This window comes from Dermochelys coriacea, chromosome 2 (genome assembly GCF_009764565.3).
Source record: "Dermochelys coriacea isolate rDerCor1 chromosome 2, rDerCor1.pri.v4, whole genome shotgun sequence".
Lineage (NCBI taxonomy): Eukaryota > Metazoa > Chordata > Testudines > Dermochelyidae > Dermochelys > Dermochelys coriacea.
In genome coordinates, this window is record NC_050069.1 from 37,648,651 (window position 1) to 37,718,057 (window position 69,407).

The following is a 69,407-nucleotide window of genomic DNA, read 5'->3' on the forward strand; positions in this document are numbered from 1 at the left end:
GTTCTTATCCAGTCTTAATTCTACCCTATTATCTTTCCTACTCCCCTGTGATCCATCATTTCTTCTCTCATGGTCTCTTCTCCCCTTGCTCTAAAACTATCTACGGTTCATTACTGTTTGATTTCCCACTCCCTCCACATTTTTGCCCCCATCACTGAAACTTTAATTTCTTCTCACTCAGCCTCATACCTATGTTGAGCTCTCCTCTCACTCCACACTGAACAGTGACCTAGTCAGCTTGCTTTTAATTCATGCTGCTCTGTGCTCCTGAAGTATTCATCCACCCAGCTCTGCTTTCCCCCTTTGGGAGGGGTTGTCTTCCATCCTCCCAGTTCTCTCTTTCACTCTTTCCAGTACACTACTTGCCTCCTTAGAACCCTCCTGCTCTCCTCCACTTCAGATGGTCTGGAAAATGGCCAGGAAAATGGCCACTGCAACTTTTGTTTTTCCATTCCTTATATTCTTTTCTAAGTAATTTAATTAGGAAACTATTTCATCTATCACAGGGTTTTCTACAGTATCAATCACCATTTTACTTAAGTCCTTGGATTCCTTTTCTTATATGGATTTTTAAATATATTACAATTGTTGATACTTTTGCTGTGCAGTGTCACTAACTATTCTTGCCTTTCCCTAAAATTTTGCCCATTGATATGAAAGTCATCCCATGTTTCAGTTTTTCCCATTAGCTCGGTTACCCATTAGGCTGTTACTAGTTCTTCTTTCTAGAATTCCCATGCGGTTTACAAGCCAGTATATATACACTTGGGTCATTAATATGCTGTCTACTTCAAAAAAAATTCTGCCTTACTTTGCAGGATGCATGCAAAAATCTGAGTTAGGTAATAACTTTCCCCTTCTTACAGGTTTTAAACCCAGTTTAAAAGAAGGCCTGCCTGTTCTGAACTCAAGGTTGGCTTCCCTAACCCTTCCATGTAGAAAAGAGACCGTCTAATCCAACCTCTCTTCTCAACGCAGAAAGCATTCCACTTCATGTATCCAAAATCATCTTCTGCACTAGTGGCACATTCATCTTCTGGTGTCCCATTCTGGTCTTTTCCTTTCTTTGTGGTTGAAACTAGAAGTATCCAAGATTGCTTGCATTGACTCTGGAGATCTAGGAGAACAGAACCTAAGACCTTTAGTATTACACAGTAGTCAACTCATGCTATTTGTTCCCAATGTTGTTTGGGTAATGATTAGAAGAAATTGGCATTTAACATATACTGCCTATGCAGGATGCTGCACCCTAGATGTCTCAGAGTAGGTTCTTTAACAGTAAAGTTAGTTTACATTAAGATATTACACGGTAAAATTAATTTTGCCTGGACATTCCAAACTTAAGGTACCTTGGGTTCAGATGCTACTTATATTAACATGCACAAATTCAAGACCTATACAATAGTAGGTACAGTTCAATAGGGATTTACAAGTCTTAACTTTAAACTACATTGCTTTTGCCAGTTTCTCAACTGTAAAGTTTTTTTTAGTTGAAAAAACAGTTTTAAGATAGTACAAAACTTAGCACTTCAAACACTTTTCATTCTCAATGCCTTCCTAAAATTGTTAGTTCTGTTACCAAATATTTGAAGTCTACTTGTTCTGTATGTTGTGGATGTATCTAAGATATGTAACATGGATGTTTAAAGACTGATCTTTCGCTTAACTTTGCAGTCAAGTTCAGAACTCCACATTTCTCCCTGTAACACTTGATGACAAGTATATAATACAATGATCTGCACAAGCCTGTGCAAGTTTCTTTGTAAGCAATAAATTTAATTTAATAATCTTGGTCTTCCCTAGCATTACAGAGATTTTGAGAAAAAAAACAAAGCTTGACTAACTTGGACTACCTGCTGTTTAACCTTTCTTTGTTCAAGGGGATAGTAGGTTCTGTATGTTCAAATAAGATTCAATTTTTACTTGAATGCTCTTATTCCAGGGGATAGAGTTGGAGGCAAGGAAGTCTGAGTTCCTATATATCCAACCTAGTCTCTTATCAGGAAAGTCCCAACCCCCTTTGTTCTAAGAATGCCAGCAGTATACTAATCCTTACTGCCAAACATCTTCATGCCTTTTCCCATGCTACCCCCATGCTCAGAATATCCCACAAATTCCAAGCTTCAAAGCCACTCTCTCTCCCCTCTCCACACCCGCAATCTTTCCATAAGGATTCACTTCTTCCATACTGCCTGCAAGTGAGACAATAGCTATTTAACAGAATTACTTCCCTTTCCTGCTGATTTGTTACCACCACTTGTTGCATCTTATCTAAAACTAGACTGCAAGCTTTTCAGGGCAGGGATCATCTCTTTGTTGGTACTGTAAAGTGCCAAATACTTGTGTGCAATAATATATGAAAGTAGTAATCAAGCCCTGCTCTAGATGATATGAAAGGTAGGGCAAGAGATAAGGCAGAAAAGTCTCCATTTTAAACAAGAAACCCTCTGCTTTCCCCTCCACTACAATACAACTGCCTCCCCTCTCATTGCTTTATCTATTCCACACCTTCAAGTCGCATCTTAACACCTTTCCCCTTTGCCAGTGCACATTAAAATCAACATGAGAAATAGTCACAAGGTCTAGGAAATAAATTTCTTATTTATTTGTGTCCAGCTAAGGTGCCCATAATTCAAGAAGGACATTGATAAACTAACTGAGATCAGAGAAGAGTCAGGAGAATGATTAAAGGATTAGAAAAAACATCCCTTTTAGTGATAGACTCAAAGAGCTCAATCTGCTCAGTTTAACAAAGAGAAGGCTAAGGAATGACTTGATTCTGGTCTGTAAGTACTTACACGATGAACAAAAATTTAATAATATGTTCTTCAAGCTATCAAAGAAAGGACTAACGTGATCCAAGGGCTGAAAGTTGAAGCTGGACAAATTCAGACCGGAAATAAGCCATAAATTTTTAAATGGCAAGAGTAATTAGTCATTGGAACAATTTACCAAGTGATGGAGTCTCTATCACTAGCAATTTTAAAATCAAGATCGGATGTTTTTCTAAAAGATCTGCTCTAGGAATTATTTTGCGGGGGAAGTTCTCTGGTCTGCACCATACAGGAGTTCAAGCTAGACCATAATAATCCCTTCTGGACTTAGAATCTATGAATGATCTTGTTTTGGAGTTTTGTTACTTTAGCTCAGAACTCCTTGGAAGTTCTTATACACATGCAGGTCCTTCTTTTAAATGGGCCGAGAGTTTCAATGAAAGCTGCTGCCAAGTCTGCCAGACATAAGCCTGCAAGAGTGTTTATACTAAGCAATTAGAAGTCACACAACTAATCTTCCTTGAGCCTTTCAACATTGCTTAGATCCCGATTATATTAAAGGCTGACTAGGGGGAAACAATTCCAAAAGACTACAACACTCCAGAGAGGCACTGATTTACCAAACATTATTTCAAAGCTCAGGACTTGTCCGGATGACTACAATAAGCTTTAGTGTTATAAATCCAGTACTTGGAATCCATCAGTGTTGAAGTAGTGAGTGGAGGATACAGTTTCAAATGCAAATGACTTGAACAGATATAAAAAATGGTTCAGCGTCTGACATACCGTCGTAGGTTGTCCTACAACACAGCCTCTAACAAGACCAGGCTGTCCCGGACACCAGATAACAGGATTGTTTACCTTTACACCAAGAAAGTTGGTAAGGCACCAAAGTCTGCATGTGGTGTGTGTCCAGGAAGACTTCGCGGTGTTCGTGCTGTGTGCCCTAAAGTCCTTATGAGGTTGTCAAAAACAAAGAAGCATGTTAGCAGAGCCTATGGCGGTTCCATGTGTGCTAAATGTGTCCGTGACAGAATCAAACGAGCTTTCCTTATTGAGGAGCAGAAGATTGTTGTGAAAGTGTTGAAGGCTCAAGCACAGAGTCAGAAATGGAAATATTAGTAAACTCTTTCCTACAAGCATTAAAAGGATGCTGTTTTGTGTGATGAGGATATAGGGTAAGTAGCAGCTCTTTCTCTAGAATTTTGCATGCTACATTATAAGAGTAGCCACTGTTGCAAATAAGTGAAAACAGAGTAATACATATATATAAGTAGAAATACTGACTTGGCCCAGGGCATAAGAAGCCTATGTCTCTCCCACTCCTCCAGAGAGTAAGGCCATGACTGTCACCTTTAAGAGAAGTTGTGTATGTATATATATTCACACATAGGAATAAAATCTGCTCCAGTATTTCTCACAACAATACAGGTGTTTATTTTAGTTTACCTCGCATCAAATATTTGTTAAACTGAAAACTTCATTTTTATATGGTTAGATACAGCATATATCACATCTTTACATTACCTGTATTAATGTTTGGCTGGAGATTTTTACAGTTCTATGCATCACAATAAGACAAATCATACATTTGCACAGGTATTTTTATTTTCTCCAACAGTGCTTATGGATTGTAATTTAAAATATTCTGAAAGCACAGACTGTATATCAATCTCACATACTTTACATCACAATTCATCAATGTTAACATCTGTATCTACTAAATACAGAGAACAAAATGGCATGTTTACACTATCTTCCTTTGTAAACAAGGTCTTTATGAACAATGGTAAATGAAATTAATGCAATCACCATATGAAAGGAATTATCCTTTTCTTTAAATAAATGACTGTTTATAAATACTCTCATTCTCTCAATATACATTTACAGACTTGATTGATTAAAAGCAGTAATACCTACACTTTTCTTTAAAAGAAAATGTCAAGAGATGGACCACCATGGGGAAAATTCACCTAAAGTAAAGGGAATAAGAAGCAAGCATAGGATTAACAGAGTTAAAAGTATCATTGTACTTCAACCTCACTTCTGTTTGTTTACACCAACACTATCAGAGGATTGTCAGGATAAGAAAAGGTTTACTTGAAGTCCAGCAAATTGCAATCAATCTTGTAGTACACATATGGGTAGTACTCCTGTTGACTGAGGTTTAAGCCTGGAATATCCATAGTTGCCTGTGAAAAAGTTTTTAAAAAGAAATTACTATACATTTTACAATATAATTTGTAAGTGTCCCATTCAGGAGATTACATGACATAGTCAAACATTTTAAGATGCACAAAAGTCATGCCAGATCTCAAACTTAAAAAAAAAACAACAAAAAAAACCAACTATTTGAATTTTAAACTTTGGATGATGTTTTGTCTGGTAATGTAAACATTAAGGGAAGAAAAGGATAATATGCCATCAGGCTTCTCAAAATGGAGTAAGATGAATAGAGGAAAAAAGATCTTTCCTTACAAAATATTGGTAGGTTAGCATCAGTAATACACGCCATATTTTCATATGAAATGACATTTGGCTTTGTTACCATAACATCACTATATGGAGCAAAAATGTAGTTACTTGTTTCTTTTTTTCAGTTTCTCAGCTTAATACAATGTTCAGCAAATCACATGCATTATTGCTACTCCTCTACAATAGTTTGTATTAAAGGATTTTCCTTTACATAGCAACATTTAAGTAATGGAGGTTTGTCTAACTATTTTCAGGTGTGGAAATCTAAAGGAGACCCTGAAGAGTCAGTATAAATGAAATTTAGATTTGTTTATTTACATCCCTATTTCATTAAACTATTGTATTTAATATTTATGCAAATTTAAAAATCGTACTGGAGGACAATTCAGCTGATCCAGAAGTCTGAACATTAGTCCGCAGGATTAAATATGATTTTTCATTCCCTATTTCTGATCAACATTAACTTCTTGCATTAAAAGAATTTTGGAAACATTTTCAGAAGGAACCTTCATGATTATTTGGCTGGACTCCACATTTCACTTGCATTTTGCTCCGAAGACATTGGCTTGTTTTAAAGTCAACTGCTCATGAAAGGTAATGGCTATGGACACTGAAGTTTTATCTAGATACAGAACAAGTACAGTATTGGCAAGCTTTCTTTGCACTGAGGACCTCTAGAGGTGGAAAGAGTAATTCTGACTTCATGTCCATTCCTTCGCATCGCTGCTGAAACTGCGAAATAAAGTATGCTTTTCTTGTTTTTAAATAAACAGAAGCAATCCCTCAGATTGGAGATGGCAAATACTATCTCCTGTATTATTTGTGCTTAAAAGTTATGAAATGCCTAGAGATTAATTCTAAACTAAGTTTAAACTTGACTGAAGGCATTTTTCTCAATCCATTTGACTTAAGTTCTATTTTCTTCTTACTGTGCCACCATGGTATATTGGCCATGGAAAGATGCTTTAAAAATTGTACAGTGTCTGTTGGACCCACGGTAGTCCCCAAGAACATAGAAACGGCTCTTCAGATGACTTGGTTGTAAATTGAGTACTTCCTCCTTTGCAAAAAACTCATGCAGAGGGCATCTGGAGAACTCCACTGAATTAATTCCAATAAGATTAAATGGCCTCTGCACTAGAGGAGAGCAATAAGGAATGGTTGTACTTAATGGAGAGGATGAGCTTTAAACAAAACAAAACAGCTCCTAAAACACGTTTTGTGACCTGCCCCAAGACAATCCATGGAGCATATTTCTTGTTAAACAGCATCCAGAAGAGCCTAAAAGCCTGAGTCTCTTTCTTTCTCATGGAGCAATTCCTTTCAGAGGATTAACACTGTACAGTGAGGCAGACCATTCCCACTTGGTTTTAAGAAAAGACTAATCAATGTAGGGTTGAACGTGGGTGGCAGCTGGACACCATAAACACTAGTTATAAAAATTACACAAGTTACTTACATCAATGATAGCTGCTGCACTGCTATCAAGGTGTTTGTATAAATCATTCAAAACCTCTCTCAGTTTCTTCATTGTTTTCTTATTGGGTTGAAGGAGCATTGCTTGGAAATTAACTGGCAAACCATACCTGAGGGAGCAAGCAGAAAGCTGTGACAGATGCTAATGAGATTTTTTTTAAAGTGGCATAAGAGTTTATTCATTCTTACTTCAAAACAGTGCTATACCACTTTTTAGGGAGAAGAGACCTTGCTAAAGGTTTCTGGTTCCTGAGAATAAAACATCTGCTTATTTTTTAATTTTGGGAAGACCATATTGTTATTACTGTTTCATCATATTGAGAACCTTGGAAAAGAATTTTATTGCATGTTAAAGAAGAGATATCTAAGATTTAGACACCTGCTTTTTATTCCTTCCATGGTCAATATTGAACTCCCATATTCATTCTTACCAAGCTTCATCCCCCACTTTATTATTATTATTTTAAGTTTTGAAGACTTCAATTAGCTTACTTCTAAGTCTTGGGGTAGCAACAAAATAATTTACCAAGGTTGAAAGATCTCATTTGTGTGGAAAGGCTAGCCCCCTTTCTTATCAATCCCTTCTCACAGCCACCTTTTAATTTCTCTAGGTGCATATTCATTTTCAACACTTTTCATTCTAGTCTCTCATCTTACTTTCCTTACCCACATTGTCTCTCAAAGTAATAAGTCTGCATAGTTGCGGGATGGGCTAGCTGAGGAAGAGACCTATCAAATTAATTTAAGATTCTATTATTAATTCCTGCTATCATTTCAACACTGCTCCTTCACTTACCTCATTTTATTCTTTATACTGTTCCGTTACTGTAAATGTAGTATCAAGGTTTCAGTAACTGTCCAATTTAGAAAGCTGTAAACTTCAACTGAGAACCAGATGTTGCTACCCTAACAATCCACCTTCACAGAATTCATCCAGTTATTTTAATCAACTTATTAGCTATACTTCTTGTTCACTTATGAACAAGAGAAAAGCAGAGCATGAGAAAATAGTAAAGCCACACGCTGGGGAAAAAATAAATCTAGTGGTTACTGCTACACAGAGTCTTGGGTTGCTTTGTATGCCTCAAAGCCTGAGCAATTTTGTATTAAACTGTGTTCACCTAATATGACTGAGTGCTTTGTCTTCTGTGTACAGTAACTCCTCGCTTAACGTTGTAGTTATGTTCCTGAAAAATGCGACTTTAAGCAAAACGATGTTAAGTGAATCCAATTTCCCCATAAGAATTAATGTAAATGGGGTGGGGGAGGGGATTAGGTTCCAGGGACATTTTTTTCACAAGACTACACACACACACACACAGAGTTTTAAACAAACAATTTAATACTATACACAGCAATGATGATTGTGAAGCTTGGTTGAGCTGGTGAAGTCAGAGGCTGGAATATTTCCCAGGGAATGCCTTACTGCTAAATGATGAACTAGCACTCAGCTGAGCCCTGAAGGGTTAACAAATTGTTAATGTAGCCTCACATGCTACAAGGCCGCACAAATGGGAGGCATGGCAGACAGTGACACACTGTGTGTGTGTGTGTGTGTGTTGCGCATTGCCTCTTTAAGTACGCAGACCCTACTCAAAGTACATTGTCTTTTTAAGTAGATCAGCAAGTTGAGACAGCAGCTGCTGTCAGCAAGCTCCCTCCATCCTGAGCCCTGTCGTGTCCCCCCCTGCTCTATGGAGATGGGGTAAGTGGGGGCCAGGAGCAGGGGGTGGGGGATACCCTGACATTAGCCCCCCACCTTTCCCTCCCTGCACAGCAAGCAGGAGGCTCCCAGGAGCAGCTCCAAGGCAGAGGGCAGGAGCAGCATATGGCAGTGGGGGAAAAGGAAGCTGAATGGCCGGCAATTGATAGCCTGCTGGGCAGCTGCCACCCAGGGAACTTAGGGGAACGGGGAGCTGATAGGGAAGCTGCTGGTCCACCCTGGTGCCAAGCCCCCACCAGCTGGCTCCAACAGGCTGCTCTTCCTGCAAGCAGTGGACAAAGCAGGCAGCTCCAAACAATGTTATAAGGGAGCATTGCGCAACTTTAAACGAGCATATTCCCTAACTGATCAGCAATGAAACAACATTAACCGGGATGACTAAGTGAGGAGTTACTGTATCTTGAATAGATCACTTTATTTATTGCTTGCATTTCTAAGTCTAGAAAGTTTTCTTCTACAAGCCATTCAATTAAAGCAAACCATTAACAGCCAGTGAGGACCTCTTGTTCCAATATACAGATAGTCCAAGATGCTTAAAGGAGTAGGGAAAGAGCACCTCCAAGAACACTACAGAATGAGTTGAGCCAGATGGTGCATGGATTAAGATCCTCAGTTATCTACACGTCGCTCCAGATAGGTTTTTTAAAATCTAGGAAAAACAGTGCTACTTCAGCTCCAAATCTATTTACCTTAGAACAGATTCAACAAAAACTCGTAATGCTTTCACATGAATCCATGCAATGAATGCTTCACTGAAATTCACTTTCAGCCACCGAACCAGAGGTCCCTGTTAGAGGAGGAGAAGAGAGGGGAGAAGAGACAGGAAGTTATTCACCAGTGTCAATAAAGATTCAGCCTTATTAAAATTTGTTTAAATAGATACTCAATGTTAAAAACGGTATTACTACATACACAGAAAATGGACGGATGGAGTAGGCAGCACTGGACAGCTAACTCCAAAATGTTTTAGTATAGAGAAAGTACCGTAGGGATCTCATATGAAAACTACACTTGGGTTTACTGAGACTACACTGGACTTTAAGAATAGCTAAAAATCTATTAGTGAAGTTCATAATCACTCTGCTACTGTACTTTTAGCCTATAGAAATCTGTTAACTCTGAAAATTAGGGCAACAATCCTGAGTCATGCCTCATCTACTTTGCTCCATTCCAACGGTATGAAGCAGCCCTAAACCCAGAAACCATACTGTTAAGATCTTCTTTGCATAGGGAGATCCCTGGATAGGATAGAGTCCCCACAGAGAATCAATGTCACTCCTCTTAACTGCTGGTATGAGGATGTGGACAGGGCTCTCTTGTGCACTGGGAATGCCTAGAGCCATATGGCCCCTTAAGTCTGCTGGCAGCAGGCACAGGTTAGATCAGTGATACTGAGATTTCAGTGGTTTAGGAGCCAAATTAGCAATCAACATTATTGAAAAGAGAAACAGTAGTGTGAATTCATTGTTTAATTTACTATAGCACTATATATTCATAGAGTTATTTTATATATATTACATATACACACACATACACACACACACACACACACACACACACACACAATTCTCACAGCAAAATAATTGACCAAGTATCATCATCTTATCAACTACAATTGATTAATAGTAAAAAAAAAAAAAATCCTGATTGGTTAATAACTTAGATCAAGTAAAAACTAAATCACACATTGTTTTAATATGTGCTGCAAAGAGCCACAGGAGTCACATTAAAGAGCCACTTGTGGCTCTTGAGCCTCAGTCTGCATATCATTGGGTTAGACTGACCCACTAGACAGCAGCCCCAAGATCAGGGGAACACAGAGAGCACCACTTCAACCCCCATCCTCATTTACCTTAGTCAGAACTAAGGATCTGGCTGGGTATATTGTACCACTGAAGGAGGACAACTTAATGTGTGTTTTTTCTTCTACTTAAAAGGAGAGAATTGAGTTTTAGCTTTCTGCTTGGACACCATAGTCTTTCTAACTGAGTGTTTTTGGACTAGAGACATAGTTGTATATTTTATAGAAGACTTTGTAATGCTATGAGTTACCATCTGTAATGTTTTCAGGCAAGCTACAATGCCTTTAACTAGTGTTCATAGCTAGGATCCACCATATTTCAAGCATGAGTGTAATGGAAACAACTTACATATTATCCAAGTCCTTTTGGGACTGAGTTACCATTTTGGTGAGTTTATTCAATATCAAAAAGACATTCAACAGTTTACATGCAACTGAAGTATACCCTTACCTCAAGGATTACCATCTCTGAGCATTAAGTCTCAAACCAAAAGCAGATATAACAGAGAAAAGAACTCTTGTTGTGAGCTGTGTAGTTGGAGGATGATTGCAGCAGTGACCTTTTCATGCCTAAATGCTCAGTTATAGTAATTTCTGTCCAAAATAATATTTAGTTTATGCCAACTTACGAACTGTTTCTTTTTGTCAGTAGATAGCCTGTTCATTTCTTCTTTGTCTGCTTTCATCTCTTCTTCATTATACTGGAAATCACGGACCATAAATCTACATTTGGAGAGGAACAAGAACACTGCAAGTGGCTGTGTAGAGTACTCTTAAATAGGAAATCAATCTGAAGAAGTGATCTTACTTGTATTCCCTGGCTTTGTGTCTGAAGTCATCCACTGCCTTCCTGAACAAGGTGACATTACACAGGTAACTATCTTGGTCCTCAGAAAGAACGCTGAAAGGAAAAAAAAAAAAAAAAAGTGTTACAATTCTCAGGTTTAGAAGCTTTATGGGGCTGAAGCATCACAATCAAAATTCTAGTTTGTGGTCACTCAGAACTAGTAAGATCAATTTAGTTGCTTATGAATGGTTCTAGAACAACTCTACCACACCCAGAATACTTTATTTCCAGAGTTTAACTACATTAGAGAAGAGTAATTGTAGCTCAAACATGTGCCTTTGTCATCCTTGAGCAAAAGAGGAACTGTTTACATTTCACATTCACATGCTTTCTGGAGTAAAACTGTTAGCTGTGCTAAACCAGATATTTCTCCAATTTCAAGCCATATTTTATTGGAAATGAACTTGAGTTGATTTCATTTCAATGTATGTAGTCATGAGACTTTTCAGCAGTCACATTTATTTTGGTGTCTTTCCGGTGAAAGGAAATGGGTGCAAGTACGGAGGGACAGGAGTTGAGGTAGCACTGAACTAAGAGTAGGTGATTGGGTGGCATGGAGCTGTGTTAGCCATTTTGGAAAGGGTTCTATCTAAAGGAGTCCAGCTAAGGTCCCAATACAACGTGGCTTTCTTCACAAAAAAGTTAATCTTTCTAAAAGCCCAAATACTAAAATGTCTGTAGCGAACAATTAAAGGGATCTAGCTTGTTCCCCACTGCCATGAAATCAGACACCCAACCCACCTGATTTACACCACCCACCCATCTAAGAGCAAAGTATGCAAGAATATACCTAATCAAAATAATCTACAAGGAAACTACTGAAAAATGATGCCTCAAATAGAAAATGAAATTTTGCCTCTGTAATTATAATGCTTTTAACACTTGGAACACACTGTTTGCCTAGCCATCTCCCTTGCCACATTCAAATCCCTCTAAAAAAATCATTTCTATCTACAAGTAAGATGGGGCAAGAATAGTAACAAAACAGAAAGGACTGGAAGTTAGGCATCAAGCTTGCATGCATTCGAGTTATCATGTTATATGATTGTTGCCCTTGTTCTCTCTCCCACTACTGCTAACACATTTGTCTTTACGAACATTTGTTTTGTTACATTTACATTGTAAGCTCTTGAGGGAAAGGATCATGTTTTTACCTCCTATCTAGGCACTCTTAAAAAAATCCAGTGTTACTTAATATGACCTGCAGACAAAGGAAAATGCATTTGCCCATGCCCCCTTCCTGCAGGAAATTTTTTTTTAAATAGTAAAGATAAATAGATTTCCCCCAGCTAATCCTCTGGCATGTTCCCAAATATTCTCCCCACCAAAAAAACCCAATCCAACACCCACACTCCCCACTCACATCAAGGATTTGCACTTACCAGGATCCATCCTGTTTCCCTGCACCACCCGCAAAACACTACACAATAGTCACCTCCACGCCATCACACAGAGGCACACATGTGCCTCCTCGCACATTTTTTTCTAGGTAATGTGCTGACCTCCATGGTTATAGAGTGCCAAAACACACATTACTCATCTCCACATCTCCATCCTATCCCCTGCCCAGAACCATCTGCATCAGGTTTCCAATGATATAACTCATTTGTTTCTAGACCTTCTAGTAATGGCAACACAGTTACCACTATCAAGCATTGTTTTGTAGAGGGGTTTTTTGTTTTTGTTTTTTTTTTTAAATAAGACACTGGGGCCCAGGACTAACACAGCACATCTGGACTAGTTTAATTTTCCTGCTTCAATTCTTCATTCCATGCCTTATAAACACTGGGGATGACTGACGTTTGTGAACTACAGAATTTAGAGAGAATCTTAATGTTTAGAATATTGTACTTGGAGTTGAATTCAGATGAACTATTTAATAAGAACATAGGTAATGACTTTATAATCAATTACTAATCAACAATTAAAACCCAATTACAAATAAAAGATCCCAAAGATTTAGGGTGAAGAGGTACTCTTGTGCATCACTAAAACCCAATTCAAGCAAATCAAAGATTTACTTCTGAAAAAGCTGAATCATAAAAAAGCCACTTACTTGCTGGATCGTGGAACTACCATCTCCGATAACGTTTCATATTGCTTAACCCAGTCATTGTAATTTGACCTACAGAATAAATAGGTTATAATTCAAGTTCAGTGCTACAACAATAAAACCATGGTAAAAATCCAATGGGTGACAAGAAGCAGGGAGAGAATCCCTGAATATTAAGATACCCACAGGAGTATTTCAAAATGCTTTCTTCCTCTTGCAAGTCAAGTTTCCTTCCTATCATTGGAGGACATCAGAAAGTATATGAAATAGGGAATTTGATCCCCTGTCCTATTTTTCAGGGCACAAAATATTGCAAAGAAAACACTCTTAAATGAGAACTCAGAGAAATTGAGAAATAGTATCTGATTTTTAAAAATATTGTTTATAAGTTTACAGGTGTATTGTATGAGGTGGGCTATTTTTTAAAGTGAAAAGCAAAATTTCTCTTAAATCTGGCACAGCTACACAATGAAGTTAATAATTACATGTTTAACACCTCTCAGAGGATCTCCAAATGTCTGACAAACATTGTTCAATGAAGTCTCTCAACACTCCTATGAGATATTTACACCCCTTTTACAAGTTGGATAAATGTAAGTACAGAGACTAAGAACCAGCTTTTCAGAGACATTATGCACCCTTAGTACTCAAAATTAATATGATGCATTTGTGGGTGTTTTACTCCTGTTTATGGGAATGGAACCTATCCCTACGCACCTGCCCAATGTCAAAACAAGTCAAATGCAGACGGAAAAATATGATCCATGAGTCTTCACTCTCACTCCCTTGCTACTGCCACTAGAATAGATAATATTGCCTTTCCTATGGTGTTACACTTAATTCTTATTGAATAGTGAACTACTATTTAGTAATGTGTGTATATATCGTAAATTAGAAGCCCACCATCTGCACCCCACCCCAAAGGGATAGCCTGACAACATAAAGGCAGCACAACAAAATGCCTGGAGTTTACTCAGTTTTTGATTCAAGAAATATTCAGTCTGCTATTTTTCACCCCATTCGCTCTAAAAAAAGATTTGGGTTTCTAGGTTAGCACTTTTTGACAAAGGGGCAGATTTTCAATTTGAAGCTAATACTTCAAAAGTTATCTATACAGTATTCAGCATGTACCTGACAATTCCTCTTGACCCTCATGACAGTCAGAGCATTCCTTTAGAAGACTTAGTGAGATTACAAGACTCCTGAAAGGAATATTCCTTAAATTGCTAGAGGTTGTACACAATTCTAAAGGCAATGCTCAAGCTCTTTGAGAAGCTAAATAGGGATAAAGAATCTAAATGGAACCTTAATATATTAAAATTAACGTATGAAAAAAAAGCTTAAGTTAAGTGGTACAAGTTAATACCTGAAACTGAAATTACAAGGCAAATCAGTGACTAGTTCTTTTAGGAAAATTAGGAAAGAAATCCTGGCTTTCATCCAGTATTTTGCTTGGATTTTATTATTTTATATGGACAACTTTTGTAACATTAACAAGGGGAATCACCTTTCCATACAAAACATTAAGGGCCTAATTCCAAATTTTCTCCAAGGGGATTTGTGGATAGCGAGCACCCCCTATGATAAAGCTGAAAAATAGCAACAGTGAGAAAATATCCACACAGACTTATTATGCCACGGGTGAGCATCCAAAAGTTTGGACTATATTTTTTTAGTCTCAAAATTGTCTAAAAGCCATACTATAAACTGTCCTTTCCTACTTCTAACAAAACATATTGTATAACTTACATTTTTGCTTGCATTTTGGTTATATTTGTATTCAGTATTTGGTACCACGAGATTACTTACTTTGGTACAACCACCACCAATGTAATTAAGTATTCTGAATCAAGTACAAAGTCCTCTCTCTTTACAATATCAGCCAGACTTCTTGTTAGCAAACTTCCCCTGTAGAGAAACAAGAACTGCTATAGTAAGTGTATAGTTCAAATCTTAAACTTGGTCTGGATAACTTCTAGTGTTTGGTTAATAACATTTTAGAAAGTACTTCGCTTAAGAACTAATTACTAGTATGCAGAGTGCACTTACTACTCTTTCTGTAACTGAAGTTTTTGTAATAAAAGAGTTATCAGTGGTTCCACTGTCACTACTATAGCCCATGTGGCGTGGCAGCAGCTGAGGCTCCTGACCAGTGATGAGCTGCCAAAATCTTAACGGGTTCCCTCCTCACCCCACGAGAGGGTCATTGCCCACTCCTGCCCCCCGGGACTCCTGCCCCATCCAACCCTCCCATGTTCCTTGACACCCCCCCCCAGACCTCTGTCCCCTCCCCTGTCCCGACTGCCCCCAGAACCGGGCAGGAGGGTCTTGTGGGCCACCATAGTGGGTGCCCACCCCTAAGAGCCAGAGACACCTGCCGGGGGGCGAGGTGAGGAGTCCCGGAGGTGCTTACCTGGGGCAGCTCCCAGGAAGCATTCGGCAGGTCCCTCAGGCTCCTAGGGGAGGGGGAGCATAGCTGGGGAGAGCAGGGGGAGCAGCTGCTGGAGCACCCAAGTGGAAAATTTGGTGGGTACAGAGCACCCACCGGCAGCTCCCCGCCCTACCACCAGCCCCAGCTCATCTCCACCTCCTCCCCTGAACGCGCCGCCCCGCTCTGCTTCTCCACCCCCTCCCCCAGCTTCCCGTGAATCAGCTGTTCGGCGGGAAGCCTGGGAGGGCTTAGAAGCAGGCAGCGGTGGCTTCGCACTCAGGCCGAGGGTGGCAGAGGTGAGCTGGGGCAGGGAGCGGTTCCCCTGCCTGCCTCCCCCCACCTCCAGGTTATCTGCTGCAGCACGGGCGGCCCTCCTCGCGCCCCCTCGCCCGAGCTCACCTCCACCTCCCTGGGCCTAAGCAGAAAGCCACGGCCTGCTTCTCCGCCCACCCTGGTTTCCCGTGCAAACAGCTGATTTGTGGGAAGCCTGGGGAGGGCAGAGAAGCAGGGCAGGACGGCGCATTCAGGGGAGAAGGAGGCGGTGGAGGGGAGGTGAGCTGGGGGTAGGGCGGGGAGCTGCTGGTGGGTGCTCTGCGTCCACCAGATTTTCCACTTGGGTGCTCCAGGGCTGGAGCACCCAGGAATCAGCACCTAAGGTGCAACTTTTGGCCAGTTAAATTTAGAAGCCCTTTTAGAACCGGCTGTCCCTCGTGGAAAAAACGGTTCTAAAAGGGCTTCTAAATTTAACAACCGGTTCTAGCGAACTGGTGAGAACCGGCTCCAGCTCACCACTGCTCCTGACCAATCCATATGTGGGGGTTTGTGACAAAAGTTCCTAAGTCAATTACGTGTTTTTAAGTCCCATTTTAAAAAATGACTTAAGAGGCAAAAGTACAATTGACTTTCGGTGAGACTTAGGAGCCCAAATCACTTCTGAAAAACGTATCCTTAGAGCTTGTATATAGCCACTGGGCATACCCTCCCATAGTGCATGCCTCCACACTGGAAACACCGTAGTCTGGTTACATCAATGACCTTTCACACACAGAGGGGAAGGACAGAATGTTACCCTTAGTTATTTAAATGTTACCCTTAGTTATTCCGATTCCCTATTTTCATTACGTTTTATCTTTAGCCATCTAAGACATTGCATCTACATTGCTCATCTAATCTGGGTTTTTGGGGACAAGTCACCTGTTACTTGAGGAATATATCAAGTTCAATATTAATTGGTTTCTTCAGACAGTAATAATAAAAGGAGAAACTTCCTCAAGAGAAGTTTAGGTAGATACTTAAATTATAAGGAAAACAATAGCAAAAGAATCATGTAATTAGTAGCATTACTCAAGCACAATACTGTTTGCGTATAACTGTAGCGAAGTAAAAATTGCTATTTTAGGCCTGTTCACCCCCGTAAACAAGCTAATTATCATGACATACCAGAATTCTGAATCATAGGCACCTCTAAAAACCTACCAAGCGATATATAGTATATTCACATTACCAACACTTTTCAGTTAAACTGCCATTTTTTTGTGCTGCATTAGCAAGGTCTAAGATGACTTACGCATTCTTTCTTTCCAAGTTCTGAAGGTTGCCTTTCAGATTGTTATATGCTGATGCTCTTGATTTTAAGTCATTATCAATCTGGGTTACTCCCTTTAAAACACAAGATTCAAAAATCAATTTGTTCACTTTAAGGCTCATAAAAGGGTAAATTTAGCAAACAAATTATTTTTTAATTTGTCTCTAAGAAAAAGTTAGAGATTTCATTATTTGTAAGCAGAAATTTGACAAAATTGGAAAAACAAAGCACTGAACAAGTTGTATTGCTACACAATTCTAAAACTGGGAACACATTGCAAACATCTCTAAGGAAATCCAGTGAGTAATATAGACTGGAACCTGCCATTTATGAACCACAAGTTCTATGCTGACATGCAGTTTTTGTTTCCAGAAGCGTCATGAAATGATGCACATTTCACTCACCTCCCCCTTACCAAATAATATTTCATCTGTATTTTCATGTCAACTATCTTTACAAGATATTTTATTTATTCCAGAAACTTTGAGACCCCACAATCGAAATTGTTCATCCATTTTGCTTTGTGCTTCTATAGTGCATTACATGTTCAAAAACACTATACAAAATATAGTCGCAGAAACATTTTACCACAACTCTTCTGCCATAAAACACTCTCATCCATTTAAGTGGAACTGACCAACTGCCAGTAGCGAACAGACTATTTTCTAACACATGATTTTTACTTGTATCATAAAAAAAAAAAGTGAATTGTGATCGTATTTCATCCCCTTCCCAATATATCTCCATATACTCTTCTGTACACTAATGGGAGTTCAAACATGTTGCCCTGTATTAATATTAGATCCTCCAAGTTTAGTTTCCAGACTTCAAAAGGAGTACAGATTTTGAATCTTTAAAGCAGGCTCTCTCTTCACTACTACACACTAAGTTATTTACTAAGTACACTTTTAACTTCCTCCCTCTTGACCTCAATTTCTAATCATATTATTATTCCTTCTATCAAGCCATTTCTTGGCCAAAGGATGACACTGAGGCCAAGAATTTAGTATGATTCAAAAAGAGAATGGACGTTTACATGGATACAGACTTACATTAGTTAACAACAGTATTTTAGGAAGCAATATAGAACTTCATGCTTCCGGGTTTAAGCCAGTCTGTATCAAGAAGAGACATGAATGGGGGCAGATTACATGACTTCTGCCTATTGCATGGTTTCTTATACCTTCCTCTGAAGTATATGGCATTGGATACTGTCAGACAAGATATTGGACTAGATGCACTGGGTCTAAATCCAGTATGAAAATTCCTATGTTCCAATTCTAAATATTGTCATGTTTATACTACACCATTTTTTTAAAACTAAGCAGTTCCCTGATTGTATACCTTGAAGGGAAGATGTAGCAAAGTTTGCATCAGAAAATCACTTGCCAATTCCATTTAGGAAGTTTCAGTCCTGTTTTATATCTTGGCATAACACCAAGCTCTCTCTGCTGCAGGTCTGTAGCAGTTTGTTATAACTAAAATGGTGGGGTGGGGGGAGGCTGTTTCAGCATGTTTTATGAGTTTTCTTCATTTAGTAAAGAGTGCCATGAGATATTTTGACTTGTGCTGAAATTGCACTGGGCCACATCCAATGTAATTATTGCTGGTTAAAAATCAAAGCATTTCAAAATTAAAAATCAGAGCCTGACTTATTTCATTAGCTACAGATAATTGGGTACGTCTTAACTCCTTTCTTTCTTTCCTCCAGACTATTTTGCCCCCTTATTCATTCACTGTTGTGTCTGATTATTTCCAATTACATTAGCCTACCTGCTAGTTTCAAATATAAGGTATCTTTGGCATTACAGACAGATTCTCTGCCCATCTCAGGGCCATCTTGTTATAAGATTCTATTAAGGATTTACATCTGTAACTAGAAGCCTAGTCTCTTAGAACTGCCTACTTCCTCCATGGCTACTCAAGCCAAGTATAACTTGTACTCCGCCTTTAAGATTTAGGGAGTCACTGTGAACCTTTAATGATCTTCTGAGCTTTGATAAAGAGATGATAAAACAGATATTCCTTTATCACATGGAATTTAGGAAAGCTCTACATGTTGGCTGCCTGTTAAGCATATTGATTTAAAAATGTTTAGTTACACACACACACACACACACACACACACACACACTCTCTCTCTCTCTCAAAGGACTTAGTACAGTGTACCTCTCTGGTCTTATAATTAAACCTAAAACCCACCTCTACTGCTTCTATCTCAAGTATCTAGGTATATATACATTACATAATAATATATGAATGCCTTATTAATAGACAAGAGCGGCAAAGAGTCTTGTGGCACCTTATAGACTAACAAACGTACTGGAGCATAAGCTTTCATGGATGAATACCCAATTCGTCGGATACATGTCAGATCCAGACTAACACAGCTACCCTTCTGATTATTAATAGGTAGTGCCTTTATTTGACCTACGTTGTTGCCAGAGGGTTTTTCTGTTTTGTTTTGTTTTTTAAACCATGACTGCTTCCAAGATTAGGTTTTTTAAGTTACTGGCAACAGGTGTCCCAGACCCAGTCCCAGCTCCCAGGATTATGTCTGGGGGGACTCAGCTCAGAACCTTTTTCTCCCTATGTGCCAGAGAACATGGGAGCTTGTAGCAAGCTTCAGTTGCTTATCTCACTGGCTCCCCAGGCCTCAGCTGCTGAGCTGGTCTTCAGGTTGCCTAGTTTGCCAGCCTACGCTTCTGTTTCCTTTGCTCCCTGGCAGTGGGCTGGACTTGGGCTCTTTCTCAAGTCCCTGCTCCATGACTGCAGGGAACAGTGAAGGGAACATGCACTGTGATGAAATTAACTCCCCCTTGTGGGAAAAGCATCAGTGTTTTTTAGGATAATAATATGGCAAATGAGAACAACTAGTTATATATTTAATGAAAAAGGTATTTTGGAAGTGATTTTAAAACCTCATGCTTCAGGGTTTAAGCTAATCTTTAACTATTAGGAATAAGCAAGAGACTTTCATGTGGAGCAGATTATACCACATCTGCCTACAGTGAGGTTTCGTGCATCTCGTGTTGGCCATTCTCAGACAGTAGACTGGCTAGGTGAACCATGTTGTGATCTAGTATGGCAATTCCTGTGCAGTAAGAGGCAGCTGTAGGCAGGTCCTGGAAGGGTAAGGCGACAGACAGAAACAAGATGTCTGGCCCTGACTGCAGCAAAATGGCAAAATTTCATACCATCTTGAAAATTCCCAGGTATGCAGTTGCAGAATTGCAAAGTGCATGGAGCCTGGATTAAGATCAATGTGGCTGGTCACCCCTCAGGGCTATTGTTTCAGGTTCTCTACAGACTCAGACAGATGACACTATCAGTTTACACTGTTCATTTCAGGTTCTCCACAACTCTCAATGGCTAGAAACAGGTGGCTTTAAAAAATAAAAATAATCAAAAGTAAGGTTCTGGTGTACAGTTTTGTGGCAAGTAGGCAAGACTTTTAGCAACTTCCAAGGCTAGGAGGGAGTGGGGAGAGAAATCACAGAGTACACTATCCTGCTTATGTTTGAAAACTATTTGAAATGCAATTAAAATTACACTTACGTTTGTGTAAAAAAGAAAAGGAGTACTTGTGGCACCTTAGAGACCAACAAATTTATTTGAGCATAAGCTTTCGTGAGCTGCAGCTCACTTCATCGGTGAGCTGTAGCTCATGAAAGCTTATGCTCAAATAAATTTGTTAGTCTCTAAGGTGCCACAAGTACTCCTTTTCTTTTTTGCACAAACACGGCTGCTACTCTGAAACCTGTTATTATGTTTGTGTAGTTCTCTAAGTGATTTCCATCCTCTACCTCTGGACAGATAAATTACTATAACTATGATTGTTTCTATAGCTAATTTCCATTGCAGGACCAATAATGAGGGAAGTTATAGTGGCAAAATCTTCTGTTACTTGTCCAAGTACTCCATACTCTCTTACTTATTAAACAAAACCAGATTTCAGAGACTGTTCATTTCCTCAAGTATCAACTCAATAAGACTTTCAGAAATCTACAAGTGAAGTTACTGTAAAGCTTTTTCCAGAGTTGAAATTCTAGGAGTGGATGAACATTTTACAACTGATCAATTGCCAAAAACAAATCTCTTCATTTTTTCTGCTTTCTTCAAGATTACAAAGAACTCATGACCTTACATAGTTTCACATTTTAACAGAAACACATTTCACATAAGAAATATTAAGGTCATGAAGTTTTTATCAAAGCCAGAAGTCAGCCTTCACACTTCCAGTAGGACTAAAGTATTGCAGACACAAAATATATGAAAGTTTAATTACCAAGCCTAGGAACATGATTATTGATAAAGAGGTGATCGTAAGCTATTTATCCAATTTAAGAAATGATAGTTACTACAGCTTGAACTTAGTCTTCCATAACACTGCATCAAACTAAGTGTCAGTTACAATCTGGATCAGCTACATGGTGTATACTGGTATAACAAACTTGGCAAGAAGTTCAAAACAGAGGATGCAATCTGTAAACAGCTGTAAACAGCTGGGGCATGCACCCTAATTGCAGAGCACATGTCAGCCTTCTGGCACTGATCCTTCCTTTTACCTGCAACCTACTTCAGGATTCTTTTATGGGTTTCCAGAGAGTTTTGACCAACTGAACTAAAGAAGGTACTTCTATGTGCCCTGTGCAGCTGCTTCATGGTTTTCTGGATTTTCTTTTGTGCAAATTCCACCATTAGCCAGTTCAGACACCACACAGGAGAACAGAAACAAACCATAAAGTACCCTGGAGCTATTAACGCAGTTGAAGAATATACTGAAATCTCTTGTTGCTTTAACACAAGAAGCAATAACTCAAGGGGTCATATCTGGCCTGACCTGTATAATCCCACTGAAATCCATGAGATTATACACAGTGAGAACACAGATTTTGTTTTAGGAAGAAAAAGAGCACAGATACCAAATAAAAGACAACCAACCTGCCAAACCCATAGCATAGAAGCAAGTTTTGTTTACATATGGTGTTAATATTGAATTTTTTGCTGTAGCCAAATACTACAGTTGTCACAGAACTGGTGATAGGTGGAAGGGAGGTGACCCTTGAGAAAAATCTCTTGTTTCATAAGTAGTCCAGAGCAGAAAAAATTGAGAATCATTGTCAAACTAAGTTCTTGTATCAAGGATGAAAACACCACAATATATATGTAGTTTGAATTACATGTCATCTTACCTTTGCAATTATTTCTGAAATATTCTTCAGGGACTGTTTGATTGGATACTTGGCCATATCCCACTGGAACCTTGTTATATAGGTAACCAAGTCAACTAAAAATGTGAAGGAATGAATGTGTTAAATTTGGTAATAAAGATAATAGACTAATACTTTACTTGTTTGCTACAGTATTGTTTATGATGCCATGGAAGGTACTGAGAAAGACTGCAGACTTTCATATATACTGGCCCTGTTACTAAGACTGTGTCTACACTGCCACTTTCAGCGCTAAAACTTTAGTTGTTCAGGGGTGTGAAAAAGCGACAAAAAATTTAGCACTGAAAAGCTCCAGCACGCTTCCGGCGATAAAGCTACCACCCCTCATTTGCGGTGGGTTTTGGTGGTTGTTTTTTTTTTTAAATCACCAGGAGAGTTCTCCCTGGTGATAAAGTGTGACTACACTGCCCACATCACAGCGCTGCCATGGCTGTGCTGTAATGTAGGCAGCGTAGACATACCCTTAGACTTATGGTATTAGAATTTCTGACGCTAAAAAGTTATAGGTGCATTAACTGAGATTCTTGCCTTCAGATACTGACTGCTGTAGACCCTTAAAATTGAAGAAATATTAACCTGGAGAACATACCAGTGATGTCTCTTGAGAAGCAGCAAAGTGATGAAGACAAAAATAGTATGTCTGCCTACCACCTATGGCAGGGATGGCCCAACTGCAGCTTGCGAGCCGCATGCGGCTCTTTTACAGTTAAAGTGTGGCTCACTAAGCCCCTCACAACCCTCCCCCATTTTCCAGCTGCCAGACTGGGGCGGGGAGCTTGTGGCTTCTGCCCAGTGGCAGGGTGGTGGGACTTGGGGCTTCTGCCCTTCTGGGGAGGTACCTGCTGGGGCTCCAGAAGGAACAGGGCTGAGGCCCTTACCCCCTGCAGACACGCCCGGCTCTCAAACCTCTGAAGATTATTGTGTGCAGCTGGGCGGGTCAGTAAGTTTGGCCACCCCTGACCTATGGCATTCAAGTCTTGATTTGCACAAAGCTGTTTTTTAATTTAAAAGTTAATTTGGCTCTCAGAATAGCAGCTTCATGCATAGGTGCTGGGAGCAGTTTATATATAGATATGTATGTATCAGATTTCCTTTTTGTTGAGCACTACTTCAGCAGCTATTTTAACTGAATTTTGTATTTATCTTTAATATCAATACCAGGCAATAGTAAACTCAGTTTGAATTTGCAATTACTTGGTGACAGAATGCTGACATGAGGGATCAGTACTGTGTTCCACCATAGCCAGTCTTCTGTTTCTAAGAGAAAACTAGCTTGATAAAATGCCACTTGACAACTTGGGCTTAGGCAGAGATTCTCAGCTAGCTTATGTGAAGAATTTAGTAGGTAAAATTTTATATAAACAATTTATTGATGGAGTATTGGATCCTAAACAAAATCTTTAAAAATGTATAAAAAGTAAAGAAAAAAATTGGACTTTAAACTGGTGGAGGTATCAAACCACTGAACCCAAAAGGAACTCGAGGCTTTTTTTGGAAGTGGACATTTACCATACAGATCTGTACCTATATTTTCTACCCACAATTGGAGGTATCATCCCCTCTGATATAAGTGACTTATGCAAGACTGATATAAATGACTTATGCAAGAGACATATGAAAACATTTTCATATTTAAACTAAGTTCTCAGTCTGATTCTTTACATGATCTGTTAAGTCGGTAGGAAAAACAGCAGAAAATCCTGAAACACTTGAGAGAATAAAGTTAGCACTTTACCTCCATTAGCCAATAGATTTTCCTGAACTTTATCTTTACTGTCTTCCAGAACATCAGCCATGTATTGGGCCACCTTCTTGACCACCCTGGAGAACCAAGATAGAGCAACAAAACATGAACTCCTTTGAGGATGAAGAAAGCACTGCCATCTTATAAGAGAGTCTGTTACATTAGTCCCACTGAGTCAAAGACAATTTGGCCCAATCTTTTAACACTGTTTTCCAAACGGTTTCAGATCAATTACATCAAACTTAATTTTTAAGTTGCATTCCTGGAAGCCTCACCTTACAGAATTTTTCCATTTGCAGGAAGCCATCTCCCCAACAACTGCAGACATATCTGTTTTGTTTTTTAGGCTTTCATAGGTGCTTGTCATTGTGGTGTGACTATCTTCCAGAGTTCCACAGTATTTATATTAAAAAAAGAAAAGGAGTACTTATGGCACCTTAGAGACTAACAAATTTATTTGAGCATAAGCTTTCGTGAGCTACAGCTCACTTCATCTCACGAAAGCTTATGCTCAAATAAATTTGTTAGTCTCTAAGGTGCCACAAGTACTCCTTTTCTTTTTGCGAATACAGACTAACACGGCTGCTACTCTGAAACTAGTATTTATATTCTCTTTATATTCAGTGGAATTTGGGTGCCTGCCTCCCTTAGGCTCTTCTGAAAAATCCCAGCCCAGTGAGGTTGGGAACATGATTATCCCTATTTAACACAAAGGAAACTGAGACACAGACTGATTAAAGCCATGTCTTCTATGCTGCTGTAACTCCATAGCATAGATGCAGATTACAGTGACAGGAGGGGTTTTTCTGTCGCTATCAGAACTCCACCTTCCTGAGCATAACTATGGCACTAAGAGGTATGCCTTTTCACACATCTAAGCACTGTAGATATGCTGACTTAAGTGTTAAGCGTAGACCAAAGTGTTAAGTGAGTTACCAAAGGCACAAAGACAGACTGTGGATGAGCCAGCAAGAGAACCCAAGTCTCCTGAGCAATAGTCCAGTGCCTTAAACACAAGGCCATCCTTCCTGTCTAGGAAAGTAGAATGCTATTTTAACAGTATTTCAATCATTTACATGTACAAACCTAAAAGATTATTTGCTTTGTTTGAAAGCTTTACAACAAAGTTACCCCACCAATAATCATTTTGTCTTCCCTCCCTTTAAGAATGTTTCATCAAACTGTTAACTGACAATTTTAGACTTGGATAAGACAACGGTCATCTATATTGAATGCCTTACCATGTCTATATCAGTAAGACACACACTGGTTTAGCAGGGACACTGTGAACATAATGCTCTGAAAGGAAAAGGAGTTGTGCTTATTTAGCTCTTCATTTTAAAAAGCAGTTAAGTGGCCCAGGCTACAAATACATTCCCCACACATAAACCTCCTCAGACAACAATGAACAAATTCATGTAAGGCTATACCTAGCAATTTGTAAAAAAACTACCACAAGCAACTGACCGCAGATTTGCTAAGGAAAATGTTAGCACCACTACTAGTTGGCCATTTGATTGGCTGAGCTTGAAGGACTTACTCAAGGAAATTTGTTAGTCTCTAAGGTGCTACAAGTACTCCTCGTTCTTTTTGCTGATACAGACTAACACAGCTGCCACTCTGAAACCTGTCAAGAACATCTGTTTCTCATGCAGTAACTTTTGAATGTCACATCTGATCAATTCCAAAATTCCAGGGAATGTTCTAGGCATCAGTGGCCAAAATCCTACTTATTTGGGAGAAAATTAGAAAATCAAAAGGGGAAGTGGGAAACTAAATGGCCATACACGGTCAGACCAAAGGTCCATCTAGCCCAGTATCCTGTCTTCCAGCAGTGGCCAATGCCAGATGCCCCAGAGGGAATGAACAGAACAGGTAATCCTCATCAAGTGATCCATCTCCTGTTGCCCATTTCCAGTTTCTGGCACATGGAGCTCCTGCCACCTGATTAACAGAGTCACCGCTTCAAGCACCTCTACAATTGTCCACAGATCAAGCAGGTTGATGGTACTCATTAATGCCTTCCATCATAACTATAGCCTCTCATATCTCTGCTTATCCTCCCATCAGTTTAACTTGTTGGCACTCTGAATAACTCATCTTCTAGACAGAAAGAATAATGCTGAATAATGTCGGTGCCAGGGGCAGAGGCATGGTGCCTGAGGAGAAGCTTGGTGTCGAGTCCCCTACTGGTGAACTCAATGCCATGGAGGAGGCATGTCTTTGTGCCTCAACTCCGGCTCCTTCGCATGGACCTCGGTGGTGCCAGAGGTGCCCGGAGTGTCAGATGCTCACCCAAGCATTATGTTGGCATCAGGGGCAGCGACCTGGCAGGAGATCACCTCCGTTTTCAAAGTGTTCTCTACGAAGAAATCTGAGCCCCCTTTTTTCGTTTTTCAGAGGGTATGTCTCCTTTCCCATTTGGAGGAGTGCCCAGAGAGGCAGTCTGCTTGTCCGACTCTAGTTGGAGGGGTTTCTCCATTAAAATAATTTTTAGCCAGAGATCCCGGTCACACTGGGCTCTGGCTTTCAAATTGCTGCAGTGGGGGGGATTTTGGGGGGATATGCCCCTCACCCAGGCAGCGTACATGCAACGAGCATAAGGAGCCGCAGCATCTGAAGCCTGGAGAACCAGGCATCTTAGCAGGTAACCATCCCGAGGGGAGGTAGCTAACGAAAGAAAACATTTCTTTTTTTTTCCCCCAATAAACTAAAACTAACTTTCTATCTATCTAATTAACTATTTCTCTAACGGTTTTAGAAAAGAGTGCCAACACTGTCCCAGAGCTCCATCTTCAGCCGAGGACATTTGAGAAGGAACTGGAGGGCTCAGATCATGCACACGCTACATGTGGCACCAACAGCATGTGCAAGAAGGCTACTGGGCACGTGCAACCAGTGTGGACACTGCTACTGTAAATCCCCGATCAACGGCGCCGGGACACACCGACACCTGAAGTGGAGCACCCACAGGAACAGCACTAGAAGAATTATAGCATTAAATGGAAAGAGATCCTCTAATCTCTTCCTTTTCTTCCCCACCTAAAGAAAGACCAAACCCTTGCCCTTGAAGATGAGTCTTTTTTGGAATTGGTAAACTCCATACCAGACAACACTGTAGAACAGCGAAGATGCATTCTGTTGAAACAATGGCCCTACAGCAAATTAATTTCTTTGTAATCCTATATACTTTACCTGAGAGTTAACTAAGAAGGCATTAACTATTCCTGGGGGGGGGGGGGGGGGGGGGGGGGGGGGGGGAGAGAACGGATGGACAGAATTCCCTCTACCCTGCATGGAGCAGTCAGGGCTGGGTCAGATCAACCTCCAGAAACCTTCCCCCTGCTGCAGGAAGCTCTGCACAGCAGGAGAGGCTTGGTGGGGGGGTGTCTGGATGCAGGGGGTAAGACTCAGCATAGGGGAGCAGGGGTCCAGATGCACTGCTGTCAGGTGGATGGGAGAGCAGCTCCCCATACAGTGACCCCTTCCCCCACTTCCTGGCCCCATCGCACCTCGGCCATTAGGGAAGGGGTCACTGTATGGGGAGCTGCTCCCTGTTCACCTGACCCCTGTGCATCTGTACCCCCACCCACACCAAAAACCCCTTTCCCCACTGAGAAGTACGAAGTTTTGCTGTGTCTGCGTTACTGAAATATGTTATGAGGTTGGGAACACCCACAACCAGCCTTTTAGGTGCAACAATGGAGGAGCTAGACACGCTGATGGCCCATTAAAGGGAATCCACGCACCCAAGGACTATCCCTAGAACTGTATACAATGGAGACTTCTCACAGATAGCATGTAGACAATGGAGACTGCTTGACCCACGTCATAGCAACGGATCTTTCCAGCAAGCTGGAAGAAGGGGAAGTGATATCATCACTTGGCCTCATGCCCCCCACAACTCAACACCTGGAAACATGTTTGGTGGACAAAGACTTTGAACTAGGGAAGTGGTCCTGGGCTGGAGGAAAATTCCAGCCTGTGTACTGAAGATCTGTAACCTGCTTACACCATCAGGGTGAGACACCACTTGATCCAAATCTTGTTTAATTTATAGAACTTGCATTGTGCGCTTATTTTAATTTTCTTTGGTAACCATCTCTATCCTTTATTCCTACCACTTATAACTTCCTGTAGTTAATAAACCTGTTTCATATTTTATCTAAAACAGCGTATTCTGCTTGAAGTGCTGGGGAAACCTCTACTCAGTGTATAAAAGCTAGTTCAGGTCCTCTCCACATTGGGCAATAAACTTACACTGGTCAGGCTTCTGACCAGGGCAGGATGATACATCCCTGGGGTCCTAGGCTGGAGAAATTGGCTGGAGTCTCTCTATTGTTAGTTCATGAGTGGCTGGGAGAAGCATTTATGTAACTCAGCTGGATGTGTCCCTGCCTGTGGATGTCACACAGACAGTATCTGGAGAGGTTTGTAGCTTGTCATAGCATAACACTGTGAGAGGGAGCCCAGGTTGGTAAGCCAGGGGGCTCAGCAGTATTCCAGTTCCAGTTGCACCCCAGCAAAACCAGTCATACTCACCATCACTTCCTGTGATTCTTAAGCCAAGATCTGAACACATTTCTCCTGAATCTGGAAGCACACAGCACTTTTTTTTAAATTAATTAAGGTAATCTTAAGCATGTTTAGATCTCTCTTTTTATAAAAAGTATGGGTACTACTAAACAATAGGTCAATCTGCTGAAAGGTTGACTATGGAGTTTGACATTATGAAGGTTGACATGAAGCCTGTACAACATCAATATACAATTATACAATATATACATATATATAGTTATATTACCCCTCCACAAATGCGTCCAACTTAGCCAATTCATCTGACAAACCAACTAAAATATCCAGTGTGCCAACCTAGAAGACAAAAAATAATTAAAAAGTTTATTAATGGATTTTAGGTTCAAGTCAAGTCTTAGAGACCAAGCACTTAACTAAACAAAAAAAGCTTTACACACTCCATACAAACCCAGACCTTAAGGATTCAAAGCAGTACAAGATGTCTGAATTTGATAATTACCATGGACTTTAATGGAGTCACACAAATCAAACTTTAAACATTAATTGCTTCCTGAAACTACTGTCTTAGACTTGACTTAATGTAGCTTGCTACAACAGGACTTTCTGCACTATACCCATTCAAAATCCTTTGACACTGTCCATGGATACTGAAAAGTCAATTGTGATTTGCTGCAGTCTTTTTGAGTTCTGTATGTAGAAATTGCCAATGGCTAGTTCCAGATGCTTTAATGGAAGTTATAAGAACACTGAAGTAAGCAGATGTGGGATAATTTGCCACCCATATTAGGTCTCACTCTTATCTAATTAGAGATTGGTTTAAGCCCTGAAGCACGAGATTTAACATCCCTGCCAAGATTTGTTGCTATTAATTATAACAATTCTGGACACTCATTCATATAAGTGTCCAAAATATAGTAAATGAAGTGTAGTGATTCTTAGTTTTGCCACCCTCCAAAAGCAGTCATCTTCCTTTCCTTTATATATATAAGATATTTGCAGCTACTTTTGCACATTTACTTTCAGGAAACTAAAATGTAACCATTTTAGATTCAAATATTGTGTAATAAAGTGTGGATTATACCAAATATTTTGGGTGCTAGTTATTTGATGTTTAAGTCACAGGAAGATCTTGGAAAGTCACATATGGTTAGGCTTCCTCAAATATACAGACAAAAATTGAAGGGTTTTTTTTTTGGAGGGGGGTAGGGGGCGGAGGGAAGCATATAAAGATTTTTCTGAGCTCTCTTGACATGTGCCAGTACATGTTGTTCACATAAAGAAACAAAATGTTTTACAAAGAACAAGCACTAAGTCTACAACCTTTAAAAGCCACATTTAAATGCAGCGATTATGTTACACTGAAAATTAAATAAAAGTGCGTTACAAACCTTTATGTAGACACAATCGTTAACCTAAGCTGTTGAAGACTCCAAATCTAACAGATTTCTGTTCTATGCACTCACATGTACATAAAAATGTGCCTCAGGTTGCAGTTTTGAATACAATCCCTGTACCCTCTTCTTGCCTTGAGGGCTAGGGAGGGAAAGAGGATGTTTCACATTCTAATCCCTGGTAGTGGCCTACTTACAGGTTCATATACAGCCAAAAATCCTAAAGTAAATGATTTAAGAGATTTTGGTCTCAACAGGGAGAAATCTCAAGAACATCTTGTGATATTTTGATGCCATCCAAACCTTGACCTAAGCTCCCTCTGCACTTGAATACAGCCTCTTTGTCCACACAATGTTTAGGCTGGAAGAACACAACTTTTGGGCATAAAGCGTACACAGGAATTAGAAATGTTATACACAAGCATAGCACAAAACAGTCTTGACTCCATGAGGAAAGAGTCTTACTTCAGCAAGATCAGAGATAAAAGGAAAAAGGGAAGAAATACCTGCTTAGGTCCCCAAAGAGGGGTACAATAGTAAAACCCACAGGGAGCTGTCCTTGGTAAGTATTGGCCTCACCACTGCAGACAGACAATTATTTGATTCTGTGCCAGATCCACAGATGCATTAAGCTTGTGCTTGACACAACTGAAGAGAAGGAGAGGGAAGATGGTTTTTAATCTACCTTCTACTCTCAGGGCTGGGTCTGAAACTTCTACCAGCATAATATAGAGTATTTCCAGGGGTGTTTTAAATTATACCAGCTGGAGACGACTCCGAAGAACCTCACCACCAGCTGAGAATAAACTGGAGCATTGTGCCCTCTCACTCTCAAGGACAGCAACAGATAGCCGATGGTAGGTAGCCAGTGGCCTCCTATCTAGGAATCATTCCAGTGACAGGCAGCTTTTCCTACCGTCCTCCTTTTCTCCTTCCCCTTTAGGTAGATTTTTCTTCTTTTAAAAGTTGATCTGGATTTATAATTTCTTATTGTTTCTGAGACCAGGATGTGCCTTTTCTTATTTAATGCACTGGCTCCCAACTGTGACTGACAGGAAAAAGTAAACCAATTCAAGAGAAACTGCATTTCAGATTTCCTTTTCCTTGCAATCTTATGCACTGTCTCCTACTACTTTTTACTCTTGGGGGAATTCTGCACCATTGCACATGTGCAGAAGGCATGTTCCCTCCACAGTTTTGTTTTTTTCTATGCAGAATAGAGATTCTGCTGGAGAGGTGTTGCTATTACACCTTTTGCCCAACCAGGGGTTGCTATGGCACCAGAAGAGAGGGAAGTCAGCTGGCAGAGAAGCTGCGTTCCTCACAGCAGGGCAGGGTGACGAACCATGGGATGGACAGAGTGGGGCACACAGGGCTGCTGGGGGAATGGGGGTGCCACAGACTGGGGTTCAGAAGGGCTAGCAGGGGGACAGACTGGGGCACAGGCTCAAGAGCTAGTGGGGTGACAGCATTGAGCCAGGGACTGAATGGGAGGGGGGCTGCAGGAACTCATGGGAACAGGGGCATATGTGCCTCACTGAATGGGAGAGGCTAGGGGTCAGACAGGATCTGCATGGGGGAGGCTTCCCAACTCCCTAACAATCCTTTCCCCCACTTCCCAAAAACAAACAAAACAAAACCACATCCAACCTTGTTCCATTCATCCCCCATTCACATCCAACAACCCTCCAGATTCACTCTCAGACTCCTTCCCAGTAGTTACTTCCCCCTCCCTCAGTTCCTCCATTACCCCTGACCACCACCCAAACCTTTGCTCGGATTCTGAGGTAAATACATTTCTGTATTGTAGTGTAAATTAATAACTCAACGTTCTGTATTAATATGCCTAGTAAGGAATCTATTTGTCCTGAATTTTTTTTGTCTGTATTGTTAGAAATACTTGCTGACAGGTATTTCAAAATAGACTACCAAAATAATTGAAACTGGTGTGATTGTTTTATTTTGACCAAAAAAATGCAGAATTTTGCAGACTAAAATATTGTGTGCAGAGTTTTTTTTTTTTTTGGCCACAGAATTCCCCCAGAAGTAATTTTTCCATGCAATACCTTGGCAAGATACACTGAGGCAGCACCATTTGCACTGAAAGAGGAAGGGCTGTGTCTGGATTTAGGTTCTGTCTCTGACAAAGATTCTGATTTTAATCAAGCCATTTCATGGTATCTCATGTGAAAAAGGAGAAGCAGACAATTCAGAAGTGGACCATAGAAAACCCTACTGCAGACAGCTCATATTACAAATCTTAGTTGATCAAAACACATTTACATCTTCTCCTCCATTTAACTACTAACTCATGGTTTCAACATTCTTTTTTTCTTATGCAGCAGTTGCCAGATCTAGAAGAATGCAGTGAGTGCGGTTTATTGCATCTTCAAGGCTTGCAGAGTAAATGGAACCCAGAACTCAGGATATGTTAAGTAGAATAATTGATTTTTCAGTTATTTTCTTTAAGTGAATTTATTTCTGGTGTTCAGGTCTACATAAACTTCTAATTATCTGCAATTTTCTTCATTAAAATTAAAGTTTCACAGTTCAAACCACCAATAACTATCTAACTAGAAACATAAATTCACTGAGTTTTGCAGCAGAAGAATCCTGAATTAGATAAAGAAAATAAGCACATTTTAGGAAATATGAGAGAATATTTACATACCTTTAAGTCAGGAATATTGAACTTTGAATTGTTGGAGAGATTATTATTTTTTGTAGTTGCAGCATGTAGTTTCTCCCATGTCTGTTGACATGTTTTCTCCCCAGGAGCAGAAATAAGCCAGAACTCTGTCATTTTTGTCACTTTATTTTTACACTTAATATGTCTGAAGATGGATGTGAGACACTGGAGAAAAAAGGATCTATACTTAGCCACAGATTAGAGTCCCTCAAAGTAGTACTGTAACTTTAAAAAAAGTCTACTGTGGTTTCAGAGTACAGTTCAACACACTGCAAAAAGACTGCTAAAATACCCCGTAATGTTGTTACATTTGTTTTTTTTCATTACTTGCCATTTTACTTTTAAATTACCAGCCCTACAAACTCAACCTAGAAATTGCAAGTTAAGGTGGGTTCTTTCAACTATATAGATTCTCCAATAGGACATAATTTACAAGCCTACTGAAGGTGCACAAGCGACAACAGAATTCAACTCAAACTCCCATAGCCATATTTACTCTGCAGTGCCAATATAAAGAAGGGGTTTTTTTTAAAAGCCCAGACAGTAAGCAATACATCTGAATATATAAGGAGAACAAATTGGCTCAGTAAGGTGGTGCTAAGTTTTACCTGACCACTTTTCAGAGTAGAATCACACTTGAAGAGCTATTGCTTGACAATTAAGTAATTTTTGGACGTTTACTGCTCTGAAGTTAAGAGTGTTTTCCAAGTGGCTAACATGAATAGGGAATTTGTTACACATAATCTAATAGTCACTGAATCTCTGATCTCATCATGGTATTTTACAAAACTATACACATAATAGACAGTTGTTCATTACAACAATGCAAGTACTGAAAGAAAATTACAGTGAGACAAGTAAACTTTTCAAAGAAGATCAAAGAGGAAGTATTTAGGCACTGTTCTAGACATGAAAAACAGAACCAAGCCTATTGAGAGTTACTGGACTTTTTGAATTAGTAAATGAATGTTTAAAAAATCAAGTTTAACATATCACTAAGTGTACTTTGTTCATTTGACAATTATGGCTTAGTTCTGTTAATTCCTAATATTTTTTTCTATAGTATATTTTGGAAAAGTTGTGAAGTTTTAATGAGACCTCACTAAAGCACTTATAATTTTTGCTGAGAAAGGGGGCCATATCTTTAAGAATCAAAGTGTGTGGCTTAGCAAAGCTCTACTGTACTTTAAAACGCATGTATCCCCTTGATTGTATGACTTCCAAATTAATTCAAGTCTCTTCCAATTAGAAGATAAACAGGATGAGGCTTATATTACTAAACTCTACTGTCTGCCCACGCAGAAGATTTCCTCAAATGACAACTGCCAATTTATTTCCTCCCTTAATAATATGCCCTTTCACTATCACCAAGATCCCTCTTTTTAAAGGAAGCTACTTAATGCAACAGAATGTGGCACATGACTGCAAAGATTTTATGCCCATGAGTGTGATGTCTATGCAGGGGAAGGAGGGGGTATAATTTTTTGGTACATAAAGCCTAGACATCTACATGAAAAAATGCTAGCTATATTATCTCACATCATTTGACTTGCATAGAATTTGATCTGCTGAATGTCCCATGTTTCTGGAGAAAATGAGACTTATACCCTTCCCTTCTCATGACTTAGAAGTACTCTTTCCCTTAATATATGACAAAAATCCAGTGTTCCAGGTGCAATGCTAGACTCCTCCACTACCCTCACTCTTAATTTCTATATATACACTTACAAAGCAAAAGTACTGATGTTGCTTGGTGCGTGCGTTGTGGGTTCCCTACTCAAACCACCTTTCACATCATTTGTATATTTTTATCTGAAAACAGTGGCAGAATGGCTTTGGTTTACTGTATAGCACTTGAGCCTTTTACAGCTAACATTTGCTCACAATGTCTCCTGAGTGGAAACTCCCAGTCAGCTTTTGGTTCTGCCACTGCATGAGATGAGCTCCACTCTTCCCCTGCCTCCTAACCCTATCCACAGGAAAAGACCAGAGTTCAGTTTAGAGAGACACACCCTGACATCTGAAATGCTAAAGTCATTTGTGTTATTTTCAATTTGTCACACTTAAGGTTTGACTAGAATTCGAAAGTACTAAAACTTATTTTTAAAACGGATTTTGTGGGAAGATGGAGGAACTAAAAAACAGGCCTCACTGCAAAATGAGGAAGTAGTTCTTCTGAGAGCAGAACAGTGCAAGCAAATATCCTAGCAAAACCAAATCTGACTCATTCACTCCAATAAGTGGAACATTACATGTTTCCACTTAGATCTGAAAGGCTCCTCATGCACATGTTATAAAGTATTTCCAAAAGATGTTTCAGATATGATCAGTAAGAGAACAGTTACATTTTCATGGTGACATGGTCTCACATTCTTTGCATTACAGATAATGATGTTGTGAAAGGTAGCATCTCTGAACAGAACATGCAATAATCATTAATAAATTCTTTTAAATACTTAAAACCTTTTTTCTGAAGAAAACAGTGAATACAGCCTGACTTCAGAATGTCAAGTTTTAGGAATTTTTAAGGATAGTACAGAACACCTTTGAAAACTATTTTAACATACTAACATTTAGTCTATGGCAAAAAAAGTAAAAAGTTATAAACTACTGAATAGAGGGACTTGTAGCAAATCTTTAATTCGGCTGGTGCAATAAAAAATACAAGAGGCTACATTGTAGCCTTATATTGTTATATTCAACTCCTCTTTCTGATAGCCAAGACTGGTTTTGACTTAGACTATGTTTACACTAAAAACACAGGAGTGGCACAACTGCAGCTGTGCTGCTGTAATACTTTACTATAGATTTCAGAGTAGCAGCCGTGTTAGTCTGTATTCGCAAAAAGAAAAGGAGTACTTGTGGCACCTTAGAGACTAACAAATTTATTTGAGCATAAACTTTTATGTGCTACAGCTCACTTCATCGGATGCATTCAGTGGAAAATACAGTAGGGAGATTTATATACATAGAGAACATGAAATAATGGGTGTTTTCCCATACTCACTGTAACCAGAATGATCACTTATGATGAGCTATTACCAGCAGGAGAGTGGGGGGGAAAAAACCTTTTGTAGTGATAATCAAGGTGGGCCATTTCTAGCATTGACAAGAACGTCTGAGGAACAGTGGGGGTGGCGGGAAATAAACAAGGGGAAATAGTTTTACTTTGTGTAATGACCCATCCACTCCCAGTCTCTATTCAAGCCTAAGTTAATTGTATCCAGTTTGCAAATTAATTCCAATTCAGCAGTCTCTCGTTGGAGTCTGGTTTTGAAGTTTTTTTGTTGAAGAATTGCCACTTTTAGGTCTGTAATCGAGTGACCAGAGAGATTGAAGTGTTTTCCAACTGGTTTTTGAATGTTATAATTCTTGACGTCTGATTTGTGTCCATTTATTCTTTTACATAGAGACTGTCCAGTTTGACCAATGAACATGGCAGAGGGGCATTGCTGGCATATATCACATTGGTGATGCACAGGTGAACGAGCCTCTGATAGTGTGGCTGATGTGATTAGGCCCTATGATGGTGTCCCCTGAATAGATATGTGGGCACAGTTGGCAACGGGCTTTGTTGCAAGGATAGGTTCCTGGGTTAGTGGTTCTGTTGTGTGGTGTGTGGTTGCTGGTGAGTATCTGCTTCAGGTTGGGGGGGCTGTCTGTAAGCAAGGACTGGCCTGTCTCCCAAGATCTGTGAGAGTGATGGGTTGTCCTTCAGGATAGGTTGTAGATCCTTGATGATGTGTTGGAGAGATTTTAGTTGGGGGCTGAAGGTGATTGCTAGTGGCGTTCTGTTGTTTTCTTTGTTGGGCCTGTCCTGTAGTAAGTGACTTCTGGGTACTCTTTAGTGTAGACTATGTTTACACTAAAAACACTAGAGTGGCACAACTGCAGCTGTGCCGCTGTAATAATTTACTATAGATGTTTACTATAGCAATGGAAGGGGTTCTTCCATCACTGTTGTAAATCCACCTCCCCCAGAGGCAGTAGCTAAATTAATGGAAGAATTCTATCAACCTAGCACCATCTACACTAGGGTATAGGTTAGTTTAACAACATCTTTCAGGGTTGTGAATTTTCCACACCCTTGAGTGACACCACTGAGTCGACCTAACTTTCTAGCATAGACCAGCCCTAATAATACTGTCATAACTAGCAATAGAAAAAGAATGTGGCTACGTCAGCTGCTCAAATCAGGATCCTAACTAAAACAATTTCATTTCCTTGTAGACTGCAAGTTGCATTTAAACTGTCACCACTCAGGGCTTGCAAAATTAATTTGCCATCTTGCCCTGTGATGAGAAGGAAGCTTTCCCAGGCAAGGCCAATTAACATCTCCATTTTTAAAAATAGTTTGTTTCTTGTCCTTTGATACAAGATATCCTTCCAAACATGGAATGTAAGCCAATGCAGTGCTGTCATCTCACATGTGCAGACAGAGCTCCAGTGCCTCTACTGCTGCTCAAAGCAGAGCTGAGCTGCAGTAGAGTGAAAACTGATAATTCAGAATATTGTGGGCAACAATGAAAGTGAAAAGAATCTGATCAGTTTCATTCTACCACTACTGCTTGGGAAATCATGGAGCTATTCACTGGGAATCAGACTGAGGGTTTATCTTCACGTACAGAAACACAGGTGTACTTTATGTGAAGACACTACTACACCAATGGGAGAGCATCTCCTGTTAGTGTAGTTAATCCACCTCCCTGAGAGGTAGTAGCTATGTTGAAGGTAGAAGCGGTCTACATTAAGTCAGTATAACTATTTCACTCAGGTGTGAAAAATCCACACCCAAGTGATGTAGTGACACTGATATAGGTGTGTAGTGCAGACCCTGCCTGAAAAACAAAGGTTGGCGGAGGGGTTGAGTAGTAGAGAAATACTCCATTACCATCCTCAGAGAAGACTGAAAGCTGAGGGAAAAGGGAAAGCAGAGGAGACCCATGCACATGTTCATTAGCAGCCAAGTGCGTTTACCCTAGTCAGGGAACATAAATCAAGCATTCTCTCTCTTTTTCAGTTGCCAGAAGAGAACAGCTCCACTTCAAGTTTGTCAGGCACCTACTAGCTGGAGGTTTATATGAAACTGAAGCCCCCAAGCAGGGTAGGAATTCCAGAACCCTTCCATTTCTCATCAGTTGCAAGAAGAGGTTTGCTTCTTACCTGGGCATTGCCCCACACAGTTCCATCAGCCTTTGACGAGTAGTATAGCTATTGTATACATCATATAAAGATATGCAATAATCTATTATAGGAAAGAAAATATGGCAGAACAAAAGGAGGAGATAGTGAGTTTTAAGTAAAAACAATGAGGAGTCCAGTGGAACCTTAAAGACTAACAGATTTTATTTGCGCATAAGCTTCCATGGGTGAAAAACCCAAAGTTTTACCCATGGAAGCTTATACCCAAATAAAATCTGTTAGTCTTTAAGGTGCCACTGGACTCCTCATTGTTTTTGTGGATACAGACTAACACAGTTACCCCTCTGATACTTAGTTAAGTGACTTTTTCTTCAAAATACATCAATAGAGTTGCAATTAAACAGTAAGCCACTGTTTTGTTCCTTTAAATTGCATGGGAGTGTTGACTTGGACACTTTTCCCACCAGTGCAAACTGTTAGATTTTTGTCTTTAGGCTAATAGGTGTTGGGTACATTTTGAAGTCCTGGCATCACAAATAGTATCTGCTGATATTAGCCCAAGCATTGTGATAGCTGAGACTAATATCTGTCAGTTTCTAGGGAAAGTGGTCTCAAATTTGGGATGAAATATAGATATATGGTTTTGCAGACAATTACTTTTAAATACTGGAAAACAATTATATAAACAAATACCAACTTCCATCCAGTAAACAAAACTAGAATCATCAGGCCTTTACACCAATGCTGGCAGCAAGTTATACCAAAGATTAGTACAATCCTCATTTCAAATGCTAGCATTTAGTATTTCAAAGATACTAAAATTTTGAATACTGGGCAGCTTATGAATTAGCAAAAGCAGCAGAGTATATAAAGCAAAGTTCCTTGCAGACTTATTACCCCCAATTTCTTATTCTGACCGTTTTAAATTCTACAGTACAATAACTGAGATCTTATTTAACTGTCCAATGAACTGGCCAATTCTATCAAAAAAGTCTGAAAAACCCCTCTCTGTTTAATTACTTAGTAACAAATAGTCTGACCTAAATTCAGCTGTTCAGTTTTAGTGTTGCAAGTCAGAGAAAAAATGAGCCCTTTTACAGAAAGACCAAATTCCTTACTGTATTCAGTTTAGAGTCATAAAATTCATATCTTAAAATCTTGCTTCAGAAATACATTGACTGTAAATACAGGTTGCCTACAAGGACAGTGAACTTTTTCCTGCAAAGAGATTTATCCAATGCTGTTAAAAATAACACTGAAGATTAAAACTACTACTATTGCAATAAATAGGTTTATACACTGTGCACGATAACACCCAGAAACTCCAGTCAAGATTAGGTCCTATTGTGCTAGCTGCTATACAAATAAATATAAGGATGCAGTCCCTGATCTGCAATCTAAGAGGGTGCAATTATTATTACATTTTTATTGCATGTAGTTTTCAAGTTGTGTCAGATTAAGATTCTAAGTACAATTTAAGAGTATTACAAGAAACTATTGTAACAATATTCAAAAACTGAACTGAAGACACTAAGAGCAACTTAATTGTACATTTTTAAAGTGCCTTTCAGAGCATGTTTCTAATAACTGAAAGATTAGAAAAGAGATCTGTCAAATCAGTTTGCATTCCACATCTGACAGCACTTTGTGTCCCGAGTTTCACTCAGTTTCCCTTATTTGTGAGGTTTCACAACAACAACTGGGGCTTGGGGGTTGAACAACTTTGAAGAGAAATGATTGACAGGGCAGTAGAGGACAAGTGTAGTACTGAAGACTACTTTTCACTCATTTTAAGAAAAGCTGATTATGTTATGAAAGAATGTCAAAGGAACATAGTATTTGAACCCCCTTGGGTAGAATACTTTATAGAATTTAGGGTTCAATGAACACTGGTACTGCTAGCGATTTCTCCCCATTGCAATTATTTCTGATATACATGCATAAGAAATCAGAGGTATCCATATTATGTAATGGAATTCTGTCTGCAATAGGGGTATACATCAATTTCTTCCAAGTTATTGATTTCACAGTGAAATCAAAACAATTTGGCAGATATAGTCTTAAGCGACAAGCCAAATAAAAGGCAAAATTTCTCATTTGCTAGCATAATTGACACAGAGTAAATAACTCTGAAGTTTCTACTTGCTTATGGAAAACTAGACACCACTATTAATTTTGAAAAATAGATACTGAATATAGTAGATGCAGACAGTTCAGTCAAGTTGTTTGATTTCTCTAAAGGCTGATTTTTTTCCATTGATGTTGTTATTGTTTCAAGACATTCTGTTACATTGAATGGGCAGAAACAATGGCCTGAATCCTGTTGTGTATGAGCAGACCCATGTGCTTATGCAGAGATCCAGTGAAATCATTAAAAGTAACCCCTCCACAATATATTGCAGGAGTGGGACAAAGGTTCTCTCATCTTCTGAAATGTCACTATGAAAAATTAATCAAATTTTACAAGTATTTGTACACAATTTAAAAACAAAAAGTCACCAAGCTAAGCAAGTTACATAAAAACCTCTCATTGGTTAAGCCTATGAAAGGATGTCTGGAACTTCTTCAATAATTTCTGAAACTCTGCTTCTTATCTAACTAAAATATTTTTAGAAAGACAAGGTGGGAGAGGTAGTATGTTTTACTGGATCAACTTCCATTGGTGAGAGACAAAAGCTTTTGAGCTGACAGAGCTCTTCTTCAGGTCTGGGAAACTACACTAGATACCTTACAGCGACATAGCTGTACCAATGCAGCTGCATCAGTAGAAGATTTCCCACGTAGCCACTCTACGGCGACAGGAGAGAGCTCTCATGTTGACATAATTAATCCACCCCAAGAGTGGCGGTAGCTAGGTCAGCAGGAGAACGTCTCCTGCTGACGTAGTGCTGTCCACACCGGCGCTGCTGTCTTTGTAACTTATATCACTCAGGGGGCTGCACCCATGAGCAACGTAAGTTTATACGGACAAAAGTGCTAATGTAGACATAGCCTAACTAGAGTGTCACTGCTAAATACAAGATGGACCAGATTGTTTAGCATAAGTAGTCAGCACATATTTCAAGGGACCATTCAAAAGGCCCACTGACACCCCCTCCAGTCATAGGGAAGAAAAGTGAGGGGGAAGATGGATTGTTAGTGGGTTTCAGATTGTTGTAATAAGCCATAAATCCAGTGTCTCTATTCAGTCCATGATTTTTAGTGTCTAGCCAAGTTATGAATTTAAGCTCCCAGGCTCATCTTTTGAAGGTGTTGTGCAGGTTTTCTTTCAGGATGGAGGACTGATAGGTAAGATATAGAGTGACCTATAGCTGCTGCTGTACAGCTGTGCTGCTGTAAGGTCCATAGTTTAGACATAGTCTTCATTTCCCAGACCTGAAGAAAAGTTCTGTGTAAACTCAAACGCTGGTCTTTCTCACCAGCAGAAGTTAGGTCAATAAAAAGATATTACCTCACCCACCTTGTCTCTCTAATATCCTTGGACCAACACAGCTACAACATTGCATAAAGTATTATTAGTCATTTAATGTTAAGGGGCATAGATAGGATGCTGCAGGCTTATAGATTATTAGTAATATGATTAACCAACTGAAGTCTAACATTTCACATGAATCATTTTGCTCCAATTATCTTACAAGAAAATGGAATGTTTTAGCAGATCTTCATATGGAAAATTTTAAAATCTTTCCACTATCAGAATACAGGATACTGGGCTACATGGACTATTACTCTGACTCAGTAGGGTCACTCTTTTAAAATGATGCATTATTTAACACTCCAGTACTACTGATAGAGAATGTCTATTCTTGTTTATAATAAAAAGGCTCAGCAGAGTTTTAATGGAATACACTAACAACTTAGTTTTCATTTTAGTGTCACTGATTAAGCAGCACATTACACTGAAATTTCCTTGATACTCCTTTATAAATATGCCTGTAAGGGATTTCAAGATAAGACTTACGATATTACCAACTGCTAAACTACAAAAGCTGTCACAGAAATACACAGATGTTACCTGGTTTTCAAAGTACAAGTTTATATATAATATATACATTGAAAAATTATATTAACTCTGACTGAACTAATAGGGAAAAAAACTATTTTTGGCATCACAATAATTGGATTCTGAAATATGCTTAAAACAACTACACTAGGTACAAGGGGTGGGAACTTAATATACAAAACCTCTTAGAAACATGGAAGTTAAGCCTCAAAGAATTTTTCATCAGGTGATGTTTACTAATGTTTTGGAACATGCCTGCCACATCTATATAGATCTTTCTTCATTACTATGAATATTTTCATGAAAGCACTCATGCGGTATCAAGTGAAGAATGGACAGTAGGGAAGATGCATGTCCGTAGAGCTAGCTTTCAAGCAATATGCCATGCATAAGCACAAGCATCCCTAAACAGAAGTTAGAAAGTTCACTAGTAGACCAGTGAGTGTAACTATAATAATACCAAAACAGGATCTTAACTAGTATGCATTTTATATTGCATTTTTTAGACTAATTCAGAGGTTTTTATATTCAGCTCTCATCTTTACTAAGGTGACTGTAAGGTTACCAATACCTCAGAGTGTAACTATGCTGTAGATACTGCTTCATTATTGTCTCCAGAAATCACTTCTGGTACGTATTGCTTTGCTATTACTGTCCCTACATTTCATAAAGGGAAGTCTGCCATAGCAAGGAAGTGATATTTGTACTGTGAAGAATTTGAGGAAACGTAAGCTTTGTACAAACACACTGGGAGGGAAAAAAGGATACGTTTACTTTATACATCATAAGACAATATCACAAGAAGTAGACTACAATGCTCCATTTGACTGAGCATTCAGTGCCCATCACTACAGGATCTCAATCATTTCCAGGTTTTCACAAAAGCTTCACTTAACTTTACAAGGGACAAAAGACATGCCAAAGTTTTTATCTTCAACCCTTGACGTTTCAGATCAGATGAAGTTTGTGTCCTTGAACCAGTTGCTAGAAGCAGCAATTCTCAGGATATAACCCTGCACACATACAGCTTCTGCATTTACATTGAGTGACTCAGGCAGGATAGATGGGGTCCTGTAATGATCCCTGATAACTGAGACCTTTGATGGCCTAAAGAGCCTAGGAGAGGCTGTTGTTATCTCACTAAACAAAATTTTAAAAACAAGGAGTTAAGTATTTCATTAGACAATAAAATACTTTAGGACCAGAAACCACTAATTCTAGAGTTTGATTTCCCATGGGCCCCACAGAGCCCAAGTTAACTGACCAGAAGGCCTCTTTACACAGCTTTGGGGAGGGGGGTTGTTTTTTGCACTCTAGGGACAAGGGCAAAGTGTTTTGGATTTAACATTGGGTCAATGGTTAGCCAACAGAGTTTGTAAAAGGGTGCATGAGAAAAAGAGGTACATTGGCAGCACACACCCTACACCCAATTTCAGCATCAGCCTCAGCCCCTATTCAGCAGGAAGCCGGGGCCCGGGCTACCCGGTGGAGTCTCTCTTTTCCCCACCGCCTCCCCTCCCCCAGTCCCCTGAGGGAGAGGCCGGGGACCGGGCCCGCCCGGGTGAGTCTCTCTGCTACCCCTCCCGCAAACCAACGAGTGAGGGGCCGTGGCCAGGCCTGCCCGGGCATGTCCCATGCGCTGAGGGGTGACCGGCTCCCAGCCCTGACACTGCAGTGGCCCTTTCTCGCGGGGGCCTGTCAGCCCCGTTCACCCGGGCCGAGTCTGATCCCCCGGGCTGGGCCCTTCCACGCTGCTGCTTCGGGACAACGTCTCCCCGCGCTCTCTGCACTCACCGGTGTCCCCGGAGTGGCCGGGCCGGCGCAGGGAGGGAGAAACGGGGCGGAACGGATCCCGCTGGCGCGCCCGGTGGGTATTTACCCGTCACTGCTCCATCCCCGCGCAGCAGCCAGTGAGTCACGTGAGGCGCCAATCAGCTGATCCCTGCGGCAGCTTCACCCCGGGGGGGCCGGGAGAGGAAGGGGCGGGGCGCGGACCGGAAAGGGCTGTTGATTGGTGGGCTGGAGGGCGAGCGGGCGGGGAACAGGTGAGGTGCCCAGAAGGGGCGGTGGCGCGGATTGTGAAAGCAGGTAGCTGAGGGGGGCGGGGTTGATGGCCGCGAGGGGAGGGCGGTTAGTGCGCGTGCCGGGAGGGAGGGAGGCCGGCCGCTCGCTCGCTCTCCAGGTTTCGCTGTGGAGCGGCTTGCACGAGCGGGGAGAGGCGCGAGCAGCCCCCAGCCTGGGCCGCTGTGAGCCTCCCTGTTATCGAACCCAGGGAGGTATTAGGGGCCGGTTCCAAGCGGCCTGGCCGGTCAGCCCGCTAGGAGTCACGGTGAGTTGTCCAAGCTTTGCCCCCGCCCCCAGGGCACCACATCGCTACTGTCTCATCTCTTCCCCTCTTTGCATTATAGTACATGGGTAGGACACGGTGAGAGCTTGCCTGAAACACACTTGCGCCCTTGGGGCCCCACAGGTTAGCCCTTGTATCTATGGTGGAAGGAGCTCGTGCGGTCACTCTCCAGAGCAGTCACGTCTGCCCTTTCCTCCCTACTAATTCAACAACGATCTTCTTGAAGACATAAAAAACAATAAAAAAAGAAATAGGCCTGACAAAGGTAAGGAAAGGCCCCATGAAGGGGGCCCTTCAAATCAAAGGGGCAGTTGAGGATTATTTGTAGCTCTAGTATAGCCTGCATATAAGAAACTAACTGAATAAAATATAGAGACAAAAAGAGGTCCAATAAATGATATTAGCTCACTCACCTTGTCTCTCTAATATCCTGAGACGGACACAGCTACAACTGCACTGAATAAAGTAGTCAGTTGCTGACAGGTTCCATGCCCTGGGTGTTTGGCTTGAAGTTAGTGGTCTGTTACATGTGTGGAACAATTATCAGCCCTGCAAAACAAGGCTTAAAATCCTAGCTAATGAGCTTTGAGCGGAAGAATTACAAATGCAGTACGCTGGGTGGGAGCATGTAGTCTGCCCTCTGTTATTTGCCGTTCACTTGTTTTTGTGAGATAGCAAGGTTTTTAAATTTACAACAGTCTTTAAGTGTACGGTATTTCATGTTTGGCATTTTAAGACTCTCCCAACTCTGATTTTTTTTTAAAGGATGGGGTGGGGAGGATTTTCCTTTATAAGAATTATCCTTTCAGCCTGTTAATTTTACCTTTCTCAGTGTATTCAGATACTCTGAACATGGCATGAGCATGGCATAGAAGTTAGATTTATTGTCCCTTTAACTTGTCTGTTGTGCCTATTCCAGAGTCCTTCAAAGAGCTACTGCAGTAGCAAGAAGAGAAAATAGGGAGCCTTAGCTCATGGTTTCCTTGTTTTGCTGACCTAAAGGGGGACCTTTTATTCTTGGAGAGTGGTAGTAATTTTTTAAAAAGCAGGGGGGGAAGTACTCTTCCAAGGTAATCTCCAGATCTGGACACATCCTAAACATGATCATCTGACTGGAAGAGCGGACTGAAAACTTTAAGGAATAGAGCGGACTGAAAATTTGCTGTTGAAAAATTTCAAAAGGAAATACTTTGACAGCAAAAAAAAAAATTTGGAAAAAAATGAGAAAAAGTCAATCCCCTCCCCCAAACCCACAGAATTTTAGTTGAAGTTTTTCATTAAAATAACCCAACAGTTGCCATTTCAAAAATGTTAGAAGTTTTAAAATTTTTGGTAGGATGAAAAAGAGCCATTTTATCTCACTGTCACCCTATCCCCTTTTGGCCAGTGGAGGAAAATAAGTCAAAGAAAACATAGATATTTTAACCATTTAAAACCAATTTTTAAAATTGTGTGTAGTTTATTGGAAAAAAATCCCAAGTGTTGAAACAAAATGAATTACCTGAATTATTTTTTTCTACCGGCTGTAACAATAAACATAAAAATAATTCCCCTAACTTGGATAGATTACCTCATCCAGTCAGATAAGCACTTGGGCTCCAAGCTCAACAATCCACTGTCTGCCCTTATAAGATTATGGATCAAGCTAAATTCTAGAGCATTCTTGAGGAAATCACACCCAATCAGTGGGCCAAAGATGCCTTGTCTACACTTGGAAAATAGATCATGCTAAATGTCATATACTGTTTTGCTTTTAGTAGACAATGACATTAATGTTTAAAAAATATGTGGTTTTGGTTTTAACTATAATTGGCTAAAGCTTTTTAACAGCAACTTGTCTTTCTACACTAGGTACTAAGTCTTGGTTAACGTCCTATTAGTATAGTGTTAGAAAACATGTTTTAACATTTTTCTGGTGTACACATAGGGTTCATAATGTTGGGAAATTTAATGATAATACATTGAGCAAAGCCACTAATACACACTTGTGCCTAAATGTACCCTCCCTATGCTAGTTTTCTAAAGACCTGCAGTGAATTTCCTGCTCTCCCACTTCATTCAAATGATGGTGATGGGCAGAAGAAGATTAAGTCTGCCACAGTTGTAGTCCAGAATGTGCAGCACTGAAGCTAGCTTTGGGGTAAATGGCACTGTGCTGACAAGATTGAAAATACCTTGCCAAGTGGAAGAGATGTGGCCCTCGTCGAGGGTTTCCTACTGCCAAGGAGGACCTGTCTAACCTAGTCTGAACAGGAAAGCTCCAATGGATTTAACCATGGATCTTCCACGCTATGAGATGGAGCGACTGAAGGTTCGGGTGCTAGAGATGTCCGTGATCTTGTGTGAGAAGGTCCAAAGAGAGTGGCAAGGTAATTGGGGCTCCCACAGACATGTCTAGGAGGGATGTGTACCAGTGTTGACGGGGCCAGGCCAGTGCTATCAGTATGACCCAAGCTCGATCCCTGCAGATCTTGAGCAGCACCTTGTGAATGAGCGGTATCGGTGGAAAGGCGTATAGGAGAGAACCTCCCCAATGGAGGAGGAATGCATCTGCGCTGGAGCTCGGGCTGTGATTTTGGAAGGAGCAGAACTGCTGGCACTTCCTGTTGAGTCACATGGCAAAGAGGTCTATCAGGGGAAACCCCAACCTCTGGAAGATTGAAATTGCGATGTCTGGGCGAAGGGACCACTCGTGGCTGTGGAACAACCTGCTGAGGTGGTCCGCCAGCTCGTTCTGAACCCTGGAGAGGTATGACGCCTGCAGGTGAATTGAATATTCTACACAGAAGTCCCACAGCATGAGGGCTTCATGGCACAGGGGAGAGGAATGTGACCCCCTCCCCCCATTTGTTGATATAGAACATTGCTGTTATATTGTCAGTCATGTCTGATACACATTGTCCAGTTAGGTAAGGACAGAATGTCTGACATGCCAGGTGCACCGGTCTGACATTGATGTGGAGATGCAGATCTGCTTGCAACCAGAGGCCTTGAGTTCTGCGGTCTCCCAGATGAGCTCCCCAGCCCAAGTCTGATGTGTCTGTCACCAACGAAAGAGACAGCTGTGGGGCAGCAAAGGGGACCCCTGATCACACTTCCTGAGCGTCGATCCACCACCAAAGGGAGTTGAGGACCAGGCGAGGCAGGGTCATGAGCCTGTCCAAACTGTCCCGGGCTGGGCGAAGCACTGATGCGAGCCACAACTGGAGCGGTCGAAGCCTGAGTCTGGTGTGCTGCACCATGTAGGTACAAAGAAAAGGAGTACTTGTGGCACCTTAGAGACTAACAAATTTATTAGAGCATAAGCTTTTGTGAGCTACAGCTCACTTCATCGGATGCCGATGAAGTGAGCTGTAGCTCACAAAAGCTTATGCGCTAATAAATTTGTTAGTCTCTAAGGTGCCACAAGTACTCCTTTTCTTTTTGCGAATACAGACTAACACGGCTGCTACTCTGAAACCTGTCATGTAGGTACAGGCAGCTATGTGTCCAAGGAGTTTCAGGCAGTTTCTCATTGTAGTGGTGGGGAACTGCATGTGGCCTCTTATGTCGTTGAGGGCCTGAAGCCTCGCCTGTGGCAGGTATGCCCTAGCTTGGGTCGAGTCCAGTACTGCCCCATGTACTCTGCCCTCTGGATGGGAGACAGAGTCTATTTTGCTTTGTTTAGGAGTAGACCCAGACTCTCGAAAGTGGCTCTGATAAATGTGACCTGAGTTTCCACTTGGGTCCTGAAGCAGTCTTTGATCAGCCAGTTGCTGAGGTACGGAAACATCTATATTTGGAGCCTCTGCAAGACCACAGTGACAACTGCCATGCACTTGGGGAATACTCAAGGTGCTGCTGACAGGTCGAATGGGAGGACAGTAAATTGATAGTGGGTACAGTTGACCACAAATCTGAGGTACTTCCTTTGGGTCTGAGTGATTGCGATGTGAAAATACGCGTTCTTCAAGTCGAGGGCAGCATACCAATCTGCTGGATCTAGTGAGGGGATGATGGAGGCCAGGGAGACCATGTGGAACTTGAGTTTCTTTATGAACTGGTTGAGTTCTTGCAGGTCCAGGATAGGTCTGAGGCCACCTTTGGTATTAGGAAATACTGGGAATAGAAGCCCTCGCCGCTGTGCTGCTGAGGAACCTCCTACACTGTCCCTAGTGATAGGAACAACTGCACCTCCTGGACGAGGAGTTTCTCGTGAGAAAGGTCCCTGAAGAGGGACGGGAAGGGGGGTAGAAGGGCGGGAGGGCACAGAATTAGATGGAGTATCCCCTCTTTACCATTCAGAGCACCCAGTGGTCCGAAGTGATATGGTACCATGCACAGTAGAAAGGGGATAGTCAGCAGGAAAAGATAAGGTGGCATAGATCTAGTCTCTGATCTGGTGCACCGTCCTTGACCGCACCTTCAAAAGACTGGTTTAGGCCAGAGGGTGGCTTGGGCTGGCCAGAGCTCTGGCCTGAGGATGTGTGTTGCTGCCTCCTGCCACTCCTGTTCCTTCTCTGAGAACTGTCCTGTCAGTTCTGGTGCTGGAATCTGTGAGGAGGTTGTGGTCAGAAGTGTCACCACTGTGTGGCGGGAGAATGCAGGCCCAACAACTTGAGGGTGGCTTGTGAGTCTTTCAGGCTGTGCAGCCTCATCTGTCTTTTCAGAAAACAGAGTCACACCCTCAGATGGGAGGTCCTGAATAGTCTGCTGGACCTCGTCAGGGAGCCCCGAGACTTGGAGCGAGGATCCCCTCCTCATGGCTACCCCAATCGCCATGACCCTAGTTGCGGCATCTGTAGCGTCCAATGTGGCCTGGAGGGAAGCCTGGGAGACTAGCATCCCCTCCTCCACCAAGGCCGAGAACTCGGTTCGGGAGTCTGACGGGAGGAGCCGCGCAGTTGTTTTATGAGTACCTGCTGATGATGGCCTGTTGGTTTGAGATACAGAGCTGAAGACCCCAGATGGAATAGACCTTTCTCCCATCAAGGTCTAGATGCTTGGCCTCCCTGTTTTTTTGGGGAGGGCCCTTGGAAACCCTGTCTCTCATGCTGGTTAGTAGCGTCCACAACAAGAGGTGGGTGAGAGTATAAATGGTCGAAGGGCACAAAATAACTCCTCTCATTATGCTTGGCAGTGAGCGGCAAAGAAGCTGGGGTCTGCCACAGGGCCTTGGTGATGTCCACAATGGTTTTAATTAATGGAAAGGCAATATGGGAAGGGGGCGAGGATGTCCACCATGAGATCAGCCTCTTCGGCCTTAATGCCCAGACCATGAGCAGCCCTGCACAGCAACTGCTGCAGCACCCTGTTGTCCTCGAGTGCTGGGGCTACGGCTGTACCTGCCAATGCTTCCATCAGGTGACAAAGATGAGGAAGTGCCTATAAGGAGCGGATGCTCCCTGCCATCTGCTCCCAGGGGGTCCTAGACTCTGTGGTGCGCTTGATGGTGCTAGGGCTGCAGACGCTGGACCATGTGTTGTCGCAGTCATCAGTACGACGAGAGGAACCTTGATGGAGCTGGTGCCGATCTGCGCTGACAAAGATGGAGGGCCAGGCCATAGGCGCCTGTGCCATAGTCGACATTGACAAGGGTGCCGGCATGGATATCGGGCGTGTCAGCGATGCCGAGGTTGTTGCCAAGGGCGGTGCCGGGGTTGGTGCCAAATCCACTGCTGGAGTCAACGACGGTGCCGCTGTCAGAGGAATTGGTGTGTAGGCAGGTGCAGAGGGAAGATGTGTAGCTGATGGCAGGATAAAGGTGGCTGAGGCCACAGAAGACGCAGTGGAGCAGTGACCTTGGGTCCCTTCCTGTCGTTGGTGAAACGCCCATGGGGTCCAGAAGGGCCACTGTGCTAGGTTCTGCCACTGCGGAGGCCATGCCTGGGGCTCCCTCCTGTCTCTCCCGGACCTTGATCTGCAGCTTCTGCTTCTCCTGGAGCAATAGGAGTTGGACTCTGACTCCGAGGTCTCCGAGACTGAAGACCATGGAGGAGCCGAGCGTCGAGAGCTCGGGGAGCGGGTAGGCTCTCTGTCCGAGTGGGCTGGTGCCAAGGGACATGGAGAGGGGGAGCGCCTGGACATCATAGCCGGCTTCCCTCTTGACTGCACCGGGGGGCGGGGTGGGTCCGCCAGTGCTGGAGGTTCTTCCCTCCTTGGGGGTGAGAATGGTGCTGTAAGGTACAAGAGGTCCCGAGTGGCTTGGTAAGCTTCTGGCATCAAAGGGAGCTGTAGCTGCTGTGTAGGGACTGGTGATCGAGGGGGGCCCGGACTCAACTATCTCGCCTGGGCAGGAGTTGACATGGTAGGAGATCTGGAACTGTGGCCCACCTGGGGTCTCGCTTCTGTGGATTTAGCTGGAGGTGAGTGGCTGTCCGGCTTCTTTTTCTTCTGAGGCACTGGCGAGTGGGATTGGTGCCTGCTCTCAGCTGAGTCTTGTGAAGTGCCATGTTGGTGCTGAGCATCCTGGGACGAGTCCTGTCTTGGATCCGAGCTTGACGACGGTGCTGAGGCGCTCCATGTCGAGGATGAAGTGTTAGCAGCCAGGTCCTCTGACCCAGGTCGGTGTGGGGGTGTCGAGCTGCCTCCATGAGGATCACCTTAAGCCGCTCTTCCCTTTCTTTAAGAGTTCTAGGGTGGAACTTGCTTCAGATTTTACAGTGATCCTTTTGGTGGCCCTCCCCTAGCTAACATAAACTAAGAGTGTGGATTGCTCTTCAGCATGTGCATTGCACAGGCCACACAGTTTTTAAACCCTGAGGACTGCGGCATACCATGGTTCCGGGGAGGCGGAATGGGGGGGAACCCCCAACAACTTTATACTAAGAACAATAATACTAATACTAAGAACAGATACTAAGGTAACTATATACCGTAACTATAGAACGCGCTTGCTAAGCAAGGGCTAAGGGAAGTTCCAGCCAACCGTCACTGGCGGTAAGAAGGAATTGAAGGGGTGGCAGGTCGGCAGGGCTCTATATTGAGTGCCATGAAGGCATGACTCTGGGGGGGCCCAGGCCAGCCCAACGGATGCTGCTAGAGGAAAAATCTTCTGGCCACCGTGCACGTGCATTTGCACACACCTGATTGGAATGGACACGAACAAGCACTCGAACAGCTATTTCCCTGAATTTTGTTCAAGACTACAGAAATAGGTTTCAGAGTACTCAGCATGTGTTCAACATTTCTCTTAAGCCCAATGCTGATAACTTTGGCTATGACTGTGCCATTTATTTTTTACAATTTTGTTCACAAACTGTCATCGGATTAGGCCAGTTCTTGATACAGTGCTCAAAACAGTCCACTACTGAGTTCCATCAAACGTCTTGTGGGAGAGTTAGCTTGGTTCCTCCCACTTTTTTCAGAGCAGCTGCTGCAAAGTGGTTATGAAAGTGTTTTGCAATTTCAACAACATTAGCCTTTATTTCTGGAACACAGAAGTCTTTGGCTAGGAAGTGCATCAAATGAGCGCTGCAACCGTATGTTATTAGCTTGGGACTCTCTTCTAAATTTCTTCTCATCTTGGATTCATTTGGATTCATTGTCTGTGACCAAGCTGGGTACTAGACATTTGAATTTTTTTCACAGTTTGTTACAGCTTTTACTGCTGCTACTTGTAAGTATCATGCTGTGTGTGCATTTCCTGATGTATCAGTATCTTCTGTAAGGAAGACATTCCCTTCTCTTATCACACAAGCACATACAATAGGATTATTGTGGACATTGCTCACCCATCAAGACTAGGTTATCAATTTTACCCTCTAGACCTTTTGCACACTGCTCAATTTCTCTAATACACTTTCATACAATTTGCCTGCGGCATCTGCTCTGGGTGGAATGGATCCTGGTCTTAATGACTGAACCATGTTAATCATACAGAAAGGTGAGTTTGTTGCATAAACAATCTGGGCAATTTTTTCATCAATTACCTCTTTTTGTAATCTGCTTGTTCTTATCACAAACTTATCTGTGGTTTTCTGGATGATGGGTGTTTTTTTTTCCTTTTTGCTATACTGTGGCTTTGTGACATACATGATGTGTCTGAAAAACTATCATTAGCAGATAACTCAAACTATAGAAAATGATGGTGATCTTGAAGGTTGATAATCTTCAGAATCCTGTATGTTGAAGATGGATTCTCCTAAACAAAATAAGTCAATGCAGTTATTTAATTATTATTACCATACTGCTCATTTAGTATTACTCATTGCATTCACTAACAGTCAGTACTACTTTAAAGGTGAAACTTGTAAAAGAAAGATCTGCCTATTTCAGCTATTTGTTTTTTATCACAACTGCATCTAAAATGACAGTACAATAGAGTAACAAGTATATTTATTGCTCAAAATGAGAATTCAAGAATAGTCCAGAAGGAAGACAAGCAGTCCTTAAGAAAGAAGTATGAAGTAAAGTTTACCAACCTGAAGATCCTGCATGTTCAAACACGTTCCTTTCATCATCTTCAATGCAGCTTTCTCCTGAGAAGGAACACTTCTCATGATGTTGTTTCATTCGGGCAACCAAGCCTTGCATTTCTTTGTTGCACTGTTTGCATTTTGCACGCATGCCTGTCTTACCCACAGGTAGAGGAAGTTCATTAAAGTATTCCCAAACTGGGTCTCTCTTACAGCTAGCTGCCGTTATAGGTTTTCCCTTCTAGTGAGAGAATGGTATGGTGGATCTCAAATCAATGAAGGCTACACTCAGAAAGGCCTCAAGACTTCTAGAATATGCTGCTCAAACAGTTTCACTTTTGTTTCTACTGCTTGTCCCTCCCTTCTCATATTTATCTCCAGACTTCTTCTCCTTGTTCAGATCTATTCCACCCACAACAATTTTCTATTCATTGAACTTTCTGAAACTTTGCACTTTTAGAGAGAGGTAAGGGATTGACTGTGTACACAAATATGCAGGGGGACAATAGGGTTGAGGGCTGTTGTTCTCACCTGTATATATTATTTATTTAAAACACTTTTGCTATGAACAAGCATGTTATTTCTGGAGACACAAATCCACAGTTTGAGAACTGCAAAACGAATCAACTCTGGTGATATCTTCTAGACCAGAGGTGGGCAAACTATGGCCCGCGGGACCGTCCTGCCCAGCCCCTGAGCTCCTGGCCTGGGAGGCTTGCCCCTCTCATGCTGTTCCCCCTCCCATGCAGCCCTGCACGCAGTGGGGCTGTGAGCTCCTGCTGCTCTGAGCGGCATGGTAAGGGGGCGGTGGCAGCGTGCATGGCAGTGGGGGGGGTTGAGTAGCAGGTCCCAAGGGGGCAGTCAGGGGACAGGGAGCAGGGGATGGTTGGATGGGGCAGAGGTTCTGGGGCGGTCAGGGGGCAGGGAACGGGGGGGAAGGGTTGGATAGAGTGTGGGAGGCCCGGGGGGTCTGTCGGGGCAGGGGTGTGGATAGGTTGGGGCAGTCAGGGTACAGGGAGCGAGGGGGGGTTGTGATGGGGGTGGGATCCGGGGGGGCAGTTTGGGGTAGGAGGTCTCAGGAGGGGGCAGTCAGGGGATGGGAAGTAGGAGGGGGCAAATTGGGGGTGGGGGCCAGGCTGCTTGGGGGGCACAGCCTTCCCTACCCATCCCTGCATACAGTTTCGCACCCCCGATGTGACCCTCAGGCCAAAGAGTTTGCCCACCCCGTTCTAGACTGAGCACTGAGTCCCACTGGGTAGATAGATTAACCTAAATAATCTTTACAGAAGCCCCTGGACCCCCATAAGATTGGGTCCCTAATGCATGAAGTATTGGAACTCATTTACAAAACTTTTCTTAAACACTACATGAATATATTCTCATACTATAGAATTTATAATCCCTATTCCATGATGAGATATCTTTGAGCTATAACGTATCTTAATTAAAACTATCTTTAGATAAGTTTTTTCCTCAAAAAGCATTTTATCAAAAAAGTTTGGTTTTTTTTAAATCATTGATTTTTATCCACCCTGACTTTTTCATACTGAGTTGGTATGCTACAGTATGAATTTAATGTACTTATTTACTGATGTTTACAAACAATTCTGAGGATAAAAGGCATAAAAGAGGGTTAAGTATTATAACTTCTAATTCAGGGCACCTGATATAAGCACTTTGACTAAGGATGAGGTGCCTCATCTCTTTGCACTGCAAGTGGTACCTTTGAACCCAGAGGCTGCTAGATACAACAGAAATAATACAGCTTCCTGTTGGGTTTGCTTACAGATGTGCCTTTAATAACAAGAGGTTCTGGATCAAACAGGGCTATATACTGTATAACCAATCTAGAAAGATTTTCCTTTATTCAGAAAAAACTTTAGTAGTTGACCTTACTGTCCTAGTTTCCCACCCTTGTCTCATTTAAATTCCTCTTTTTCAGTGATGTCCACAAATCTAAAGCCATACCAAATACCCTCTCCAGCTCATAGATTTAGATTCCAAGGCCAGAAGAAACCATTGTGACCAGCTCACCTGACTTCCTGCCTAATGCAGACCATAGAACTTCCCCAAAATAATTCCTAGAGCAGATCTTTTTGAAAAATATCAATAAAAAATCCACAGTGATCTTTGGTAAATTGCTCCAAAATTCATTACCCAAATTGATAAAAATTTACACTTTATTTCCATTCTGAATTTATCTAGCTTCAGTTTTCAGCCATTCAATTGTTATACCTTGCGCTGCTAGACTGAACAGCCCATTAATATTTGTTCTCTATGTAAGTACTTAAAGACTATAATCAAGTAATCCATTTCTCTGTGTTAAAATGAATAGATTGAGCTCTTTGAGTCTATCAGTATAAATAAAGCGTTCTTTAATCATTCTTGTGGCTCTTCTCTGAATGCTCTCCAATTTTTCAACATCCTTCTTGAATTGTAGACACCAGAACTGGCCACAGTATTTCAGCAGCTGTTGCACCAGTGCCAAATACAGAGGTAAAATAATCGCTCTACTTCTATTAAAGATTCTCATTTATGCATCCAAGGATCACGTTAGCCCTTTTGGCCATAGGGTCACAGTGGGAGCTCATGTTCAGCTGCTTATCCAACACAACGTCCAAATCTTTTTCAGAGTCACTGCTTCCCAGGATAGAGTTCCCAATCATGTAACTATGACCTCCATACTTTGTCCCTAGATGTATATATTTACATTTAGCCATATTAAAAAAGGATAGGACCAGAGAAAAAGTAATAAAAATGAAAACCTCCAAGCTTGTATTTTATTTGGGCCTCTCAGGGCCTAATCCTGCAAGGTGCTGAGGGCCGTGACCTCCCAGATGTTCAGATTCTCAATACCTTTGAGCTCTCCATGCAGAGGAATGTCAAAGCAGCACAGCAGTCTCCCCCCCCCCCCCCGCATCCCCCTGCCAGCAACAGTGTGCCTGCTTCTGTGTTCCTAGCGCCTGGAAGAACACAAGCATTCCAAAGATTTGCTCTTTGTTCCCCAAAGGGAGCAGCATTCTCAGTTGTCAGATATTTCCCTGAGCTTTGAAAGGGGAGGGCACATGCATGCAGAGCATCAGAGATCAAAACAGTGAACTGGAGAGCGGTCAGGGCAGGCATTATGGGATACTGGCGGAAGCCAGTTCTTTCGACAAAACAAACAGGAGCGTCTAAACTGAAGCTTTGTCCTTTTAACTTTGCCGCAAAAGGCTTTATGCCTCTTGATGAAGTGATTTTATTTTGTTGACAAAACAGCGGAGTTTTGCCACCAAAAGTAGCTCTGTAGTGTGTACACCTCCCTCTTTTGTTGGCAAAAGTCAGCTTTTGCCAACAAAACTTTGTAGTGTAGACAAGGCCTCACGCTAGTGAAATAAATGGGAGTTTTGCCATTGACTTTAATGGGAAGGGAATCAGAGTTCCTCCTGAAAAAACTTAAGCAAATTAATAATTCCTTAGCTTTCACTGGGGGCTTGGCTACACTTGCGAGTTACGGCGCAATAAAGGAGCCCCGGGCGCACTAGCTCACTACCCGGCCACACGGGCAAGGCACGTAGAGCACTCTGACTCCATGGCTACAGCACTGTGACTCCACCTTGGTGAGTGGAATAATGTTTGCTGCACCCCAGCTGGAGCGTCGCAGCACCAGTGTGGACGCCCTGGTCCTATAGTGCGCTCTGATCGGCCTCCAGAAGTGTCCCCCAATGCCTGTGCTAGTCACTCTGGTCATCACTTTGAACTCTACTGCCCTGCCCTCAGGTGACCAACCGTCAGACCCGCCCTTTAAATTCTCTGGGAATTTTGAAAATCCCCTTCCTGTTTGCTCAGCCAGGCATGGAGTGCTCTCAGCGAATCTTTCCAGGTGACCATGCTTCCACGCGCAAGCACCAGTATGGAGCAATGGCAAGGTGCTGGACCTCATCAGTGTTTGGGGGGAGGAAGCTGTCCAGTCCCAGCTGCGCTCCAGCTGTAGGAATTACGGTACCTTCGGGCAGATATCAAGGGACATGATGGAAAGGGGCCATGACCGGGATGGACTGCAGTGTTAGCTCAGTGGCTTGAGCATTGGCCTGCTAACCCCAGGGTTGTGAGTTCAATCCTTGAGGGGGCCATTTAGGGATCTGGGGGGAAAAAATTAGGGATTGGTCCTGCTTTGAGTGGAGTTTGGACTACAAGACCTCCTGAGCTCCCTTCCAACCCTGATATTCTATGATTCTATAAGCTGCGGAATGCCTACCGCAAAGCCCGTGAGGCAAACAGCCATTCTGGTGCTGCCCCTGCAACCTGTCATTTCTACAAAGAGCTGGACGCAATACTTGGGGGCAACCCCACCTCCACTCAGAGTACCACCATAGACTCTTAAGAGCCCAGTGCAACAAGGCAGGACGAGGAGGAGCAAAGTGGGAGCGAGGGTGGTGAGGCAGAGGAAGACACCCCAGAATCCCTAGCTGCATGAAGCCAGGAGCTGTTCTCAAGCCAGGAGGAAGGTAGCCAGTTGCGGCGGCTGGTGCTTGGGAAGGACAAACTCCAGAGGAGGTTCCCGGTAAGTGGCTTTTATTTTGGGAAGGAAGTTATTCGGCGTGGGCTCTTGGGGTGAGGAGGGTTAAGGTTGCATGCATGTCTAGATGCGGAATAGGGTGTTGATGTGCTTTCTCACATCGCGCTAATCGGCCTCAGTGATCTCTTCAAAAGTCTCATCCAGAATTGGGCAATGTGCTTGTGCAGGTTTCTCGGGAAAGCCACTGTGCTCCTCGTCCTAGTAAGGCTAATTTGTCCACGCCACTGTGCTGTGAGGGGCAGAGGTACTATTGCTGCACACAGGCAAGCTGCCAGGACGGAAGCTGCATTGCAGTAGAAGACCCTCCCTTGCTTCCCAGGTCACCCTCAGCAGCGAGATATCTTCCAGGACAAACTCTTGTGGAAAATGTGGGGACAGTGTTCAGTATAGGGGCCCCCTGTCACTGTTGGCTCTCACCAAGGCTCAGAAACCCAGAGGACAGTACAGCCGTGAAACAATCAGTGCCCCTTGACCCTGTGCTTACTCACCATTTTGGGGCTCCCGGGGGTTATGTGCACTTGCTTTGGGACGGGCAAATTATGCTATTGTGTAGACTGTGCTTGCCCTTAAGTACGGGGGAATCTTTGCTCTGTCTGGTGTGAACAATGCTGTCTGCATTTTGCCTTTACAGATGCAACCTTGAGATCTCAGTTGTCCGTGTTATCACCGGCCGAAAGACTCCAAAGAATCAGAAAGAGGCCCCATAGAAGCAAGGAAGACATGTTGCATGAAGTAATGCAGCATTCAAGTAATGAAAATCGAAAAGTGCAGGAGTGGCAGGACAGTGAAAGGAGGATCTGCCAGCAGAATGAAGAGCACCGGCACAAAAGCGCTGTGCTCCGGCAGCAAAGCACGGATCGGCTGATAAGCATAATGGAACGCCAAGTGGACTCGATCCAGGAACTCGTAGCCATGCAGGCGGAACACTACCGTGCCCGACCCTCCCTCCCCCCCTGCAGCCCTTGTCCCAAAACTCTTTCCCTTGTGCCCCCATGTCACCTCCACCCTACTTTCCCCACCATCTGGGTTCTTACTGCCACTAGCTGCCTCCAACACCTGGAGCTTCATCACCCAGCCCTGAAACTATGACCCTTATCCTCTGCACTCAACCCCCATCACCATGCAGTATAGCTATCCTGAAGTGCAGCACTCATTGCACTGCACTCCAGACAGGAAGGCTGAGTATGAGAACAGGACATACGGAAATCTGTGATTGTACCATTCCCCACCCCACCCCCTTGCCCTTTCTGTTCCCAAGCAGTTTGTGTTTCTTTTCAATAGATTGATTTTTTTGGCTTTGAAAACATTCTTTATTACTGCATAAAGTAAGGTACCTTAGCCCAGGCAAAGAAACAGGCACTGCATGTCAGCGTAGCAAATACAGTTTCCTACTAACATTGGAATCACTGCATTTTACTCCTGTACAAGGCATCAGACATTACTGGTGGCTTTCAGCCTCAAATTGTTCCCTCAAGGCATCCCTAATCTTTTCAGTCCCACCCTGGGCCCCTCTAATAGGCCTGCTCTCTGGCTGTTGAAATCAGCCTCCAGGTGTTGAACCTCCGAGTTCCATTCCTGAGCAATCTTTCCACCCTTCCCTTTACAATGTTATGGAGGGTACAGCATGTGGATATAACCGTGGGGATGCTGTATCAGCCAGGTCCAACTTCCCATAACGGAGAGTGCCAGCGACCCTTTAAATGGCCAAAAGCACACTCCACAGTCATTCTGCACTGGGTCAGCCTGTTGTTGAACCGCTCCTTGCTGCTGTCAAGGTTCCCTGTGTAGGGTTTCATGAGCCACGGCATTAAAGGGTAAGCGGGGTCTCCAAGGATCACAATGGGCATTTTGACTTCCCCTACGATGATCTTTTGGTCTGGGAAAAAAGTCCCAGCTGCTGCTTCCTGAACAGGCCAGTGTTCCGAAAGATGCATGTGTCATATACCTTTCCGGGCCTGCATGCGTTAATGTCAATGAAACGCCCACGGTGATCCACAAGCACCTGAAGAACCATCGAGAAATACCCCTTCCAATGAATGTACTTGGAGGCTAGGTGGGCTGGTGCCAGAATTGGAATATGCCAGAATTGGATAGCCATGTATTGCCCCTCCGGAGTTCGGGAAACCCATTTGTGCAAAGTCAGCCACAATGTCATGCACGTTAGCTAGAGTCATGGTTCTTCTGAGCAGGATGCGATTAATGGCCCTGCAAACTTGCATCAAAACGATTCCAACAGTCGACTTCCCCACTTCAAACTGGTTAGCAACCAATCGGTAGCTGTCTGGAGTTGCCAGCTTCCAGATTGCAATAGTCACCTGCTTCTCCACCGTCAGAGCAGCTCTCAATTGCGTGTCCTTGCGCCGCAGGGTGGGGGGCGAGCTCATCACTCAGTCCCTTGGAAGTGGTTTTCCTCATGCGAAAGTTCTGCAGGCACTGCTAGTCATCCCAGACTTGCATGACAATGTGATCCCACCACTCAGTGCTTGTTTCCCGAGCCCAAAAGCAGCGTTCCATGGTGGTGAGCATGTCTGTGAATGCCACAAGTAAGCTCGTGTATATGCGTTACTCGCGTTGATATCGTCGGAAGCCCTCATTGTCACTTTGGATCATAAGGAAATAACTTAATGCCAAACGTGACATGCTGGCGAGACTCGTCAGCATACTCCTCAGCAGTTGGGCTTCATTCCCACAGACAGAAAGGGAAGACAGAGTGTACGTACAAAAAACGTGTGAAAGATGGCACCAAATGTGGGCAGAAGCAAAGGGTATGCTGGGATGTGAACCCGATGCATCATGGGGCATTGGGACAGGACCCAGATGCCCCGCACTCCCTGCCCGCTTCCACAAGCCACAGTGCCAGAATGGGAAGAGGTGCTCTGTGGGATAGCTGCCCATAATACACCGTTCCCAATGCTGCTGCAAGTGCTGCAGATGTGGCCATGCAGGTGCGCTTGCAGCTGTCAGTGTGGACAGACTGCAGCGCTTTCTCTACTGCGCTCTATGAAGGCGGGTTCAACTCACAGCGCTCTACATCTGCAAGTGTAGCCATGCCCTGAGGACTATTCACACGAGTAAGGTTAATGAGTGAATGAGAGATGGACCTTGGTGATTAAAAGATAGTAATGTATATGGTGTCACAGTGCAGGGACAACTGCACCTGTATTTCTCCCTCATGATCCAGCAAGGGCACCTATTCTAAACTCCCAGCTACTCAGTCATCACCTCTCTTGGGCAAAAACCTGTCTCTCTCTTCCTCCTGAGGAGGATATTTCCAGACTGCATAGTATATCTACACTGTGAATTCCCCAACAAGTCCTATTATCTAAGCAGGCCTGCTTTACTTTCCTCGTCAGATGGCACACTGTTATTGCCACATGTATAAGTTACAGCTCTTTCTAAGCAAGCACATTAATTCTTAAGGTAAAAACATTACAGAAAAAACATATTAAAACAATAAAAGAACCTGCACACACACTAAGAAGCTACTAATGATTACCCCCTGACTCCAACAAAGGTTCTGGCCTGTGAATAGCCCTTCAAATCCCGCCCAGGGTTTTTCTGTAGTCACAAATTCCTAACAGTTTTTAGCTCAACACAAGCACCCTCACGCCTTTATCTAGTTTGGGACTTTGAAGAGATCCAGAATAGGTAATCAGCCTAACAGTGGGTTTCTCCTCAATGTGGAGTACCAAAAACATGGATCTGGAGAGAGATCATTTGCATTCCCCTCCTCCCAAATATTTCCTAGGAAACCTACTCAACTAATAGTTCATTCTTGTCTTAGCCCATTGTTTAAAAGAGTCCTTTAAAGTTCATTAACACTTCCCAAGTGTTAGTCAGATCTCCTAGACAAGTTGCATACAATCTCACGATAACACATAAACATTTGCATTTTAATACAGTGAGCTCCTAAAATACTTAATTCAATAAGGTTGGCCAGGATATTGCAGGAAATTGCCATCTTTGTCACATATGATACACTAACTTATTCTGCCAACGTAAAATACTTTTACAAAGTATTTTATTTCTATCTCTATGCTTAGACTCTATCATAAAACCTCTGATATTGTGCAATATCTCAGCCTTCTCCAGCTTGCCTCCAAGGCAGAGTTCATTGGCAGCCTGATGCTCCTACTTCATTGCCTATTTAATTGTTCATTTTCCTGTCTGGCAATGAACTCAGATACATTAAAAATGAATTCAGACACAAAAATATTCTCTGAGGGCTCATGGAAAGTCTTTTCCCTCTTCTTAGGTGTGTGTGTTATGCAGGCAATGGGAGATAAGTTGAAAAAACTTTACTAAAATCTAGGCAAGACACTGCATCCTTTCAGTACAGTAGGGACCAGCAAACTAATACTGGTCAAATTAAAGCCAGCCCAAACCTTTGCCCCAAACCCAACTAAATCTATAATGAGGTTTAATAATATATATAGTGATCATGAGTGGTGAGTAAATTCTGTTTGTTTTACTCACCAAAAGAGAAATGCAAAGCTGTGTCTCTATCTCTGTATGAGGGAAAGCCCCAGGTGAAGGCAGCAAAAGTCATTGGATATGTCTACAGTACAAGTGTAGTGGGATGGGGGGAGCCTACACAGGAAGGATGGGCTCCACCTAACCCAAAGTGAATCCAGTGACTGCTGGCACTTAACATTAAAAAGGTTGCAGAGCAGTTTTTAAACTAAGAGATGGGGGAAAGCCGATTGCTGCAGAGGCGCATGTGTATCGGACAGAGACTTATCTTAGAGGAGAGTCTATTGATAGAGATTGGAGGGGATGAAAGAGGACAAAGTATGGGCCAGATCAGACGAGAAACATTCACATAAAAAATCTGACACATCAGAGAAGGGCAGACAAATAAACAGTGACAAGTTTTTAAAGTGCTTGTACACAAATGCTAGAAGTCTAAATAATAAGATGGGTGAACTAGAGTGCCTCGTGTTAAAGGAGGATGTTGATATAATAGGCATCACAGAAACCTGGTGGAGTGAGGACAATCAATGGGACACAATCATTCCGGGGTACAAAATATATCGGAAGGACAGAACAGGTAGTGCCGGGGTGGGGTGCAGAGTGGCACTACATGTGAAAGAAAATGTAGAATCAAATGAAATAAAAATCTTAAATGCATCCACATGCTCCATAGAATCTTTATGGATAGTAAGTCCATGCTCTAATAAGAATATAACAGTAGGGATCTATTATCGACCATGTGACCAGGACAGTGATAGTGACGATGAAATGCTAAGGGAGATTAGAGAGGCTATCAAAATAAAGAACTCAATAATAGTGGGGGATTTCAATTATTCCCATATTGGCTGGATACATGTCACCTCAGGATGAAATGCAGAGACAAAATTTCTCAATACTTTAAATGACTGCTTCTTGAAGCAGCTGGTACTGATCTACTCCTGAGTGGAGCGCAGGATCAGGTCCAAGAGGTAACTATAACAGGACCACTTGGAAATAGTGACAATATAATAACATTTAATATTCCTGTGGTGGGAAGAACATTGCAACAGCCCAACACTGTGGCGTTTAATTCAGAAAGGGGAACTATGCAAAAATGAGGAGGTTAGTTAAACAGAAATTAAAGGTACAATGATTAGAGTGAAATCCCTGCAAGCTGCATGGTCACTTTTCAAAGACACCATAATAGAGGCTCAACTTAAATGTATACCCCAAATTAAAAAACACAGTAAAAGAACTAAAAAAGAGCCACTGTGTCTTAACAACCATGTAAAAGAAGCAGTGAGATATAAAAGGCATCTTTTAAGAAGTGGAAGTCAAATCCTAGTGAGGTAAATAGAAAGGAGCATAAACACTGCCAAATAAGTGTAAAATGTAATAGAAAAGCCAAAAGGAGTTTGATGAACAGCTAGCCAAAAACTCAAAAGGTAACAACAAAATGTTTTTTAAGTACATCAGAAGCAAGAAGCCTGCTAAACAACCAGTGAGGCCCCTGGATGATCAAAATACAAAAGGAGCACTTAAAGATGATAAAGTCATCGCAGAGAAACTAAATGAATTGTTTGCTTCAGTCTTCATGGCTGAGAATGTTAGGGAGATTCCCAAACCTGAGCTGTCTTTTGTAAGTGACAAATCTGAGGAATTGTCACAGATTGAAGTGTCACTAGAGGAGGTTTTGGAATTAATTGATAAATTTAATAGTAACAAGTAACCGGGACCAGATGGCATTCACCCAAGAGTTCTGAAAGAACTCAAATGTGAAATTGTGGAACTATTAATTATGGTTTGTAACCTGTTCTTTAAATCAGCTACTGTACCCAATGACTGGAAGATAGCTAATGTAATGCCAATATTTAAGAAGGGCTCTAGAGGTGATCCTGGCAATTACAGACCGTAAGTCTAACATGAGTACCTGGCAAATTAGTTGAAACAATAGCAAAGAATAAAATGGTCAGACACATAGAAGAACATAAATTGTTGGGCAAAAGTCAACATGGTTTCTGTAAAGGGAAGTCATGTCTCACTAATCTATTAGAGTTCTCTGAAGCAGTCAACAAACATGTGGACAAGGGAGTGGACATAGTGTACTTAGATTTCCAGAAAGCCTTTGACAAGGCCCCTCACCAAAGGCTCTTAGGTAAATTAAGTTGTCATGGGATAAGAGGGAAGATCCTTTCATAAGTTGAGAGCTGATTAAAAGACAGGGAACAAAGGGTAGGAATAAATGGTAAATTTTTAGAATGGAGAGGGGTAACTAGTGGTGTTCCCCAAGGGTCAGTCCTAGGACCAATCCTATTCAACTTATTCATAAATGATCTGAAGAAAGGGGTAAACAGTGAGGTGGCAAAGTTTGCAGATGATACTAAACTGCTCAAGATAGTCAAGATCAAAGCAGACTGTGAAGAACTTCAAAAGATCTCACTCACAAAACGAAGTGATTGGGCAACAAAATGGCAAATGAAATTTAATGTGGATATATGTAAAGTAATGCACATTGGAAAAAATAACCCTAACTATACATACAATATGATGGGGGCTAATTTAGCTACAACTAATCAGGAGAAAGATCCTGGAGTCATCGTGGATAGTTCTCTGAAGATGTCCATGCAGTGTGCAGCGGCAGTCAAAAAAGCAAATGGGATGTTAGGAATCATTCAAAAAGGGATAGAGAATAAGATGGAGAATATCTTATTGCTCTTATATAAATCCATGATACACCCACATCTTGAATGCTGTGTACAGATGTGGTCCCCTCATCTCAAAAAAGATATACTGGCATTAGAAAAGATTCAGAAAAGGGCAACTAAAATGATTAGGGGTTTGGAACGGGTCCCATATGAGGAGAAATTAAAAAGACTAGGACTTTTCATCTTGGAAAAGAGGAGACTAAGGGGGGATATGATAGAGGTATATAAAATCATGAGTGGTGTGGAGAAAGTGAATAAGGAAAAGTTATTTACTTGTTCCCATAATATAAGAACTAGGAGCTACCAAATGAAATTAATGGGTAGCAGGTTTAAAACAAATAAAAGGAAGTTCTTCGCTCAGCGCACAGTCAACCTGTGGAGGTTATGAAGGCTAGGACTATAACAGGGTTTAAAAGAGAACTGAATAAATTCATGGAGGTTAAGTCTATGAATGGCTATTAGCCAGGATGAGTAAGGAATGGTATCCCTAGCCTCTGTTTGTCAGAGAGTGGAGATGGATGGCAGGAGAGAGATCACTTGATCATTACCTGTTAGATTCACTTCCTCTGGGACACCTGGCATTGGCCACTGTCGGTAGACAGGATACTGGGCTGGATGGACTTTTGGTCTGACCCAGTATGGCCATTCTTATGTTCTTAAGTGCTACAGCAGCACAGCTGAGGTGCTGCAGCTCCGCCAATGTACAACAACAGAAGAGGGGTTTTCATAGCTATAGTAAATCCACCCCTTGGAGAGGTGGTAGCTAGGCTTACAGAAGAATTCTTTTGCCGACCTAGCTGTCACTACAGTAGGAGCTAGGTCAACTTACCTATGTTGCATGGGGCATGAATTTTTTAGGTGTAGGCTAGGACAGTGGTTTTCAAAGTTTGGGTCGCGACCCAGTATTGGGTTGCAAAATGGAAGGCACTGGGTCGCCTTGCTCAGCACCCAGGGACCCCGGTGGCTGGCCAGTAAAAACTAGTAGTCCCTACATGTTCTGACACCACACTGTGCCTTGAAAGCGGCCAGCTGTGGACCAGCTCATAGGCAGGGGGGCCATGGGAATCCGCACGCTGCCGCTGCCCCAAGCACCAGCTCCAGCCAATGGGAGCTGGGAGGGGCGGTGCCTGTGGGTGAGAGCTGCACAGAGATGCTTCTGTGCCTCCACCTAAGAGCCAGACCTCTTGCCGACCGCTTCTGGGATGCAGCGCGGTCCACAGTGCCAGGACAGACGGGAAGCCTGCCTCTGCACTCTGCCTCTGCACTCTACACCTCTGCTGTTGACTGGGAGCTGCCAGAGCTAAGCCCGCACCCCAACCCCCGCCCCAGCCCTGAGCCCCCTCTCACACCCAAAACCCCTCATCCCCAGCTCCGTTGAGTTATGGGCATCAACAATTTTCTTCAACTGGGTCACCAGAAAAAAAGTTTGAAAACCACTGGACTAGGGCATTGTATGGCATATTAAAGGGGTCAGTCAGCAAGCATACAAGAGAAGTCCTTGCTTTATGCAAAGCTAAAATGAACAATGCAATGGACACTGATCTCTTTGTCTAGTTCCTTATATACTCCTCAGCATAGTATCTGAGCACGTAAATATAGAGGCTCTTCTGGCCTTTGCTAGTATAAGTAAATCAATTCCCGGAACTTCATTGCAGGATAATGTTAGGACTCCCAGGTGTGTTTTAAAATGAGCTCTAGTTAGGTCCTCATCCTGCACTGAGCTGTGTTTGGACAGTGGATCAGGGTTTTACTTTGGAAGGGAAGTAGAATCTGGAAGACATCACAGGTGCCTTTGACAAGTTTGAAGACATTGGAGGTCAAATCCTGGCCCCACTGAAGTAAATGACAAAACTCCCATTGAATTCAGTAAGCCAGGTTTTTACCCTGGGTTTACAGACTTCTAAATATTTGCCAGTTGCAGTCTGTGTATGTACAATAGCTGATTTTCTACTTTGCTTCTAATATAAAGGTGCACTACAGATATACAAATAGACAAACTTCCAGCATATATGCAGCTGGAGCTCCAAACAACCATGTAAATAATGGTATAATCCCTAGCCTGATTCTCCACTGCCATGCACCTCATATAGCCAATTTCACCTGTGAAAAGTGGATGTAAAATACTACCAAATCAGAATTCTCCACTCAGCAACACCAGAAATAACACACTCACTTTTTACAAGTGCAGATGTACCAAGGGTGAGGTATAAAGTGATCAAAGCTCAAAAGCTGTAGGACATATTCTTTCTCTGAGAGAAAGAAGTGAAGTCATATCTTCAACAGAGACCCCAAGTTTATTGTAGATATTTACTACTTAGATGAGGAAGTAAAGGAACACTTGCCAGTAGCATCCTGAATTACAATGGCACTGGTACGCCACTGTAATTAAGGTTGAGTCATAACATCTGTTTAAAGGTCAAGCTTTCAAGTCCTCTAAAATGGACATGCTTAATCAGATTCCTTTGAAATGTAGTGTACCTCAGGAAGGCAGAGGGTATGGTTAGTGATCCACTTTGGGAGTCTTTTGAACCAATGGTTTTGGAAATATAAGCCCTGGAAAAATAGCAATTAAAAAAATCTGTTTTTTTTTTGTTTTAGTTTGGCTTTTTTTGAGCAGAGCTAGTGATCAAACTATTGCTCTGATGGGGGTCAAAATGGTCTCAATCACTCAATTTTTACCCAGACTAGTCCAAAAATGTAAGCAGTATTTAAGAACATGTTCACTTCTTTGCCTGCATACACGTGCAGTCTGGAAGGATTTCAGTGTGCATGCACCAATAAAGAAAAGAGAGCGAGAGCATTTCTGTGCTGCCACTTTATGTTTTCCAGGGTAGTGCAAGGGACTGTGCCAACACCATTGTCCCTGGTGAATATGTTACTACTGAGATTTCTAGTCCAAACCTTTGTAGATCTGTGCAGTTAAGATTTAATAACTCATGTTCAACAAGGAGTCCAGTGGCACCTTAAAGACTAACCAATTTATTTAGGCATAAGCTTTCATGGGTAAAAAAAACACTTCTTCAGATGCATCTGAGGCAGAGAGAGAGAGGACTTTTTGGATGGAGGGCACAGGGTCAGAGAGACAGGTTGAGGCTGCAGAGGGGGTGGGCAATGAGTACAGGTGGTAGGTAAGCCTTGGATTTGGTCTTGGATAAAAAATCTTTATTTTACTAGTCCTGAGCAATTTTGGGAGGGTAGCAGTCAAGTGTTCAAGTGGCTATGTGCTGATTTGGGGACAGATTAATGTGGTGTTTCCAAAGATACATAGTGCAGAGATTTGGAACTGACAGCACAAGTGCCTTAATCGCTGAGGGAAAAGAAGCGTGTGTGCTGCCAAGGTTGCCAAAGCGTGGATTCTGGGGGATTCCGAGATCATAAGGTTGCCGAAGTTTGCGAGAGAGCAAGGAATACACAATGACATTGGGATTGCTGACTACAAATACATGACTATTGCTAATATTTGGCTCAGTATGCAAACTGAGGTAGATGATATATACAACTGTCTAAAAAAACTACTAATTCCTGCCAATGACATATCTTTTCCTGTTAAAACTAGGAAACTCAGTGGCAAAAACCTACATTAATGCAGAGTTAAGGTAGCTTGGTGGTGTGCTGTCCCTTTGCAGAATGCTGCATTGAACAGAACTCATTCCTCTGAAAACCAGGAAAGGCACGTGGGCAACCTTAACTCCGCCCTCTTTCAGCAGTGCCCCAACATATACCTTTAATCTGCTAACCCCATAGTTGTTGAAATGTACAAGCTCTTCACCTCCTTTTACAACCCATTCACTCCCACCCATAGGATTCCATCTAACATTATTAAAGGACAAAAGGGGAAAAACAGTTGCCCACGCCACCTCTCTCCCTCCCCCCATCTTCTTCAAGCAATGCCTTAATATGCACATAGCATATGCTCACGCTGGCCCTTGGCACTTTCAGACTCAGGAGGTTCCAGGTCATGGGGTACAGTCACCCACTTAGCTAGCTCCCCAGAAAGAACACAACTTGTGTACAATTTAAGTACCACTTCACAGCCTTTTACAACTCCTTACACTTAGTCAGGATACCATCTCCGCATACACTTTCTCTTAACCATCATTAAAGCATTAGAATCCTCTTACTCCACCTCACTGTGACATATCATTTGTAATAAAAGTCCTATGCCTGCTACTGACATAACCTACAGTACATTGCATCCTGAAGGTACACATGCATTTCTTTCTTTCCTCACACAGGAGGGGTAGAAAACATGGATCTCCTCATATCACAGCTACAGCTGTCAAGCACCTCAGAGTAATCCACAGATCTCACAAACATACTTCTACCGAGCAGAGCTAACTACTGCCTCCATCAGCCAGCGCAGCATCACCTGACATGGACCACACACACTTTACCTGGAGTGCATGCAGATAATAAATGCTTAGACTGCTTTTCTATCCCATCTCACAAGTGACAATACCCTTTGTGGTAAAAGAGAGACCCAAAAGTATTTTCTTGTACATTTCAATAGCTTTGGGGTTGGCAGAGTAAAGATATGTGTGGTATTGTGGTCTATTGGAGCACTCTGGAAGAGGGCAGAATTAAGAATACATAAAATACATTTTATACTGTGATTAATGAAAAGACTAAAGCGTTCGCTCTTTTCTAGCTATTTGGAATACAGAAACACCATAAACAGCATTCAAAGAATTCACTCAGCCTTTTTAATGCATCATTTTGCTCTGTGGTTTCTTGATGCTGGTGACTCTGAAAATACTTTTGGGTCTCTTATGTTTGTCTCATGCTAATTAAAACATACATAATTCTGCATTGAAATGATGCATACTGGATACTGAAGGAACACATACAGCTCTTTCCTTTACTCACACACATCAGAGGGATGTAGATCTCATATCATAATCACAGCTCTGTCACATGTCATATCACAACATACTTTTACCAAGCTGGCCCAACTACTACCTACATTATTTAGTGCAGATATACCTAACACACTGACTGCACCTGGAATGTATGCAGATAATTCCCATTAGCTACTGCCAGCTCCA

The 69,407-nt window shown here is 42.1% G+C and overlaps 2 protein-coding genes and 1 long non-coding RNA gene across 5 annotated transcripts; 2 read left to right on the forward strand and 1 right to left on the reverse strand.

Moving 5' to 3' along the window:
* The first annotated feature begins 3,530 nt into the window (after nucleotides 1-3,530).
* Nucleotides 3,531-3,896, forward strand: LOC119850429 (60S ribosomal protein L34). Its single transcript, XM_038388385.2, has one exon. The coding sequence runs from the start codon at nucleotides 3,540-3,542 to the stop codon at nucleotides 3,894-3,896; it is 357 nt and encodes a 118-aa protein (XP_038244313.1). The 5' UTR covers nucleotides 3,531-3,539.
* A 291-nt stretch (nucleotides 3,897-4,187) lies between these two features.
* On the reverse strand, nucleotides 4,188-43,964 carry ATP6V1C1 (ATPase H+ transporting V1 subunit C1). 3 transcript variants are annotated; one of them, XM_038392413.2, is made up of 13 exons: nucleotides 43,784-43,964; nucleotides 32,742-32,924; nucleotides 28,948-29,015; nucleotides 24,135-24,220; nucleotides 22,361-22,455; nucleotides 17,148-17,239; nucleotides 14,959-15,057; nucleotides 13,153-13,221; nucleotides 11,058-11,150; nucleotides 10,879-10,972; nucleotides 9,138-9,235; nucleotides 6,709-6,835; nucleotides 4,188-4,966 (listed from the first exon to the last, which is right to left on the reverse strand). In XM_038392413.2, exons 2-13 carry the CDS (start codon nucleotides 32,871-32,873, stop codon nucleotides 4,871-4,873), a joined length of 1,149 nt encoding a protein of 382 aa, XP_038248341.1. In that variant the 5' UTR covers nucleotides 32,874-32,924; nucleotides 43,784-43,964; the 3' UTR covers nucleotides 4,188-4,870. The 3 variants fall into 3 exon arrangements, with proteins under 3 accessions (XP_038248341.1, XP_038248340.1, XP_043363402.1); XM_038392412.2 differs by having other exon boundaries at nucleotides 43,699-43,964; XM_043507467.1 differs by lacking the exon at nucleotides 14,959-15,057 and having other exon boundaries at nucleotides 43,699-43,852.
* Nucleotides 43,965-44,102: 138 nt separating this feature from the next.
* Nucleotides 44,103-58,076, forward strand: LOC122458613. The gene is made up of 3 exons (XR_006278684.1): nucleotides 44,103-44,233; nucleotides 55,088-57,190; nucleotides 57,837-58,076. It is a non-coding gene; the product is annotated as an uncharacterized LOC122458613 (long non-coding RNA).
* Nucleotides 58,077-69,407: the final 11,331 nt, after the last annotated feature.

What these genes read in the sequence shown, in the direction of transcription:
- LOC119850429 (XM_038388385.2), top strand. Translation starts at nt 3,540, where the DNA reads ATGGTTCAGCGTCTGACATACCGTCGTAGGTTGTCCTACAACACAGCC.
- ATP6V1C1 (XM_038392413.2), bottom strand. Translation starts at nt 32,873, where the DNA reads ATGACAGAGTTCTGGCTTATTTCTGCTCCTGGGGAGAAAACATGTCAA. An exon ending in TCAATATTCCTGACTTAAAG is followed by an intron (nt 29,016 to 32,741) that starts GTATGTAAATAT and finishes TTTGTCTTCTAG; the next exon opens with GTTGGCACACTGGATATTTT. An exon ending in GTGCAGCAGCTATCATTGAT is followed by an intron (nt 4,967 to 6,708) that starts GTAAGTAACTTG and finishes ACTTTTTCACAG; the next exon opens with GCAACTATGGATATTCCAGG.